The 72,089-nt window shown below is 36.7% G+C and overlaps 4 protein-coding genes across 8 annotated transcripts; 1 reads left to right on the top strand and 3 right to left on the bottom strand.

The window, feature by feature from the left end:
* Positions 1 to 25,212: 25,212 nt before the first annotated feature.
* LOC107802501 (aquaporin TIP2-1-like) lies at positions 25,213 to 27,355 on the bottom strand. Its single transcript, NM_001325717.1, is given in 3 exon segments — positions 25,213 to 25,581; positions 26,437 to 26,687; positions 27,229 to 27,355. Coding segments are annotated over 3 exon segments (747 nt in total).
* Positions 27,356 to 34,264: 6,909 nt separating this feature from the next.
* LOC107802500 (uncharacterized) lies at positions 34,265 to 44,299 on the bottom strand. 5 transcript variants are annotated; one of them, XM_016626018.2, is made up of 13 exons: positions 43,044 to 44,299; positions 42,710 to 42,851; positions 42,353 to 42,507; positions 41,918 to 41,955; positions 41,763 to 41,842; positions 40,688 to 40,755; positions 39,641 to 39,977; positions 39,302 to 39,414; positions 39,126 to 39,191; positions 35,837 to 35,927; positions 35,637 to 35,718; positions 34,826 to 34,863; positions 34,265 to 34,693 (listed from the first exon to the last, which is right to left on the bottom strand). In XM_016626018.2, exons 1-11 carry the CDS (start codon positions 43,104 to 43,106, stop codon positions 35,645 to 35,647), a joined length of 1,227 nt encoding a protein of 408 aa, XP_016481504.1. In that variant the 5' UTR covers positions 43,107 to 44,299; the 3' UTR covers positions 34,265 to 34,693; positions 34,826 to 34,863; positions 35,637 to 35,644. The 5 variants fall into 5 exon arrangements, with proteins under 5 accessions (XP_016481504.1, XP_016481499.1, XP_016481502.1 ...); XM_016626013.2 differs by having other exon boundaries at positions 35,651 to 35,718; XM_016626016.2 differs by having other exon boundaries at positions 35,651 to 35,718; positions 42,710 to 42,799; positions 43,044 to 43,181.
* Positions 44,300 to 46,643: 2,344 nt separating this feature from the next.
* On the top strand, positions 46,644 to 50,627 carry LOC107802498 (uncharacterized). The gene is made up of 4 exons (XM_016626011.2): positions 46,644 to 47,074; positions 47,779 to 48,223; positions 48,418 to 48,533; positions 50,017 to 50,627. The coding sequence occupies exons 1-4, from the start codon at positions 46,765 to 46,767 to the stop codon at positions 50,430 to 50,432; spliced, it is 1,287 nt and encodes a 428-aa protein (XP_016481497.2). The 5' UTR covers positions 46,644 to 46,764; the 3' UTR covers positions 50,433 to 50,627.
* A 291-nt stretch (positions 50,628 to 50,918) lies between these two features.
* LOC107802499 (auxin-responsive protein IAA27) lies at positions 50,919 to 53,997 on the bottom strand. The gene is made up of 5 exons (XM_016626012.2): positions 53,448 to 53,997; positions 53,087 to 53,304; positions 52,193 to 52,334; positions 51,763 to 51,824; positions 50,919 to 51,647 (listed from the first exon to the last, which is right to left on the bottom strand). The coding sequence occupies exons 1-5, from the start codon at positions 53,795 to 53,797 to the stop codon at positions 51,610 to 51,612; spliced, it is 810 nt and encodes a 269-aa protein (XP_016481498.2). The 5' UTR covers positions 53,798 to 53,997; the 3' UTR covers positions 50,919 to 51,609.
* Between the last annotated feature and the right edge of the window lie 18,092 nt (positions 53,998 to 72,089).

Here is a 72,089-nt window from a genome sequence, read left to right as displayed (position 1 = left end):
TGATTGGGATTGAAGGGGATCTGAATCAGAGCTTCGAAAGATTGTTCACTGATGTCAATATGGTAGAAGTCGGAGAGGGTTCCAGCGGAACAGACATACAGTTTATGGGGCCTGAGGCCAAAACCAACAATTGGACGGTTACTCCTCTTCCTACTCGGGGAGAGTCCTGGTAGTAGGCTTTGATTTTTGCTTTCTTATTTTTCGGATTATTCAGGGTGTAATCCAAATCTTATTTTGTCTTGTAAAAGTGTGAACCCTGTTACCCCGTATTTTAATAAAATTCTTTTCTTGTCTCATTTTAATTTTGTTTTATTCTTTTCTCTTTCTGAACAGTTCTCTTTTTACTGGTTCTAATGACATGGCATGCACGACGGATCTTCGACCTAGTCTAATAAATCAATCTGACTCTGATTTAATGATACAAGATATCGATTATGACGATGAGTCTGAATATGATGAGGATAAAGCCTTCGAAGAAATAAATCGAGAACTATGCCAATTTGAAGAGAAACCCAAGCCTAATCTGAATGACACCGAGGCTGTAAATCTAGGGGATGCGGATAATGTCCGAGAAACCAAAATCAGCATCCACATTGAGCCTGGCATCAGGGAAGAATTAATCAAAGCACTCATTGAGTTTAAAGATGTTTTTGCATGGTCGTATGACGACATGCCGGGTTTAAGCACCAAGCTAGTGGTTCACAAATTGCCCATTGACCCGACATGCCTTCCCATCAAGCAGAAACTGAGGAAGTTCAAGACAGATATGAGTATGAAGATTAAAGAAGAAGTAACCAAGCAGCTGCAAACAAAGGTTATTCGGGTCTCTCGATATCCTGATTGGTTGGCTAATGTGGTGCCAGTACCAAAGAAAGATGGGAAGATCAGGGTATGCGTCGACTACCGTAATCTGAACAGGTCAAGCCCAAAGGATAACTTTCCATTGCCCAATATCCATATCTTGATCGACAATTGCGCCGGGCGAGAAATCGGCTCCTTTATGGATTGCTACGCTGGGTATCATCAGATTTTGATGGATGAAGAAGATGCAGAGAAAACAGCTTTCATTACGCCATGGGGGACTTATTGTTATCGGGTAATGCCATTCGGTTTGAAGAACGTTGGGGCAACAAACATGAGAGCAATGACTACTGTGTTCCATGATATGATACACAAAGAGATCGAAGTGTACGTAGATGATGTGATCATCAAATCCAAGCGTCAGGAAGACCACGTAGCAGACCTTAGGAAGTTTTTCCAAAGACTTCGAAGGTACGACATTAAGCTCAACCCAGCCAAATGTGCATTTGGTGTTCCATCTGGAAAGCTGTTAGGATTTATCGTCAGTCGGCGAGGCATTGAGTTGGATCCGTCAAAGATCAAATCCATCCAGGAATTGCCGCCACCGAGGAACAAAACAGAAGTAATGAGTCTGTTGGGAAGGTTGAACTATATCAGCAGATTCATCGCTCAGCTCACAACAACTTGTGAACCCATCTTTCGATTGCTGAGGAAAGATGCCGCGATAGAATGGACGGCAGAATGTCAGGAGGCATTTGACCAGATCAAAGGTTATTTATCCAATCCACCTGTATTGGTTCCACCTGAGTCGGGGAGGCCATTAATCCTTTATCTAACGGTTCTGGATCATTCGTTTGGTTGCGTGTTGGGTCAACACGACATCACAGGAAGAAAAGAGCAAGCCATCTATTATCTCAGCAAGAAGTTTACAGTCTATGAGAATAAGTACACTCAACTTGAGAAGACATGTTGTGCTCTAAATTGGGTAGCACAGAAGTTTAAGCATTATCTGTCGTCACATACTACTTACCTTATTTCACGTCTGGATCCATTAAAGTATATTTTCCAGAAGTCTATTCCCACAGGAAGATTGGCAAAATGGCAGATATTACTCACAGAGTTCGACATTGTCTATGTGACGAGGACGGCCATGAAAGCCCAAGCATTGGCCGATCACTTGGCTGAGAATCCTATTGATGAAGAATACGAGCCTTTGAGGACGTATTTTCCAGATGAAGAAGTGATACATATAGAGGAGTTAGAACTGAATGAAGAACCAGGGTGGAAGCTTTTCTTTGACGGGGCTGCTAATGCAAAAGGAGTTGGAGTAGGAGCAGTACTTATTTCAAAAACAGGACATCACTATCCTGTTACAGCTCAGCTACGTTTCTATTGTACCAACAACATGGCTGAATATGAGGCATGTATTTTGGGCCTACGATTGGCTGCAGACATGGATGTTCAGGACGTCTTGGTCTTGGGAGACTCGGACCTCCTAGTACATCAGATCCAGGGTGAATGGGAAACACGGGATTTGAAGCTTATACCATATCGACAATGTTTGCACGATCTGAGCAAGCGATTTCGATCAGTGGAGTTCAGACACATCCCGAGAGTTCACGATGAGGTTGCCGATGCTTTGGCCACTTTAGCATCGATGTTGCACCATCCAGACAAAATCCATGCTGACCCATTGTATATTCAGGTTCGTAATCAGCATGCCTACTGCAACATAATAGAAGAAGAAATGGATGGCGAGCCATGGTTTTATGATATCAAGGAATACCTCAGGATGGGAATATACCCGGAGCAGGCAACCGGAGATCAAAAGAGAGCCATTCGACGACTGGCAAATGGATTTTTCCTCAGTGGAGGAATGTTGTACAAAAGAACCCCAGATCTGGGATTGCTGAGATGTATTGATGCAGGTCAAGCCACGATAGTGATGACAGAGGTACATGCTGGAGTCTGTGGGCCCCATATGAGCGGATATGTGTTGGCAAAGAAGATTCTGCGAGCGGGATATTATTGGCTCACTATGGAGCATGATTGTATCAGTTTCGTACGAAAATGCCATCAGTGTCAGATACACGGAGATCTGATTCATTCTCCATCAACGGAATTGCACACAATGTTCGCACCATGGCCATTTGTAGCATGGGGCATGAATGTCATTGGGCCTATCGAGCCGGCAGCTTCGAACGGTCACAGGTTCATTCTGGTAGCCATCGATTATTTCACTAAGTGGGTTGAAGCCAAAACTTTCAAGTCTGTAACCAAGAAGGCAGTGGTGGATTTCGTCCATTCCCATATCATTTGTAGATTTGGGATCCCAAAAATAATAATCACGGACAATGGTGCTAATCTTAACAGCAACTTGATGAGAGAAGTATGTGAACAATTTAAGATTACACACCGTAATTCCACCCCGTATCGGCCCAAGGCGAATGGAGCAGTTGAGGCAGCCAACAAAAATATAAAGAAGATATTGAGGAAAATGATTGAAGGATCCAGACAATGGCATGAAAAGCTACCATTTGCGTTGTTAGGATACCACACTATTGTTCGTACTTCAATAGGTGCGACTCCTTATTTGTTGGTATACGGAACTGAAGCAGTAATACCAGCAGAAGTTGAAATTCCTTCCCTTCGAATTATCGCTGAGGCCGGGATTGACGATGATGAATGGATCAAAGCCCGACTAGAGCAGCTGAGTTTAATGGATGAAAAAAGATTGGCAGCAGTATGTCATGGCCAGTTATATCAGAAGAGAATGGCAAGAGCATACAATAAGAAGGTGCGCCCCAGGAAATTTGAAGTAGGGCAACAAGTATTGAAACGGATCCTCCCACATCAGATTGAGGCAAAAGACAAGTTCGCCCCGAATTGGCAAGGGCCGTATATTGTGACAAGAGTATTATCAAATGGCGCTTTGCGTCTGACAGATGTTGAAGGAAGATGCGTCGACATGGCTATCAATTCTGATGCAGTCAAAAGATATTATGTGTAATTTCTTTTGTTGTTTATTTGTTTGTTTGTACTTAGTGCTTATCGGATAATGAAATGACGGAGGCAATTCTTTCTTCTATCCAAACACTTTTAACCTTTGCTTTACCCCTTTGAGCCATACTTATCTTTTTATACCCCTCTCTTGGAATCATTAATGAAAAAATATGAAAAAATATATGAATTTTTTTTTGAAGGTCGCAAGAAAACAAAGGAGTCAGTGAACTACGTTCGACCTGATTCCTCAAAGAGGATACGTAGGCGCCTCACGGCTCGGTCATAAGGTAAAAAAAAAAAGGAAAAAAAAATCAAAAGAAAAATCCCCCAAGCAAGAAAACTGGGGCAGAAATTATGTTTCTAAATTTTGAAAAAAAAAGAGTTTGATTCCAAGAGTTGTAATACTTTACCCATCAAAGTTATTTTGAATTTTATATCCTTTTCTTCTAAAACCTATATTGATGTCCAAAAAAAAGACCTCCCGATCAGTATCCGAGAGGTGTTAAGACAGGCAAATGAAAACCAAGAATAAAACGCCGATCCTCGACTGCATGAGGATCATGAGTTGAAAGAATTGATAGCCATAAGAATTCCCAGCAGAGAAAAATCTTATCGGCAACACTCCAATTCCAAACTGAGAAAATAAGATAAGAGAGTCTTATCGGCGAAAACCTTCACAGGCGCCATAAGGCGACGTAAGCTGAGAAATAAAAAATGAGAGAGTCTTATCGGTGAAAACCTTCACAGGCACCATAAGGCGACGGGAGTTGTGAGAAATGAGAGAGCCTTGTTAGTGAAAACCCCGCGAAGGTCACTATAAGGCGACAAGATAGATTGACGGAAAAGATCCGCATTTTGCGAAGAATTGGGCACCTATTTATCCCCAGCAAGTGAAGACATCAGAAAGTTTGATCGACACAAATAGACTGGGTTGATTAATCCGGAATGCACAACATGATCGTTGGAATCGGTTATATCACCCAGATAAGTTCATTTTTTTCCATCATTTGTTCAGAAAGATTTTCTCATTTTTCTATCTTTTCATTTCTTTGTTTAAAAGAATTTTTCTAGAAATTTATGTTTTAAGGAAGGTCTTTCAGAGCTTACTACCAGTTGCCAAAATGGTACAACATAAAATGTGAAAAGGGCAATCCAAAGACAAGGCAATAAGACAAAAGACGTTGGTTGCCAGGCCGAATAATACTGTCCTAAAATGGCAAGGAAAGTACGGGGAAGAGCCGGAAAAAAAAAACATGTTGAGGAAATTGTGGGCCAAGTTCCAAGACGATCCCCAGAGGACTCCAACCGAATATCGACCAAGCTCCGAGGTGGTCGGACAACACAAAATGGGAAGGGAAGAAAGGAAAATCCATCTTCGGCAAAATAACCTCCAGAAATTTTTGAGATACAAAATGGTGAAGGGATAAATGGAAAAACCATCCCCAGCAGAATGTTATCCCAGCAAATAACATCATCCCCAACAAGTTTTGAGAACGCCGAATAGGAATAAGGGAAAGTGAACAATCATCCCCATCAGGAGTGACATGACCACTCGCCATATTTCAAAAAAAAAAAAACTAAATTTTCTTTGATTTGAACAGGAAAATAAAGTGTTGATGATGGCCTAAAGATACGCCATAAGAAAGATCGCCAGAATTGGGGCAGAAAATTTTCTGCCACAAGTGGAAATTTTCTCGGAGAATCGAGGAAACAAATTTAAATTATTCTTTACCAATTAGGCGCCCACCAGTATAATGCGGGAATACATTTTATGTTTTCATTTCATGTTCTAGGTCGCCCACCAGTATAATGCGGGTATGCATTTATGTTTTCATTTCATGTTCTAGGTCGCCCACCAGTATAATGCGGGTATGCATTTCTCTTTTCATTTCATGTTCTAGGTCGCCCACCAGTATAATGCGGGTATGCATTTATGTTTTCATTTCATGTTCTAGGTCGCCCACCAGTATAATGCGGGTATGCATTTATGTTTTCATTTCATGTTCTAGGTCGCCCACCAGTATAATGCGGGTATGCATTTATGTTTTCATTTCATGTTCTAGGTCGCCCACCAGTATAATGCGGGTATACATTTATGTTTTCATTTCATGTTCTAGGTCGCCCACCAGTATAATGCGGGTATGCATTTATGTTTTCATTTCATGTTCTAGGTCGCCCACCAGTATAATGCGGGTATTCATTTCTCTTTTCATTTCATGTTCTAGGTCGCCCACCAGTATAATGCGGGTATGCATTTCTCTTTTCATTTCATGTTCTAGGTCGCCCACCAGTATAATGCAGGTATGCATTTATGTTTTCATTTCATGTTCTAGGTCGCCCACCAGTATAATGCGGGTATGCATTTATGTTTTCATTTCATGTTCTAGGTCGCCCACCAGTATAATGCGGGTATGCATTTCTCTTTTCATTTCATGTTCTAGGTCGCCCACCAGTATAATGCGGGTATGCATTTCTCTTTTCATTTCATGTTCTAGGTCGCCCACTAGTATAATGCGGGTATGAATTTCTCTTTTCATTTCATGTTCTAGGTCGCCCCCCAGTATAATGCGGGTATGTATTTATGTTTTCATTTCATGTTCTAGTTCGCCCACCAGTATAATGCGGGAATACATTTCTGTCTTTTCATTTCTGTTCTAGGTCGCCCACCAGTATAATGCGGGCATACATTTCAGTTTTTCATTTCCAGGTCGCCCACCAGTATAATGCGGGTATACATTTTCATTTCATGTCCAGGCGCCCACCTGTATAACGAGAGGAATACTTTTCAGTCTTATACTGCAGATTTTGAAGTCAGTAACCCCACCGGAAGGCAGAAGGTTACAACAAGAATCCCCAACAGGAAACAATAAAAATCCCAACACCGGAAGGCAGAAGGTGGCAACAAGAAGTCCCAGCGCAAATTCAAGCGCATGAGTCAAAAGAAAGAAAAGACGCGTCTTGAAAAATGGTGTGTGAACATTAAATCATGCCCAACCTAATGAATCTGATGAAGATAATCGTGTCCCCGGAGGAACCGCCAAAAAGCTTAATGAAGAAAGCCATGTCCCCAGCGGACCGAACAAAATGATGAAAACTGGTATTCAAAAAAGCCAAGGGCCAGAAGTCTTGGTAAAAAGGCACCAGAGGAAACACAAAACGACAAAAAGCAAGGCAACCGGAGCAAGGGGGAAAACAGATAAGATTCTGTAATTTCTAGCTTAGTCTAGCTTCTTATTTTTTAAAGCATGGTGTAATAAGGAGGTTAGTAAACAGTAAAAGTAGCATGCAACAGCAGTAACATTGCAGTCCCATGGTAGTCCCAGCTACCAAAGCTTCCGGAACTACATTGACCTGATTCCTGTTTAGCCCATGATATGTAGGAAACCTTTGAAGCAAAGGTTCGGTCAAATCTTTTTCAAAAAAAAAAATGCTTCAACGGAGTACTCGGAAGGGCAAAAATCGCTCGCTTTATCTTTGCACGAAAACCCTTCGTGTCTTCGGGCAAAGAGGGGCACTGTAAGCACGTGATTTTTGCCCTATATGAGAATTACTCCCAAAAAAATCAAAAATAAAATGATTTTTCTTTGGTGTGCAATTTTGTGATATTTTGTGATATTTTGAATAATTATTTGTATTTGTCTGTGCATGTTTATTTGCTAAATTAATAAAAAATACAAAAATATGTCGCATTTTGCATGTAGGATTTAATTCTACAATTGTTAGTAATTAAATTTGTTTTACAAAAATTAAAAATTACAAAAATAGGCATCGTTTGCATTTTTAGCATTTAATGTCCAAATATACAATTTTATGCTTAATTAATACTTAATTGTGCGTTAATTGTTATTGGGAGTTAATTTGCGCTTTTATAACTTAATTTAGTTCTCAATAATAGTTAAGTATTTTTATAATTTAGTTTTAGAAAAATAAAAGAAGAAAAGAAAGCGAAAATATAAAGAAAGTCGGAATTAGTTAATGTTAAATTGTTTAATTTTTTAGAAATATGGTTTAGTAATCAAGTTTTTTTTTCTTTCAATTTTCAGTATTTGTAAATAAGTAGTTTCAATAAGCTTAAGTCTTACTAACAATTTGAATTTTAATCCAACTATGGGATAATTTGTTTTTTTTTATTGTATTTTTTGACAATTCCATGTTGTATTTATGATTATAATTTTTATTACTTTCTGTTAATATTTGTTTTTCTCTTCTATTTAATATGTTATTTTCAAGAATGTAGATATTGATTTTATATTTATAGACAAACTTAGTAATAATAAAAGGTAGTCATTAAAGGATATTCTTAAAATAAGGAAGGATTTCGCTAAAAATAAATAGATGTAAATAATACAAAAATTTACAGGATTCTCCAATCTCATTTATTTATTTAATTATTTAAAAAAAAATTACTTAGAATTTGGGATGGATTGTTTAGTGAATTTCACTTCTTTCCCCAAAGATAATGACGCGCTAAACTCTTTAGGCGCGATTTAATTAATTTACCTTCTTAAAATCGGATGCGCATTTCATGCGACCCAAATCTAAATCCTAAAACATTGAATAAAAATGTGTTCCGGATTGCGGGTGCATTTCATGTGACATAATCCAAAGACATGTTTTAAACGATGTTCACAATTTATTTATTTTTAAAAAATAATAATAATAATAATAAAATGGTAAAAAGTTAAAATTGGCACATCGGTTCATAATTGTATAAAAATCAGATAAATAAGTCAAATATGACAATTGAGCGACCGTGCTAGAACCACGGAACTCGGGAATGCCTAACACCTTCTCCCGGGTTAACAGAATTCCTTATCCGGATTTCTGGTACGCAGACTGTAATATGGAGTCATTCTTTTCCTCGATTCGGGATTAAAATTGGTGACTTGGGACACCCTAAATCTCCCAAGTGGCGACTCTGAAATAAATAAATAAATCCCGTTTCGATTGTCCTTTAATTGGAAAAAACTCCTACGCCCTTCGCGGGGTCGGAAAAAGGAGGTGTGACAGCTCTGGCGACTCTGCGTGCTAATAAGCCCTAGCTACCATATTTATAATTACTTCCTATAGCTACTGTTCAGTTATTATGGTAGTGTATTCGATGTATTCGCATTGTTGTATTCATGAATAGAGCAGCAAAAAGCGCCTAAAAATCAGGATAGTCCAACTGTACACGCATGTATTCACATGTATTCGCGCCAAGTGACTAAAATCAGGGCAGTCTAGCTGTACGCGCATGTATTCGCGTTGTTGTATTCTTGAATACAGCAGTAAAAAGCGCCTAAAATCAGGGCAATTCAGTTGTACGTGCATGTATTCACATTTATGCACGCCGTCTATTCATGAATACAGTAGCAAAAAAATGCCTAAATCCAGGGCAGTTCAGTTGTACGCGCATGTATTCGTGTTGTTGTATTCATGAATACAACAATAAAAAGCGCTTAAAATCAGGGCGGTCCAACTGTATGTGCATGTATTCACATGTATTCGCGCCATGTATTTATAAATACAGTAACATAAATCACCTTAAAAATAAATATGTATAGCTGTCTAAGAGAGAGGAAAAAATAAATAGCGTATTTCATGCCTCAATGGTTGTATACACCATAAATACTTATTTTGCTATAAAATATAAAAGGTAGCTATAGAAAATAATATTTTAAAATGATTTTAATTTATATTAAATAGGGTGCATTCATTTGCCATAGGAGGTAAAACTATAGAGGAATTTTCAGAAACCACTATTGTTTAGTGGCTATTAACTTCCTATAGGTATCATATACATAATTACTTCCTATAACTACTATTCAGTTGTTACGGCAGTGTATTCGTTGTATTCGCGTTGTTGTATTCATGAATACAATAGCAAAAGGCGCCTAAAAATCAGGGTATTCCAGTTGTACGCACATGTATTCGCGCCATATATTCATGAATACAGCAAAAAAAAGCGCCTAAAATCAGGGCAGTTTAGTTGTACGCGCATGTATTCACATGTATTCGCGCTGTTGTATTCGTGAATACAGCAGTAAAAAGCGCCTAAAATCAGGGCAGTCCAGTTGTACGCGCATGTATTCACATGTATTCGCGTTGTTGTATTCATGAATACAACAGTAAAAAGCGCCTAAAATCAGGGGAGTCCAGTTGTACGCACATGTATTCACATGTATTCGCACCATGTATTCATGAATACAACAGTAAAAAAATACCTAAAATCAGGGCAGTCCAGTTGTACGCGCATGTATTCGCGCTGCTGTATTTATGAATACAACAGTTAAAAAGTGCCTAAAATCAGGGCAGTCCAGATGTGTACACATGTATTCTTTTAAAATAATTTTGGTTTATAATAAATAGGGTGTTGGGCTGAAATATGAAAATTCAGCAATGATAAAATGTAAAACTATATTGTATAACTGCTCTAAAAATAATAGTTGGCAAAGTGTATATTTTATATATTAATAAAATATTTTTTACCTAATTAATATATTTTTTTTATATATTTGATTAATGAATGCAATTATTTTTGATCGACGAACCAAATGTGTAACTTTGCCCATGATGAAACCAACTGAGCCGAGAGTATTGATTAGCCAGATAATCAAATGAGTATGACTTGTCCGACCCACAATCACTCTCGGATGTGTTTACCCTAAATCCGAGTAACAATTAAACTTGTATTGTTGTTTTAAAGATATGTGGTTTAATCTAATACTAATTGATAAACACGGAATCAAAGGTGTAAATTAAAGAGTAGAGTAAGTCAAATCAGTATGCAAACGAATCTCGGCCTTGAGCTAAGGCAGCCTCGAGGTGGGTTAGCAAGAACAATAAAATAATAAGGTAATTCTGATCAATAGTAAGCAAGGAAGTGATGTATGCATATTCTCTTATCAATGATTGATGCATTACAAATGATTGGAATCCCCTTTATATAGTAGGGGAATCCTAAATAAGGTACACTTCTAATTATAGCAGGGAATCCTATTATACAGTTGTCTAACCGCCTAGTACAAATCTGTCCCGGAATTTACGCCGTGATTTTAGGGCCACTGCAGGAATCTCGCTCTTTCTGTCATGAAACCATAACGGTATAGTCCGAGGTTAGTCATACTTGGCCTCGGTGTTCATTGAGCACTTCGATCTTCGAGTCTCGTACTCCGTCATCAGGCTCGAGCCCGGTCTATTTCAAACTTATTCTCGAAGCGACCCCTTGAGCCTACGGAATCGGGCATACCTAATTTTGACCGTATATAGATAGTCCCCGCGTTTCTTAGAGTAAGATGATAAGAAACGATTTGATCCTCGATCCTCTGATGCCTCGATCATGATGTCAATCCTGTGACGTCAACGATAGAAGTGATTGAAAGGTCGCGTCCGCATAGTTGTCAAGGTTATGAATTGAAGGCGGCTGATGGTCGGCCGTTAGCTTCCCCAAACCGTTGAAGTGGCCACTATAAATAGGCCATTCTATCAATCTTTACAATTTTTACAAACTCTTTCTCAAATCTTTACTAGCTTTTTCATCTTCTTTGAGCTCATCCTTCTCTTCAATTTGTGCTTGTTACAACATCAACTTCTTCTCTTCTCTTGAATTTCACAACAACGATGGCCAAAACATCTAAAACTGTTCCCCAGAAATAAAAAGCCTCCTCATCACCGCGGTCGGTCAGTGGTAGAACGACGGTAGCACCTCGTATCGAGTAGTGCATTCCTAGGCTATGCGAGCTATCTTCCGATTTCAAAGTCGATAGGCCTGCATCAGTTCCAGGTCGATGAAAGCCCATGCCTTGATACATCTACCCGATATCTGAAGACGATATCCGGCAATTAAAAAATGACTACAGTTGGGAGGATAAGGAAGTGGCGATTCTTTCCCCCGAGGAGGACATCACTACCCATGTGGAAGGGTATTTAAGTGTGTATACTTATCATTTCACACTAGGTCTAGTAGACCCGATCATACTCGATTTCTGTCATCAATACCGGGTGACCCTTGGCCAAATCTACCTTTCTTTCTGGCGTATCATCATTTTGCTTAGGTACTTTTCGAGTAAGGTCAAGGGGATGTCTTTTACATCGACCATCTAATTAGGCTATACAGCCCTCGCCTCTATCGAGGTGGATTGATAAAGCTCCAGCATCGATCCTTGAAGGTGTTGTTCTTTAGCATCGATGAGGACAAGGACTGAGGATGGATGGGCCGGTTTGTCCAAATCAAGACCTTGGACTTAATTCCTGCCAAAAGGATGCCAAATTTATTTTTGATGGTGCATCTTCCCCTTGGTTTCCTGGTGCGATTCCAGACATCGTAGGTTGGGTTCGACAACTGGCCTCCACTTCTTCTCATATTGAGCATTTTTGGCACGATTTGGCTAAGGGTCGGTGGGAAGCTAAAAATCATGGTGAGTTCCTTTGTTCATATGTTGACGTTTCTCTATAAAATACTTATGCAGGCATCGGGGACAATGTTTTTATGAGGCTGCCTCCGCCCGGTCAAGAGGAGATTCTAAAGCCAACCAAAGAGAAGAAAAGGAAAAAGGCTTCGCCACCAAGTACCCCAAAGCCCAGAAAAATAAGGCTCAAAAGTCTAAGGCCGACCCTGCAGCTCTATCTGTTGACGTGGTCCAACAACTTCGGGATGACGAGGAAGAAGGAGAGGACGTCAACTGCTTGCTGGTAGCTCGGAAGAGGGAAAGCACTGAAGCTTCCAAGGTCGCTGAACCAGCAACGATTGATGCGATTCAATCTCGAAATGAAGAAATCTCGGATGGTAGCTCGAGGAGAGTCCTCGAGCCATCGGGTGATAAAAGCGCACTTCGTTGTGAAGGGCGTCTGGCAGGTAAGCCCGAAGGGCCTAATTCCAAGGCCCCTCAGGGAGAGGAGAATGTACCAAGTGGGTCACTTGGGATAATTAATATAGATGAATCGTCGCCTGGTCCTACGTTCTCCGAAGGGCAATTCCGAGATGCTCGGGGTATGAAGACCCCAAACGTGGGGATGACCCACGAAGGGAATGGTATTTTCCAGGGTTGCTTCAGTGGGGTCGAAGATGGTCCCGACCCAGATGCTTCGTTTATATTTGATGAGTCCCAGTGGCTTCTTAAACAAGTAAGTTTCTCCCTCCATAATTATGCTTGTGTTTTATTCTCGTTTTCTAAGTCTGACCTTTTTCCTTTGTGTGAAGGCCATGACGCTCCAGCGAGAAGCATTTTCCAAATCTCGAGCCGAGCTTGCCCGATGTGAGGACAAACTCAAGAAGCTCGTGGAAGATAGGGACAGCCTCAAACTCCTTTACATTCAAAAAGAGGAGGAGATTAGGGACCTTCGTGCCGATCTGACGAAGGCTCACTGAGAACAGACTAAGATCATTGAGCAAGTAATGTAACTTTTTGGGAGTTTTCTACATGTTCGTTTGACTTAACGATTAACATTTCGACTTTGCTGGCCCATCAGAAGAGCGAGCTGGTGGAGCAACTTCGAGAGGAGGTCAAGGCGAAAGAGGCCAAGACCCTGGGGTAGAAGCAGCATATGGATCGTCTTGCCTCGGAGAAAGACACACTTCGAGCCTAACTGACTTCGGTCGAATTCCAGATTCAAAATATGAAGGGGGAAAGCTTGGCCCGGTGCCGAAAGATTGAGGAGCTCGAAGCTAAATCAGCCGCCGAACTTGCAAAGGCTAAATCTGAGGCAGAGGCGTTTATGGCCTCTTATCGAGCTGACTCCAAGGCTGCCAACATTTGGGCACAGGAGATCTCTACTGCTGTTGAAGTTAAATTGTCATGTCATGTCGATCATGCTAGATCCCGGAGAGAAACTCTCAAGGAAGCGCACGCTCGTGGCTTTGACCTCTCAGCTGATATCAAAAAGGCAAAAACTTTGGAGGACGAGGCTACCGCTTTACGCTCTGATGATAAAGATTCTACTAGTGGTTCCGAGAGCTGAGGAGATGAGGATGAAGTCCCCGAGGAGGAAGTTCCCGAAGATGTGGCTCCCAAAATAGACTAGGCCCTTAGGATTTTGTTCTTTGTTCTTTTTTTTTGTAAGACCCTTGTGGGAATTGTAAATACTTTTTATGTATATAAGGAATTCCTTTTCTTTCCACTCCATCTCCGATTTGTTGTAAAGTCTGCTTCATTTTCGTTTTGTAAATTTTTTTGATGTTATAACTTCAATAATCGAGTGAGCACTGGCCCGGATTCAAAGTAAAACAAACCCTTAGGTTTTATAGTAATCAATGGGAAATCTTTGAACTTATAATATAATACCTCTTAAGTTTTTTTAATGAATCCTCAAGCTATACTTAAGTCGATTTTATGCGAGCTCGGGATGGTGGGACCCATAGGTCTGCTTTGAGTGAGAACAAGGTCTCGAATTCTAAATATTTTATCCCTTAGGTTCTTTTAGGTTTGGCCGATATGGCCTTTGAAAGATGGCTATTTTTCTCCCTTTTCGGCTTAGAAGACTTAGTAAAAATTTCTTTATGCCATGGCATGCATTTTTTACCCATTGGGTTTTCTGAGGGTTTAGTGTCGATCGAAACCCTTTTGTTTCTTGTCCCTTAGCACAAAGTTTGTATTTGAATAATTCGATACCTCTTAAGGTTTTTCGAGGGTCGATTTTATCGAAACCCTTTGATTATTTGCCGAGGGTAGCCTTTCTTAAACTGTTTTTAGAGAATTCGAAGGCCTGTTTTTATTGCGGGATTCGGACGTCTCCGAGCCACATTATTTCGGTCGTAGCCTTTAGTATGTCTGTAGCCTTCGGGTATGCCTCTTGGACTTATTTCCCGATAATATTTTGAGCTTGTCCGAAATGTTAGTCCCCGAGTACGGTGGTCTTGGCCTTTACGTCGAGGGATGCCGCTTTGAGGTATTATGAATCCGAGTTTAGATAACTCGGATATATTGACTGTCGATGACAGTCCTCAAGTATTCAAGGTGTATTTGTGTTTTGGCCCTTGAGCCATTTCTCACAGAATCACAAGTACGGAACTCGTATAATAGCAAATTTCTTTGAGACACAAAGTGTTTGATATAGAAAGAATGCTTCTTTGAATAATTCATTCATGCGTACATGTTTTGCCACCGGGACTCGACTATTCTACATGGACACGGTTCATCTGACCGTTTGGCCCATTACAAGGTTTTCCTATCGAGACCCTTTTTGGCGTGAAGTATTTTCCTTGAAAATATAACCTCCGAGGGTGATGTACCTCAGTATTAGAGGTTGATTGAAAAGAAATCTTGGATACTGTTGACTTTTCCTTAGGTAGCACATAGTTGTTGGCTCGTTAAAAACCTCGCTGAAAAAACCCATTTGGGATAAAACCCGATCTAAGAGAAAAAGAGTGTCATGCGTGCTTTAAAACCCAAGGTCTTCGTGTATAAGTGTTCTCTCGATGTCTTCGATTGAACACCTGCAATAAGTTAGTATTAAATGCAAATGGAAAAGGGGAGAAAGTCATATCTTAGCAATAATATTGTTTGAGTAGTGATACGTTCCAATTGTTTGGCAATTGTTTGCCTTCCATCATGCCAAGTTTATAAGATCCATTTTCGATGACTCTAATGACTCGATATGGTCCTTCCTAATCCAGGCCTAGTTTTCCTTCATTCGGGTCTCGAGTATTGTGTGTGTGTTTCTTTTAGAACTAAGTCCCCGTTTTCGAAGTGGCGAAGGTTGGCCCTTCTATTGTAATATCTCTCGATTCTTTGCTTCTGTGCAGCCATTCGAACAAGCTCAGCTTCTCGTTTTTCATCTAATAGCTCAAGGCTAGTATTCATCGCCTCGTGATTTGATTCTTCCATTGCATGCCGAAATCTGGCACTAGGTTCCCTAACCTCGACCGGGATTAAGGCCTCGGAGCCATATATTAAGGAGAACGAGGTTGCCCCCATGCTGGATTTTGATGTCGTTCGATACGCCCAAAGGACTTCGGGTAGGACTTCTCTCCATTTCCCCTTAGCGTCACTCAACCTTTTCTTTAAGTTTTGGATAATGGTCTTGTTCGTCGATTCAGCCTGCCCATTTGCACTTAAGTGATATGGCATCGATAAGATCCTTTTATCTTGTGTTCTTCGAGGAACTTCGTTACCTTGCTACTGATGAATTGCTTTACATTATTGCATATGATTTCAGCAGGTATCCCGAATCGACACACGATGTGATCCCGGATGAAGTCTATAACTTCTCTCTGACCTTCTTGAAGGCCTGTACTTCCATCTATTTAGAAAAGTAGTCAGTCATAAACAAAATGAATTTAGCTTTACTTGGGGCCGTTAGTAGAGGGCCGACGATATTCATTCCCTATTTCATAAATGTCCACGGGTATAGGACTGAATGAAGTTGCTCTCTGGGCTGATGGATCATCGGTGCAGACTTTTGGCATTTATCACATTTTGGAACAAACTCCTTAGTGTCTTTTTCCATGCTATCCCAGTACTATCCTGCTATGATGATTTTGTGAATTGAAGAATCAACGCCGAAGTGGTTCCCATAAGTGCCTTCGTGGACTTCATGTAAAATATAATCGGTGTCCCCCGGCCCTAAACATACCGCCAACGGTCCATCGAAGGACCTCCTATATAATATTCCATCTTCATACAATATGAATCGGGCTGCTTTGGTTCGCAGGGTTCTTGACTTTTTAGGGTTTAATGGGAGCTTTCCGTTCTTCAAATATTCAATATATTTATTCCTCCAATCCCATGTCAGACTTGTAGAATTTATCTCACGCGTGACCCTCCTCGATCACAGATCTCGATAATTAGATGACAATCCCCAGGATAATATCGTCTTCTTCGACTGATGATCTCAATTTGCAAGTACATCAGCCTCACTATTTTGTTCTCAAGGTACATGATCTAGAGTCCACTCCTTGAAACGGTGCAATGTTACTTGTAACTTGTTTAAATACCTTTGCATTATATCCTCCCGAACTTCGAAGCTCTTGTTTACTTTATTAACCACCAATAAAGAGTCGCACTTGGCTTCAATAACTTCAGCCCTCAAGCTTTTAGCTATCTCGACACCTGCAATCATGGCCTCATACTCTGCTTCATTGTTAGTCAACCTAGAAGTTTGGATAGGTTGTATGACAGTGCTACCTGTGGGCGGATTCAAAACAATGCCAAGCTCGGACCCTTTCACATTCGAGGCACTGTCTGTGAAGAGGGTCCATATCCCCGATGATATACCCGATTTTAATAGAAGTTCCTTTTCCACTTCAGGTACGAGGGCTGGCGAAAAGTCGACCACGAAGTCTGCTAAAATTTGAGACTTGATGGCCATTTGAGGTTGATATTTGATATCGTACCCACCAAGTTCGACGCCCCATTTGGACAATTGGCCCGATAACTCAGGCTTGTGCAAAACATTCGGAGTGGATAAGCGGTTATCACACATATGGGGTGACATTGGAAATATGGCTTTAATTTTCTAGATGTGCTTATTAATGTAAATGCCAATTTCTCGAAGTGTGGATACCTAGTTTCAGCATCTCCTAAGGTCTGACTTACGTAATAAATAGGAAATTGTGTACCTTACTCTTCTCAAACTAGTACACCACTTACCACTATTTCGGACATTGGCAAGTATAAGTACAACTTCTCATCTACCTTCGGAGTGTGGAGAAGAGGTGGGCTCGATAAGTACCACTTCGATTCCTCCAATGCTTGTTGACATTCCGGGGTTCATGCGAAATTATTTTTCTTTTTGAGTAAGGACAAGAACCGGTGACTTTGATCTGATGACCTCAAAATGAATCAGCCCAAGGCAGCTATCCATCTGGTTAGCCTTTGTACAACTTTCACATTGTCTACGAAGGTGATATCCTTGATGGATTTAATAGATCTTATCGGTTTGATTTTGATTCCCTGATTTGATACCATGAAGCCGAGGAATTTGCCCGAGCCGACCCCGAAGGTACATTTTTCGGGGTTAAGTTTCATGTTGTACTTCCTCAAGATTTCAAATATTTCCTACAAATGAGTCAAATGGTCCTCTACGCGCAGGGACTTAACTAACATATCGTCAATGTAAACTTCCATCGATTTACCTATCTGTTCCTCGAACATTTTGTTAACTAGGCGTTGGTATGTAGCTCATGCATTTTTTAGCCTGAAGGGCATAACATTGTAACAATAAGTTCCATACTTGGTGATAAACGAGATCTTCTCCTGGCCTTCCGAGTTCATCTGAATTTGATTATACCCCAAATAAGCGTCGAGAAAGGTAAGGATCTCGTGGCCAGTCGTGGCATCGATCATGCGATCAATGTTAGGCAGTGTAAAAGAGTCTTTAGGGCATACCTTGTTCAAATCCTTGTAATCTACGCACATTCTAAGTTTGTTCCCTTATTAGGGACTACAACTACATTGGCTAACCATTCAGGGTATTTTACTTCCCGAATGGATCTTATTTTAAGAAGTTTAGTTACCTCAACTTTTATGGATGCATGCTTTACCTCGAACTGGGGCCTTCTCGTTTGCTTTACCGATTTGAACCTAAGGTCGAGGCTTAGTCGGTGTGTTGTTATTTCCGGTGGATCCTTGTCATGTCTAAATAGGACTAAGCAAAACAATCTATGTTATCGATAAGAAACTGAATAAGTTTTTTTCTGAGTTCGGGGGTCAACTCCGTTCCTAGGTATACTTTTCGTTCGAGTAGATATTCGATCAGTATCACCTATTCCAGCTCCTTGACAGTCGACTTGGATGCATCTGATTCTTCGGGAATAATGAAAGTTCGAGGAGTAAGAAAATCCTTTTCTTCTTTTTCGATTACCTATTTCTCTAATTCGGTCGAGGCTGGAGACGGTGATTGCTATTTCACCGTCTGCTTATCTTTGGTGCTCGATTTTTTTGAGGTTGAAGGTGTCGATATCAGCGTCACCTCGTCGACTGCAAATATTTCCTTTGCATCATGTTATTCCCCGTAAACTATTTTCACACCATCCATTGGTGGTAATTTCATCATTTGGTGAAGGGTCGACGGTACTACCCTCATGTTATGGATCCAGGGTCTTCCGAGTAGTGCATTTTATATAATGTCGCCTTCGATGACATGGACTTTTGTATCTTGGATGGTCCCGGCCACATTTACTGGTAGGATTATTTCCTTATTCGTTGTTTCACTTTTCATGTTAAAACTGTTTAGGACTCGATATGCATGCACAATTTGGTCCTGCAGGTCGAGCTGCTCTACGAACCTCGATCTGATTACGTTTGTTGAGCTACCTGGATCCACTAGCACACGTTTAACTTGAATTTTATTTAACAAAATAGAAAATACTAGGGCGTCATTGTGTGGCTGAGAAATGCCTTCCGCTTCTTCGTCATTGAATGATAGGGTGTCTTCGGGCTCATAACTTTGAGTCCACTTTTCTCGGATGATCGACACCTTGGTACGTTTGAATACGGTCCCTTGCTGAACATCTACCTCGCTAAATATCATATGAATGACATGTTGTGGTTCTTCTTGCTCATTCTTTCTGTTGGCATCTCTTTCTCTGAAGTGATTTTTAGCTCGATCACTGAGGAACTCTCTAAGGTGTCCCTCGTTGAACAATTAAGCAACCTTCTCCCTCAGCTGTCTACGATCTTCGGTCCTATGGCCATGTGTGCCATGATATTTACACATCAAGTTTGGGTTTCTTTGAGAAGGATCGGTCTGTATAGGTCTGGGTCACCTGGTGCTTTTGATCCTTCCAATAGCCGATACAATCCCCGATGCATCCATACTGAAATTATACTCCGATAACCGAGGTGCTTCTATGGGATCAACATGTTTATCAAAACCACTCTTACTCATAAGTCCCTGATAATTTTTCCCTTAATCATTTCTTCGATCATTCCGAGGAGGATTGCGTCCCAAACCATTGTTCCTTCGATCTCTATTATATGGCTAATATTGTTCTCTGTTCGACCTTGGTTCCTTGTTGGTATCCCTCGGGTCTTTAACCACTAATCTATTTAGATGGGATGAACTGAACCTGACGGGGCACCCAGTCGGTCGTCCTCGACCCTGATCTTCGATTGATATCGATTGTGTACATCTACCCAAGTTATAGTTGGATACTCGATCAGATTTTGCTTTAATTGTCGTGATGCTATCGAACTCCGCTCGTTCAACCCATGCATGAAAGCTTGAACGGCCCAATCATATGTGACCAGTGGTAAATCTATTCGCTTCATCTGAAATCAGGACACGAACTCCCTCAGCATTTCGTTATCCCTTTGTCTTATCTTAAAAATGTTTGATTTTCTTGTTGCGACTTTTATGGCCCAGCGTGTGACTTCACAAAATAATTGACTAACATGGCAAATGAATTGATGGAATTCGGTGGCAAGTTGTGATACCAAATTATTGCTCCCTTTGATAAAGTTTTTCCAAATTGTTTCAACAAAACGAACTCGATCTCATCGTCTTTTAAGTCATTTCCCTTTATTCCGCACGTGTACGTAGTGATACGTTCATTAGGATCGGTGGTACCGTTGTATTTAGGTATATCTGGCATACAAGATTTCTTTGGAATGGGTTTCGGGGCCACACTTTGAGAAAAAGGCTTTTGCACGAACCTTTTTGAATCCAAACCCTTTAAGATCGGGGGTGCCCCCGGTATCTGATCAACTCAGGAGTTGTATGTTTTCACCTTTTTGTCATTATCTTCGATCTTCTTTTCTCCCGACTCGATTCTTTTGGTGAGCTCCTCAAGCATTTTCATAATTGTAGGATCAGTCCCTAATCTGTTACCGCTCGTCCTTTCCGGCATTGGATCGGTACGTCGAGTGATCTCCGGCTCGAAAACACTTGAAGTTCTATGTTGATTCTGAAGCTGAGCAATAGCGGCCTATTGAGCCTGTAACATCTCGAATATTACTTGGAGACTAACTCCACCGTCTCCTACACCCTGTGTTCCTTGGCCACCAAATCAGCCTTTCCTGCGTACACTTCCTCCGGGATCTGCGCCTAAGTCCGCATTCAAAGCAATGTGCGAACTAACATCGACTGGATCGACAACCGACATTTCCCTAGGGTTAATCGGTGGTACACTGGCTCCTAGAGCAACTACATTATCTTTTTCCCCGTGAAATCCAAGACCATCATCACTATGTACGAGTGCATTTTGTGAGTTTGACATATTTTAACCTGAGAACAAAAATTCTTGACAAGAACAAGTGTGAAAATAACGTGTTTTATTAGAATCAGTCCTGAAACAATCACTATTATCCTTAGCCCCACGGCGGTCGCCAAACCGTTTACCCTAAAATCCGAGTAACAATTAAACTTGTATTGTGGTTTTAAAGATATATGATTTAATCCAATACTAATTGATAAACAAGGAATTAAAGGTATAAATTAAAGAGTAGAGTAAGTCAAACTAGTGTGCAAACGAATCTCGATCTCGAGCTAAGGCAGCCTCGAGGTGGGTTAGCAAGAATAATAAAATAATAAGGTAATTCTGATCAACAGTAAGCAAAAAAGTGATGTATGTATATTCTCTTGTCAATGATTGATGCGTTACAAATGATTGGTATCCCCTTTATATAGTAGGAGAATCCTAAATAAGGTACACTTCTAATTATAGTAGAGAATCTTATTATACAGTTGCCTATCCACCTAGTGCAAATATGTTCCGAAATTTACGCCGTGATCTTAGGACCACTGTGAGAATCTCGCTCTTTCTGTCATGAAACCATAACGGTATTATCCGCATGAGACTCTAACCAATTGGGTAGAATCTTTGGGATTGAGCATAATGATTGTCAATTATTTCATGAACTTCCTTCATGAATAAATTCTGGATTTAAGGTATGTATTTTACCATAATTTTTTCTTTTATTCTATAATTTGAATTTAAATACAAGCAGTAAATTTTGATTATAACTCTAATGGAGTTTGTAAAAAATATAACCACCTGAAGTGGTAAATTTTTTATGTCTTGCCATGATCAAATTCATGTATGATTGTGGGCAAACTATTGAAAACCCGTTCTATTGAATTTGTTTCATTCTCATTTCCTTAAGAGAATATGGTAACAATATGTAATAAGTCTAAAAGAAGATAAAATTATTACCGTAAAAGTATCAATGGATGTGGACGTGACAATAGACAAAATTATAATCGTCAGCGTTGTGGTAATGAGAACAATAAGGATTCTCAAAATAATCCTTCACTTTGGGAAAGTAATATTTGTCATTGATTTGACATGAAATTTTGTAAAGCACATATAGATGATTATGGCCCATTCATGATATGAATGTGACAACATGTGATTTATGAATACATATTCATTCTTGGAAGAATATGAATGTGTTAGTGGTAGTGAATATACCACACTCACCTCTAGAATGATGTTTGAGATGATATAAGAAAATAATTTTATTATTATGGCATGAATGGTCATTGATCATGTACCTATTGTGAATATGCCAAAATATTATGGCAATGTAATTATTACAGGGCAAAAGTAATAGAATCAACATATCTTGCCTATAATGATTTTGACCATGACCATGATGATATAACTTTCTCCTTGAAAGAGATATTCACTGTATGGATGTTGATGAATATGTGGTACTACCAAATTAATTGAGAGCTCTCGAAGAGCCAATTATTATTATTTTGGAGGAATTGATTATCAATTAGACATTGTGATGTAGTAAGTCTCAGAGAAACTTAATTGAGTTTTTAAAGTATTCGCGAAAGCGGTTGGTTATATTGAGACTGTAAATAAAGGAAAGATTTAATATTTTCTATTACTACGACTTGTAGCAGGGTAATATGTATGTGAAAAGTTACCCACTTTATTCTCCAGTTTGTACTACACAAATAAAAGAATACCACAATAAAGTGGATGTTTATTGATATAAAAATCCATATCATAATAAACTTGGAATTTATTGATATTTGCACATGTCATGGTGTAAACCTGAACTTTATCAATATTGATAATTTATCCAGTTGGCATAATCAGTTTAGCCATATCAATTTAAGCATGATGTACAAAAATAAAAGAGAATTCACATGGGTAAATATTAAAGAATTAGAAAGTTCATTGTGAATTCTCTTATGTTGCATGTTCTCATTAACTAATAGACCAACTAAAATTGGGATTGGATCCCATGAATGCTGGAAATTTCAAAGGTGAATATGGGCTCATTCATCTGCCATGTATACCACATAAGATGCATCTATGAGATGGTTACATGTGCGATTATTATTAACCCGCAATGTGGTGTTTGCGAGGTAACTTTCTTAATAATTTGATTTAGAGCAGAATTTCTAGATTTTTTATTCAAGATAGTTCATCTTGATAGGTTGGTTTACATAACAGTTGGTTTAGCAAAATGATTTATTGAATGCCTCCACTTAATAGCTAAACTATTGCTTATAAGAACAAATTTATCTATATCAATTTGATATAGGTTATATACGAAAGTATATTACATTCTCCCCTCACAAGTGGTTCAGGGTCAGGAACCAAATAATTTCATCTTATTATTATTAATGTGCGGGTATATTTTGATAAACACCATAATGCATAAAGATGAATTTTCAAAATTGAGGAAGCAAGTTAGTTTTTCTAACATGAGGGGGAAACATGATAAACAATTGAGAAAAAGTTACGTGGAATGAATTATCATTTGTACATCTAGATCCTCGAATAAGATAATATGAACTTGAAGTTCATAAAAAGATAATTCATCTACAATATATTGCAAAGCATGCTAGACGCATTTGCTGACCCAAAGAAAATAACTATATTCTCACTGCAAATGCTCCAATTAGAACGAGTCCTAGAAGGACAAAGTCTATGGTACACTTAAAGCGTATAGACAAATCAGTTTCAATTAAAATTCTTGATTAAGAAGATGAGCAAATGATCAAAATGATCATAATAAGGAGGCAAGTGATCTAGAAGATCACATGACATAACAAATCTCGGGAGAGATTCTGGTACCTGAAAATATGAATGAAGAGATCTCTATGGCATGTCTTTATGAAAGAATGTTGGAACCGATATAAAATGTTTGTCGTCGACATCTATGATAGAGCTAAGTATAGATGAAGATCTTAAGTTTGTCGAATACAGACACAAAAATATTGGCCAAATAGAAGAGACGCAATTCGAATAGAATTGGTTTCATATGAAAGATAAGTATTTGGACCTGCAATTCAAACACTTGAAAGTATAAAGTTAATGGTATGTGCAATCATTTTTTGATATCTTATTTGTCTAGCATGACATGAAAACTTGATATGCATCTAATTAAATTCTATTATATGACAATCCTTGAAGGATTTAAATCGCTTGAAGCATATACAATTCTTGGTCCCGAAGTACCATATGATAGGTGTAATTTGTGCACATATGTATTTTGCTATAATTATAAGCATGATAATGTGATAGCGGAAATTTTTACCACTATGGAGATATTGAAAAGGTTATTCCACAACATTATATAAAGAGATTACATATATACAAGAATGGTGATTTCAAGGTGCAACATATTCATCCAAGTGATAATATGACTAATTTGTTCACCAAATCTCTACGGATGTCAACCTTCAAGAAGCTAATGTACAAGACCGGGATGCGAAGGCTCAAAGATGTGAATTGATGCTATCAGGGGGAGTTAATGCGCGTTGTACTCTTTTTCCCTTACAAAGTTTTGTTCCACTGGGTTTTCCTTGCAAGGTTTTTAATGAGGCAACCAAAGGGCATATTTCTAAATATGTGTACTTTTTTTCCTTCTCTAGAATTTTTTTCCCATTAAATAGACATTCAAGGGAGAGTGTTATAAATAGAATTGTATTTAAGGTGAATGTCTATATTCTAAAGAGATTCTAGGGTTTGTTACTTGGTGGCTAAGTCACTTTTCCCCTATGAATAGATGGATTCTATGCTATTGTAATTGATCCCAAATCAATAAAATTTCTCTCTCTCTACTTTTCTCTATAATACTATTCTTCTTCTTTTATTGTTCATAATAGTTAGCAAATTAATTAATTTAATATTTGTACCAGTCTTACATGATAAAAAGCTTAAGTTGTTTGTCGGCTTAGTTTAATCATTCTCTTCATTTTTTATCGCCATAAGCAAAAAGAATATTTCTTTTTCTCCTTTTTTTGGGGGTGTGAGCTAAAGATAACCGAAATGGAATGACAAAAAGATAAAAAAAGGATATGACAATAAATGGTTGCGATTTCACCAAATTCGAGCATCATCACGTAGACAACATTGGACCAAAGATGAATGTACAGCTGCAAACCCAAAAGCTATAAAGGGAAAGAAAACAACAAAGGATAAAGTGGAAAACAAACAAACAAAAAGAAAGAAAGAGCAAAATTAATGTTGCTTTTTTCTTCCTTTTTATTTTACAAAATCAAACTCAAACAATTTTTTACTTAGAAATCGCTGGAGATAGGGGCGTGCTCGTTTTGCATGAAAACGTTGCTGTAAGTAAGACCAGCCAATCCACCACCAACGAGAGGCCCAGCCCAGTAAATCCAGTTGTTAGTGAAGTCGCCACTGGCCACAGCAGGCCCAAATGAACGGGCCGGGTTCATTGAACCACCAGAGAATGGGCCGGCGGCTAAAATGTTGGCACCAACAATGAAACCAATGGCAATGGGTGCAATGGTACCCAATGAACCCTTCTTTGGGTCTGCTGCTGTTGCATACACTGTGTATACCAAAGCAAAGGTGATAATAATTTCCATCACTACTCCTTCAGCAGCTCCTACTCCAGCTGCTACACTGTGGATTGGAACAGCCTGAAAAAAAAAACAAGTTAGACGTCAAAATATGGCTAAAAATTGAAATTTAGGTGTACTTAGAAAAAATAAATAACAAATCGACCGGCTATTTTTGTAACGCAAGTGTTAGAAATCACAGTTGAGACCTAAAAAAATGTAATATTGGCTGCAACATAACAAATCTAACTTTTATAAACTAATACTGTAAAATAATTTTTGTACTATCAAGTTATCAATGATAATATAGGTATCATCCCTCAAAAGTGAGATTAAATAACAAGACCAATAATTAAGGCAAATTACAAAGTTTTAATCCGACAGTGTTAAAAAAATTACTTTGTCAGTTTATACAAGTTAAATACCAAACAAAACTTTATAATACAACTGGGAGGTAGCACGAACAATAGTTTTATTTTTCTTCTTCAAAAGTTTGTATTTAAAAATGACTTTAACTTATATATATTGATAGTGTAAATAACTTTTTACTATATATTAGTTAATCAATTGTAGTTGGTAATATGTCATATTTCCTATATATTGGATGATTTTTTTATTATTTTCTTCGTTCACTTTTACTTTTACTTGTCCACTATACTAAAAATATATTTTTACTTTTAGTTGTCCATTTTAGCAAATCTAAGAGAATGACAACTTTTTTTTTTGTGGTACCCACATCATTAATTACTCATCTCCAAAAAATAAATTTTTTTACGACTCTTTGAAATGCTATCACTATGAGGGTTATAAGGTAAAATACATACTATAATTATTGTTTTTTAATAGGCGTAAAAGGTTCAAAATGAACAACTAAAATGAACGGAGTAAGTATATATTAGTGTTTGAAGTTAAGGTAAAAATACTACTAGAACTTACCAATCCACCGGTAACAACTTTGAGGAGCAAGCAAGCTACAATGGAGCCCAAAAGCTGAGCAATGATGTAAAAGAGGCCAGTAAGTATTGTAATTTGACCGCCGAGAGCCAATCCGAAGGTAACAGCAGGGTTAACATGTCCACCGGAAATGTTAGCGCCAACGGCAACGGCTACGAATAGACCAAATCCATGGCAAACTGCAACAGCTACAAGCCCAGCCGGATCTAGAGCTGCATCTGCTGTCAACTTATCTGCAATATATCCAAAAAAGAGTACAGTTTTTAGAATCTTATATTTCCATTGTGAAAAAGGACAGTCCGGTACACTAAGCTCCTGCTCTGCGTGAGGTCGGAAAAGGGCCGAACCACAAGACGCAGCCTTATCCTGCATTTATGCAAGAGGTTATTTTCACGGCTTGAACTCGTGACCTCACATGACAACAACTTTACTAGTTACGCAGCCAAGGCTCCCCTTTTATATTTCCATTGTGAAAAATAAATAAATTAAATACCATGTAGATATAATTGCATAGGCATGAAACATTTTTCATGTTTATCAAACACGTTCATGTAAGAAAGTTAGTGGATTTAGAGCGAGTATAGTTGTGTTACGTGTATAATACATTCTACATGTTCTATAGTGCACATCGGTAGTTCAAGTCGAAAGTAATATAATTTTATAGAACTCGCCCTAAATTTGTCCCTGGCGGTAACACCGGCCAGTGTATTTAACGACGAAAATGTAAGTGAAAAGGTAAATTGATGATGAAGAGGATTAGAGGAAGTTATTAACTGTAAGCAATGGCAGAACCAACTCCGGCGAAGACAAAGAGCAAGGTGGAGATAAATTCAGCAAGATAGGCCTTAAGAGACCCAACGCTAAATGAATCATCTATACGTCCAAAAGCTATGCCAGGCATTTTCACAATTAAAATAATTTATTTACTTGTAATTAGAAGCTAAAGGAGAAGGGACGACAAGAATAGACTAGAGAGAAAATTGCTTTTGGATGAGACTAAGAGGCCTTTCTGTGTCACATATATATAGTAGGAGTATAGAAATATTTTAATATAAAGTTAATTAATGAAATTCATGAAATTTTCACTGTAGCATACAGTAAGAGCTTTCTCCTTTGTTACATGTGATGGTAAATTTGTTTTCGTTGGATGCGGATCTAAGATTTAAGTTTGGGTTTAACCCGTAAAGTTTTTAGCATTGAACTCATTATATTCTTAAAGTTATGGGTTCATATTGCTATATATTGCAATATTAATGAATTTTTACACATAAATTTATGCTCCGTGCTAGAAGTACTGGATTCAGTCGAACCGGTACCGATACATTGCATCCGCCTCTAGTTTCTGTGTGATCTATAGGCAGGGGCGAAGCCAGCATTTTCACTAAGGGGTGTCAAAATATAAATAATTAGATACATCGAAACGTCAAGGGGAATCAACATATAGTAAATATATACATAAAATAAAAAAAATTATCTAGCAATAGTGTAATTTTCCGGTGAAGGGGTGTCACCCCTTTGTTCCATGTGGCTCCGTCACTGTCAATAAATCATGAGTTCGAGTAGTGGAATCAGCCAATAATGCTTGTAATAGGGTATGACTATCTCCATCACACCCTCTTGAGTTATGACCCTTCTTCGAACCTTTTTGCGTAAACCTGAGATATATCTGAGCTGTCTTTTTTTTTTTTGTTGTTGACCTTTTGTTACATATAGAACAAGATAAGGCCATAAGGGGGAATATGCGAATGTACATATGTGTCCATGCATATCCATTCATGTATTTCTTACAAATCCTAGCTGTCACTGATGTGCTTTTTGTGGAATGTTTCAAACCTCATAAATAATCCTCATCCATGTGAACCATAACTAATGGGTATGATCAGGATCCGAGGTGGACTCAAAATTTTAAATATGTATATTCAATTTTGAAGTTTTTAATACGGATCTAAGTCACTATATTCTCCATCGATTTTTATTCTTACCTGTTATTTACTTTGTGTACGGGCGGCTCAACCCCAAGGAAACTAAAGCCAAGGTAAAAATAGTACGGGCTAGTCAGTTTTCGGACTAATCATTAAAAAATAGTCAGTGTTTGCAAAGTCATTGAAAAATAGTCACTATTTTGCTGCAACACAGAAAAGTTCCAGCATAATATATTGGAGATCAGTGCATTGTGTATGAATTTCCAATATATTATGCTGGAACTCCAACACGGAAAAAGTTCCAGTATAATATACTGGACCGATATATTATCAGTATATTATACTGGAGTATTTTTCCGGATTTTGAACAGTATTTCCGTTCAGATTTATCTTTACATGAAAAATGGCTAAATTTCGATTACTTTTGAAACTGTGGCTATTTTTGAATGACCATTTGTAAATCTGGCTATTTTTGAATTTTAAAATTATAGGGCTCCAAACACTACTAGAAATCCGGGAAAAACCGTCCAAAAAAATCGACCAAAATTGGTCGGTAATGGCCAATAACCGTCCAAAACGCGACCATTTATGTGTGGACGATATTTTAGGGTTGGAAGCGCATACCGACCAAAGTTGATCGGAAATTACCGACCAACTTTGGTCGGTCAATTAAATTAAAAAAAATATTGTCGAAAAAACCGACCAAAGTTGGTCGGTATTTTAATTATGTAATTAAAAAAAATGCACCATCTGAGAATCAAACGGGGGTGTACTGTGGCACAATACTATTATACCACTAGACTATTGGTACACTTTGTTTTAAGACTGTCTTTTTATTTGATTTATACTCTTTAATTGTATTTTCACACTAAAATAACCGACCAAAGTTGGTCGGTTTTATTAAAAAATAAACTTACCGACCAAAGTTGGTCGATTTTTTAAAATGATCGGTCGAATTAACCGACTAATTTTGGTCGGTTTTTTAATATTAATTTTAATTTATTTTAAATGAAAAATCAACCAAAGTTGGTCGGTTTCTTGAAAAATAAATTTTGCGGGACTCAAAAATAGTTTCCCACATTTTTGCGCCAAAGAAAACCAACCAAAGTTGGTCGGTTTCGTAAAAAAAATTAAAAATTAAAATATTTTGACAAACCGACCAACTTTGGTCAGTCGACCTTGGTCGCGTTTTTCCGACCTTCTAGTAGTGAAATATTATTCATATTATATATATAACAAATATATTTTAATAATTACTCCTATAATTCTTTATAATAGTAAACCATACATTTGCTATGTCAATAATCATTATGGCCTAGTCCAAACATTATGCTATTTTTTAGGGCGAACTAGTTGAGCTATAACAAATAAATGACATGCACTTAAATGGCTTCCTCCTTCATTCTTCTTATTCTCTTTAACTTGGATTAATTTTCATTTTACAATAGTTTCTGTACATACCTTGAGCTAATTAGCTCCATATTGATTTTTGGACTTATTTTATAACAAAAGTACTACCAAAAACTATCCAAGTAAAAAATTATACTTTAATTGATATACTCAATGAAATAAAAGATTTAATTCTTCTTTCACATGCCTATATAATATTGCTCATAGAAAAATAAAGACATTTCCCCTGATGGAAAGTAAAATTAACAAAACTTTACCTAAGATTGATAATATCTTAAGAATGATTAAATAAATTGGCTATATTATCAATTAGGAAGAGAATATTAGAAGAAGTCGATTGTAAAATACAATTAACATATTTGCCTCTAAAGGTCTCTAATAACGATTCAGCTTTAGGCCCAGTACTCCATCGAGCTGCCACTATCTTTGTGTCGATTTTTTTATTGCCCTGTTATTTTTTTTTTTTTGTTGTATTCTTGTCTTAATTCAAACATGGCTTCTTCACTGTTATTTTTCTTTTTCATCCTGCCGAATATTGCGTTTCTTGAGCCAAGAGTTTATTGAAAACAACCTCTCTATCTCCATAAGGTAAGGATAAACCAGTAAAGTTTGCATGCACATTACCAGGGGCGGAGCTACCCTTGTTCGAGGGGTGACACCCCTTCGCCGGAAAAATAACACTGTGTAGATAGGTATTTTTTTTAAAAAAATTGAATATATATAATGGGTGACAACCCTTGACACAAGACAATCTCCTAGTGCAACGGTCAGGGGTGTCAAAAGTGACTGAAGGTTGTAAGTTCCATTCCCTATTGCAGCATCCTGCCGAATATTGCGTTTCTTGAGCCAAGAATTTATCGAAAACAACCTCTCTATCTCCATAAGGTAAGGATAAACCAGTAAAGTTTGCATGCACATTACTAGGGGCGGAGCTACCCTTGTTCGAGGGGTGACACCCCTTCGCCGGAATAATAACACTGTGTAGATAGGTATTTTTAAAAAAAATTGAATATATACAATGGGTGACAATCCTTGACACAAGACAATCTCCTAGTGCAACGGTCAAGGGGTGTCAAAAGTGACTGAAGGTTGTAAGTTCCATTCCCTATTGCAGCATCCTGCCAAGAGTTTATCGAAAACAACCTCTCTATCTCCATAAGGTAAGGATAAGCCAGTAAAGTTTGCATGCGCGGAGCTACCCTTGTTCGAGGGGTGACACCCCTTCGCCAGAAGAATAACATTGCATAGATAGGTATTTTTTTTTAAAAAAAATTGAATATATACAATGGGTGACAACCTTTGATACAAGACAATCTCCTAGTGCAACGGTCAAGGGGTGTCAAAAGTGATTGAAGGTTGTAAGTTCCATTCCCTATTGCAATATTTTTTCATTTTTTTGGCTTTTCTTTAAATTTTGACACCCCTTTGTATAAATTCTGGCCTCGACACTGCACATTACCCTCTCCAAACCTTAAACTATAAAAATATACTAGTACATTGTTATTATTATATCGAAGTCATTATTCAATTTGGAAACATTGAGCTTCACATGAACGCATACTCAATACGTTTTGTTCATTTTTTATTAGTATTTCATCCCTTTACTACAGGTCTCGAGTTTTAAATTTGACAAGCTTTGAATTTGACAAGGAGAAACTTGATAAGAACGGTGGAGGGCCCGTCTAAGGGGTACCCTATGTAAGGTAAATAATGATTAAAAAAAAGTGAAGTAATGGTGGCATGACAGAGACAAATAGGGTTTGGTCCACAAAATGCACCGACCAACTATGAACTTAGAGAATTGGGGGGGCCTCTGTATATTTGATTTTTTTTTATGAAATGTATGGATATAAATTGAAGTGGACTAAATTAGGTTTATTGTGAGTTAATTAATATATTGGATAATTAGGGTTTAATAATGTAAATTACTTGCTGGATTAGGAATCCTTCGAAAGTTCCTGTCATGTTTGGTAGTTGGCTGCACTTTTGAATTAAATTATTCTCCATTAAGGAATATTAGGTTTTGTTCTGTAAATTTTTAATTGATCATGAGTCTGTCCAACAACTTTTGCAGTATTTAATTTCATTATCTTTTGCTTTTGTGAATTAAAAGATCGGATATAAGATTAATGTTCTTTAAAATAATTGGACCTATTCTGATCATAAAATGACTTATTATATAACCTCTATTAATGATCGATAATAATGTGTTTGATAGCTACCCCGTTATTGTCTCACTCTCCATTCTTAGCCATTTTGCTTTTGTGTTCAAATTGGAAATGTTTCTTGTACAAATTAAAATTTTAAAAAAGGATATTGAGAAAATACATACAAGTCCATTTGACATAATATGCGTAATACATATACACGGCAAGATGAGGATGCTTGGCAAAGAATAATACAACTTATTTAGTATTTAATTAAATAAGTTACAACTACTTTTAGAAAATTATATAAAATATAATTTATTTTAATCTACAACTTTTCGCTTTCTTAAAATCTCTCGCTTGAGATTCTCTTACCTAAAACTATCCTACCAAAAATTTAGAGCGTTTTTTACTTTTAGCCCACGCTAGAAATTATTTATATTCGATAATCGAAAAAATTTATATAAAATTTGTAAAATTCTAGTATATATATACACACACACACAGAAAAAAAAATACATTTTTCGGCTATTATTTTGAGAGCGGCTATACAATATCATTTTCCAAAAAAAATTAAATTTAGTCTATTTTTTAGTCATTAAGACCAAATTAAACAAAATACTATATATATATATATATATATATATATATATATATATATAAATTTATATATAAAAAATCACTCAATTTATTGATTTTGAACGATTTATGTTTACTGATTTAAAAATCTGACTTGACTTAGCATACTATAATTTCCTGCGTGAAGTCAGGATTAGATCTACCAAAATGCCTAGAAGCATTGTTGAATAATTAGTTGTTTTCTACTTTATTAAATACTCATACACCTACTAAAATGATGTGTTAATTTAGAAATAATCACATAAGATTTGCGTATATGTTTACCGATTTGATTCAGACTTTTTTAAATAAAATAAAATAAAATCATATACGGTCCTTTTTTTTTTAAACAAAAACCAAACAAAACCAAAAAAAAGAAAATATCGCTTATTTAGTTGTTTTAGTTCGATTGTTTATACCCTTAGCATCCGAATATGTACAAGCTAATGAAAAATCATGTACAAATTCTAAAAAGGAGACAAGAAGAAATTATTGCGATTACAACAGCACAATAATGCCTTATAATTGATGGAGTAATAAGTTAGTTCGATTTTGTCGTTATGTCACTATGCTTCGTCCCTTAAACTTGACTAACAGCCATCTTCATCTACAATTTACCACAAGCATACATGTCATATATAAATGAATTAATTATTGCCTCTTGAAGTTCAAGCCTAATTTGTGCGGCGGTTTTGTGACCGACTATATCCCATATGCCTGCCGAAATCATTTGGATTAACTATTGACAGTGACTTATGACAAACATGTGGTAATTGCTACATCCTCAACCTCAACTTTTGAATTTCTCCTAGTAATCTTAATCTTAGACTCCATAGCTTTCTACTTGCTTAGTAAGGAAGGACGGTGTGGGAGGTGGACCATTAAGAACATGAAGTATTCATTTGTTTGTTTGTTATATTTATCAGGTGCTACCCCATTGCAAAAGTTAAAGTAAGAGGCATTTCTTACTTGATAGCTGAGAATTCCATGAAAAAGCAACTTTTCATCGAATAAACATCAAGTTTCTGGGTCCAAGTTCTCCTATAGAGCTTCACTAACCCTAAAGAAGCATACTACACATCTCTAACTAGTCTCCTATGGCACAGGCAATGAAGAATACTACACATCTCTAACTAGTCTTCAAATACGCCAGCATAACTCTAAAAACTACCCATTAAGTCAAATTAGAAACGGCCTAATCACCAAAGCCATCCAGAGTTTCCAGCTGCAGGGTGCTAAATGTACCCAACAACAACAAAAAAACCTTGTGTATTCACACAGAGTGTGTACGCATACCTTACCCCTACCTTTAAAAAGGTAGAGAGGCTGTTTCCGGCAGACCCTCGGCTCAAGGCTAAATGTACCCAATGTTTAAAAATTAATCACGGGAGACGGATCCAAACTAACCCTGACAAACTGGATTGCAGTCAACTAAAATAACAAATGAATCTTTACCAATAAATAGTGTGGAGATCATACCAGCATTCTCTCAGTAACTAGAATGAGTAGCCTGACATTACACAGAAGCAAACTATGTCGCGATAGCCTGACAATGCGTAATAAACTAGATCACCAAATAGAAAAAGGGTTGCAACAAACTTCCACCCCTGACCCCTATAGCGTGGGAAGACAGCAATTCTGTTCTTTAACTTAAGTAGTTCTTCTAATTAAATGAAAAAGCAGGCAGCAGTGCTAGTCAGGAGACTAATATCATTGTCCAAACTACCAAACAAATTCCATCATACTGCTTAATGCAGGACAAGAATTTCTTGAATTCTACAGAGGATATTGAGTTAATAAAAAGAGGTCGTCTACATTGGTAGCACACAGAATAATAGTAACTCTCAGCTTCAACCAAACGGCCTAGAGTATGATGGAAGATTCAACACAACTAACTATGACAGAATACTACCAATAACAGCAAAAGACAAACTATTAAACCTGGCTTCTAAAACTCAATCGAGTTGCATCTCTTCAGGAAATGGGATGGAAGCACAGCAATGGTAATAGCCATTGTCATCGAACACAAACCTTTGTGAAAGATGAGCTTCACGGATAAGATACTCTCCCCATTGTTCTGAGCCATATTGACCAAAAATTGTTCGTGCATCAAAGGAATCAGCTTTTCTTGATCTTGTTTTGCTACAAATTAGAGAACAGTAAGTCAGTGGCACCCTTAACGACAAAGAGCGTTATGCAACTATTAGAATTATGATAGAGACCTTAAGCCGGCAAATAAACAAAACTATGCAACGAAAGAATAAAAAATGGCACCTTTTTCTGTGTCGCGCATTCATGATAGTGGCATGCAACTGTAGTAGAAGGGGCATAAAAGGTTTATCAGGAACTTTTCAAATCAAGGAGATAGCAAAAATAAAAAGAACACAAATTTAGCAATTTCCACCACGACAGTTTCATGGATAACCTATATGCATTCTGGTATTAAATTTGTAAAGGGAAAAGACCAGCAAGACAATAGAATACATCTAGAAAAGTAACTTGCATCAAGTGCAAGTCTACAAAAGTTTTAAGGGGGCCAAACCATTCTTAAAAGTACCATAAAAGAGAAAACATACTTGAATGAGCCGAAGCATAATGTTCAAGTATTTAAAACTTGATACCAGAACAAAAACAAATGAACACCACAAGAAAGTATCAGCAAGCAAAATACAACTGAAGAAACAAGTTCCAGACATATAAAGTTGGAATGCAGGAGGTGAAGATGAGTTAGGGTTCGAGAATGCTGAATTCAAAAAGGTGTCAGAATTAAAATGGATGCAGAATAGACTCTTGGCAGCGAGTGAAACTGCTTTACTTTTCAAAACAGGTTTGAACCAGTTCAGGCTGTATTAACAGATTCTAGTCCAGGTGCTGCTTTTAGGCCTTTGTTTGCGATGAATAAATTGTTTTTCTGAGAAAATAAAGTGGAGGGGTCATGGGGGAAGGAAAAGCAAGGAAGAAGCAGCAGTGCAGCAAGATTGAATGGTAAAAGTATTTGAACGGAGCATCAACAGAAATAGAGAGTCCTACCGGACAAACAATAGAGAAACTGCCAACAACATTAACCGGGAGAAAGAATTAACACCTTGCAACCTATACCTTTAACTTCTGGTTTGCATCTTTTTCAAGAACAAGACCAGCTTCAGTGAACGCGTTAGTGATCACCTCTAGAAAGGCTAAGGATAACAAAAGCAGGTACTAAATTCCCTTTTAAATAGCAGAGAAATTTAAAAAAAAAAAAAAGTAGGTAGGGTGAGGGAAGAAGACACCAGAAATTATGGATACGACAGGCACGTAAAAGTCGGTCTTCACCACCGATTACTTCCACAGGAGCATATACAACACGAGCTTTTGCAGGAGAACCTCTCATGCACTCCTGCAGGATAAGAACAAATTTGAGTTCCAGCCAAGAAAAATTGTGACCTTGTGAAATCTTATTAGAAGCAACTGTCTAGAAATATCCAGCATCTAAAAATCTACATGGTTTGTAGTCTCTCTCTTACTCTCTCACTCTCTCACACGCGCGCGCATGCACACAGAGACCAACCAATTGAAGAAGCATCCATAAAAAGAGATTGGTGTCACATGAAACAGAAAAGGAAATCTCTAAATTTAATATAAGGCAGATGTTCTTCTTTTGCATTACCTATCATTTCGTTCATTTGCTTTCGCCTAATTCCAAGTGAGTCAACATTGCTATCAGCAGCATATTTGAAGGCTCCAATGCAATTTTTTTTTAAATAAGGCTCTAATACAAATTTACCATTTGTTTGTTCCTGGGTTAAGAAGTACAGAAGTCTATTTGCTATTTAACATTTCCACTTTCTTTCCCGTGTTTCCATTTTTGTTTGTAATTCTTCCATTTAAGCATAAAAGGTCAAGGCAGACCTGATCTATGTTTCTTCTTCAATTGCACTATCGTTTTGTCACAAAATATTAACATAGCACAATAAATAGATATCAGAATCCGTACAATAAAATTTGAGCGGAAAATATGCATATCTGAGCAAGTAAACACATTGTGTCCGAAGCCTGGCAATTACTCTCCAGAAAAGGAAAAAGCCAAAAACTTACTAGAGAAGTAAAACTAAATTGATTAAAGTTAATTCGTATTATTTTACTTTGCATATCAAACTATTGAAATTTTGTGGTGCATGTCAATGTTACATAGAGTATCACGTTCAAAACATGTTTACTTATAAAAAGAAAAAAGGAACAAGCACATTAGGTGATAACTTAATTTGTATTCGAACCTTATACTTAAACATTTCAGATATCTCTATTATGAGATCTATCATTTTTCTTTTGAAGTAAAAGATTAGAATGCAAGTTAAATTTTAAAGAATGTTTAATACTCGAAACAACAAAATATAAATTATCTTCGTCCTATGAACTTAAATATTATAAAAATGTTATTTTCTATAATAGCATATGAAACACTTCCTATATGACTGTTGCAATAATCTTAGGCTCAAGGCCTGTCTAAGGTGGGTTCTTAAGGGTTAAGGGTTAAGGGGAGGGTACCGGTAACGGGGGTTCCTTAAGGATGCTTTCATTAAGGGGATTTAAAGGTACGGGGTAAGAGTACTTTTACTGGTACCCTACTAGTACCCCTACCGGTCCTAGGGGAGGATACTTAAGGATGCAGTACGGATACTTAGGGTATTTTTAAATTAAAATTAAAAAAATTTATATTTAAATACAAACAAACTTTAATGGATGAAAAGAATTTAATACTTTTATTTCAATACTTATAAAAATAAAATTACATATTGTTTTTGAACAATTTACGGAATTTTTCAATAACTTCTATTGGTTCTTCGCTTGAAATTGATAGCACTTGTTCTTCTGCGTCCCCGCTGTCTCCGGTAGATAGTATTTTATTATAGGCACCATCGTCTTCTTGAATTATTTTTGGAAGGCCAAAGTTTCTTCTCTTCCAATATATTAGCAAGTCTTCATTTCCCTCATCATTGCAAACATTATTTCTAACTGTTGTTCTAGAAAAACCTTGAAAAGCAAGAATATACGTTTCTTGTATGTAACGCCTAAACTCGTATTGGTTAGGATTTATTTGGGAAATTCATTTGGTGAAAACCAAAGGATTTCCCAAGCAAAGATAAGTTAGCCCAGAAAAGGAAAGAAAAAAAAAGGATTTGTTTCAAAATAAGGACCCCCGTCCTTAGCATTACCCTTAGAGATGGAGAATTCGAGAGATATGAGAGTTTTGTGTGAAAATTGAAAGAATGAAATGGGGTACTTATAGTTTTAAAATAGGAAATAATGTATTTGAACAAACTTAGAGGTTAAAAAACATAAATTAGGGGGTAGGGGGTGTTAGGGGGCTAGGGAGGCAAAAATAGCTGTTTTTGGCCGTTGCCAACGGCTATGTTTAAAAAAATAACCATTGCCTAACGGGGCAAAAACAGCCACATTAAAAAAAAAATAAAAAATTAAGGGTACCAATCCGGTACTTTCTCCGGTACCCTCCCAGTCCCCTTACCCTTTACCCAAATCCCCCATCCATATCCCCAATCGAACCGGTACTGGTTCGGGTATTACCCTCCCGTTAGACAGCCATAGGCTCAAGGTACTAAAATTGTGAGCACTGAAAGGCTACATGCTTCTAGATGTCTTCCATCAATGTTCATTCAAGAACTTTCCACCATCTCAACAAGAGATGGTAGAGCCCACCCCCTTCCCTAAATAGGAGCCCCACAGTGATCCTTTCCTACTAATCATATAGTAGGCGGAGAATCCTTATCACTAGGCTATCCCTCCCTTGTTTCCTTTCGCTCCTCTCATACTTTGATTAACAAATCCTAGATCCAAAGTATGTTTGCTGCATCAAGATAACCATTAATATTGAAGTATGTTTGCTATAGCAAGAGCAACATTAAACCTTCTGCTCAATCTACAGCATCCTTCCATTTTCTGGGTTTTTAGCCTATACTGACATGAGCTGGTATGAGTAGTGGCAGATAATTTTTCTTATAAGTCTTTTGAGATTTCAAAATATAAACATTTGAATTTTGTAATAGGGTTATATGAATCTTCCGTAGAAGCTTAATGGTTTCTACAGATTTTAATCAACTTCTCACGCCCATGAATAATCTTTTTTTTAACAGCACTTACTGACAACTTCAGTAAAACGTTCAGGCGTTTCTACAGATTTTAGTCCAAACTTTTTATGCGAATCAATAATAAGTTACCTATTGTTGAGTGTTAACCTATATTTTTTATGCCGATTAGTAACAGAAGATTCATCCAAAATAGATAGCAAGCAGATAAAGCAAATTGAACTCCACAGACAAATATCAAGGGGAAGGGTCACATGCCAGTTAAACTGTCATGCTAACCAGCTCTGTGTACCAAAAAAATTAGCTTCGCTTAAGAGATGATATAACCTAGGGAGATAAAATTATTCCAGCAACACCTTATTACCTTATGTTCACAGACAAGTGAAAGATTATAAAGAATAAACTTGAAAAAATAAGGATCATAAAGAGTAAGTGCAATGGTTATCACCTAGCAGCCTGAAGTGCATAATAGTATAACTTGGATAAAGACTTACCAAACCCCTCAGTCTTATAGACACAGGTTGACTCTCCAAAGCATCAATTACTTTTGGTGAGACATTCTGGAAACACAACAAGAAGCGTGATTTTTTATTTTGTTTTTATTTTGAAGAGTTAGACAGAGAAAAAGATATTACAAAGGAAGAAAATGGCCATCTAATTGGAAATTTACCCGCAAAACCTCAGAAGCAGCGTTAATTCGGTCCTTATTCCAAAGCTTCAGCATGAGCACAGTCAAGTGGAATGTTTTTGGTTTAATAAAGATGGACTTCTCAATTCCCAAATCTGTTGAGTGGAAAAAATTCATTGGTTTTGTCAGGGATTAAGACATAAAGAAGGAAGCAATGAGCTCCTGTTCTAGGTTGAAAGGGAAAGATATTATCATAAACATAAGAAGGAAATGCAGAGATAAGAATTTTCACCACAGAAATCTTTTGCAACAACATAGTACATGAATCCTATTTCTCTCTTCATCTTTTGATAAAAGTAACATAGTACATAGATCTTATACCTAACACTTTAGAAGCCTTTGATTCTGAGGGAGAGGACTTGGACACTTTAGGCGAGTAACTCACGAGTGGCATGTTGGTGATATCCACTTTAACATGATCATTAGAATCTTTAGTCTTGACTTCCACTGCAACCCGTGGTTTACTCGAGTAGTGCTCCTCACCTTCCGAATCAGAAGTGTTACCACTTGAATCACATTCCAAATTTTCATCTTGGTTAACTTCGGTAGTTCCAAGAATCGAGTTCTGAAAGTTGATGAGCTTGTTGACCAGTTCAGGGTATATGGCCAATGGAAGTGATACAAAGTGAGAGTAATCAAGATTCCGGCTTTTAACTGCCTACAGAAAAAGACGCGCAAATAACACTAATGAGCACAATGCAATCAAAATCGAGATGAAGAAAATAGTAAGATTCCTCATGACACAAGCAAGAATGACGAATCACTCTTGAGCAAGATTCCTCATAAGACAAGCAAGTACAATGAATCACACTTGAGCATTCTATAAAGCTGCTTAAGAGATAAAATAAAATTAGACAAGAATGTTATTTCATAGTTCTGAATTATTAATCATTTTGAAAGTGCCAGGAAAGCTAAGAGTTCCAGTAGACAGTTAATACATTAGTTTCAGGTGTGTGTGTGTGTGTGTGAGAGAGAGAGAGAGAGAGAGCCCAAAAGCTAATTGAAAAAGCAACTTCAAATGCGAAGGTTCAAGGTCAAAACCAGGTGATAACTGGACCCAACTTTAAACAGGAAAAGGCTCCTAAGAGTTGCAAGGAATGACACTGGATGACATACGGTAAGATATCTTGTGTCTTTTGTGTTCGTGCCATAATGCATCAGCTAAACAACATCACTAATCATCATAGCATTAACATTTAGAAGTAAAAGTAAGAGAATCAAAATAAAAAATCTTTGAGCAAAAACAGATAATTACATGTTACCACAGATTATAGGTACAAGCTCTAGAGAAGTTGACAGAGATGCAATGCTATTTCTTTTTTCCTTATTTGACTGCTAACACGGACAAAAGTAAACGTTGGTGCTAACCTCATCAATTATGGCTTGGACTCTATCTGATGCTCTTCCCACACTTTCAGCAGAATTTCCTTCTATGACTGCAATATGTAACACTATATTAAAAATAGGAAAAAAAATCAAGCATAGACATTTTGGATTTCAATATTGACCCCATATTCAGTATAGGTCAATACAATAACAATTTAAAAAGGTCCAATCACTCTGAAAGAAACAAGTTATGGTGGAAGTTACACGCAGCAAAAACATTTAGAAAAGTGGATTCCAAATCCATTTAGGAGACTTACTGAGAATAATACATCACAAAGGAGAGACCAAAAGCCAATCACCACAACCAATGACAAGAAAAGAGCAAAGCACATTATCACAGCATGCTTCCAAAATTTTGGGTCAAACAAATTGTGGCAGGAAACACGAATGGACTTAAGCTTGGAATTTTCGGAAAAGAAAAAACTGTAGAATCACCAAATATTAAGATTACAAATAACTGCAACAGACAGAAGATACAAGCAATCCACATAAAGAAGAAATGAGAGAAGGGTAACTAAGATGGTTTTGCTTCAGCACATAAACATCCTAATGCACTACTTCGTAGGTGCAACATTATGGTGATTGAAAATACTTATAGATCAAAAATCACATGAAGGAAGGTTATCTCAAAAGATCTATGATCTCTAAAAATCAATGCAGTAGCTAAGAATAGAACACAAGACATAGGGTCTATCAGCTGATACTACCTAGCGTATTTACGCATTAATCATTGTTGTTACACCTACATTAGGTCCGCATTAGGATAAGTCTGATAGTTAGAGAGTTTTCAGTTATAAAGAACCTCTAAGTTGTGTTAAAAGACAGCTTAGAATGGAATTGCCCAAATAGAGCAGAATATATAGTTCATCTAAGGTAGTTGAATGATCAACTAATATACCCAGGTCCAGGAACAACATAAGTAGGTCATAGAAATCATACAGTACATTTCAGAAGAGAAATTCAGGTTAACCAAATCATTAGATTGAATCAAACGACTAAATCAAATGCAAAGTAGCTGAATCAATCTAAATCAGCCCGAAATAGAAAAGCAACCCACTTAGACAATCCTCTTTCCGCGATAATGGAAGTATGATTTTAACTCCCGTTTCCTTTTCAATTGTCCTCTGTGTTGCACCCCTATATGCAGAATATCAAAGCAACATATTAGGCCCTCGTTTTTTGGGTAAGCAAGAATCACACAGAAAGTCATACCCTTTCCCTCTGATGAAACGCATCAAGGAAGCTCCTGCCTGCAGGTATGTTTGGAAATGAGATGCGAGTGGTAGGAGAAAATCGGAAGCAATTTTATTGGGAGACCACTTAATTTTATGATGAAAATCATTCATAACAAGTGCCATGAGCTCAAAGTGAAGAATCACAGCCAAAACTCAAAAAAAGCTAGTCGAATTATCAACTGTAGCTGTACCTACAAGCAGGGGCAGAGCTAGCCTTCTGACACCGGGTTCACCTGAACCCATTACTTTACTTTCGATGCGGAACATAAAAAATCCACTAATATTTCAACAAATAGTAGATATGAACCCATAATTTTAAAAATACAATGAGTTCAACGGTAAGAACCTTATAGGTTGACTAGAGTTTAAATCTTGGATCCGCCTCTGCCTACAAGCAACCAAAAAAAATTACCTCGAATTTAACTGAATGCTTCTGTGCTGCTGAAAGTGGTTCATCATCATTTACTACTTCAGCTCCACTGTCCTCTGCCAAAACTGTTGACTCATAGGAAGAGACGGTGCATTTAACTTCTTGCACTTGACCTCCAAGGTTATGCTTCTCATCACCTAGAATTTCCAACATTAATCTTTTACAGTGTATTCTACAGAATATCAGACACCTAAAAATCTACAACTGCTTTATAATTATATATCCTGATTTAACACTATCATCTATGAATTATTTGGATAACATGAAAGTAGAGAAAGCTTAACAACCTAGAACCACTGATCCAATTCAATCAAATATTAACAAGTTAAAAACACCGACCTTCACTAGACCTTGATTGAGTAGAAACAGGTCTCCATGTTTTGGCAATCATTTTCTGCTTTTTCCGGTCCATAGCAACATGAAAAACTCCTTCAATATGCGTCCCCAAGTTATATTCGAAACCGCAAGAAGAAAAACATCTCTGCAACGGTTAGATTACCCAGTGAAATATGTAACTTCTATTAGTTGACACGTGTTCATAACTCTTCTAATTTTCACTATAGGCACAAAATACGTGTTCATGTTACAATTTTGATTTTCTTTTCAAAAAAAAAAATTTATAATATTTTGATTTTTGACTAAACGATTCTGAGAAAAACAGAGACCGTCGTACCTGTAAATGTTGGTAATTGGTAAGTGGCCACCTTAAAAAGGACCTGCAGCTGCAAGCTAACATTCGTCTATATCGTTCGACGGCGGTGGCGCTATAAACAACTCACCGGCGGTGGAAGTATTTATCTTTCTTTTTTTTTTATCTATTTTTTGGGGGTCTGGTACACGTGGATATAAATGAGAATTTTCGTAGTATAGAGCAATTTCTTCTTTGGTTCGGTAACTTTTCTCTAATTGTCCCCTTAAGTCCCAAAATAGATGAAAATCTAATGGCGATCTTTCCAAGTTCCAATTTCCATCCCGTAGAGTCCGTTTGGGCTCGGTAGACAATTGCTTGACTATGTCCATTTTATTTCAGTTACAATTCATTGGAGCAGTAAAATAATTTAAGTTAGGTGAAATATATAAACGGTCCCTTTAAGTTATCCATAACAGTAAGATAAACCCTTAGGCCTCAACTGAACCCTTTATCATTTAGACATTTCAAGTGTCCATAAACCAGATCAAATAAACACATATTGCTGATGTGGTATGCGTGTGTTTACTAATAAAATTTTAAGCGCGTGAATTATTTTTTCAGCCTAATTTTTTTTTCTTTGAAAAAACTTAAGAATTGGGCGTATCTTAGCCTCTCTTCTTAGCTTGACTAACCCACGTCAATGTCACCGTGAAACCACCACTAAAACCAGCCACTAAAACTCCAACCAAGCTACGGAAAATCGCCAGAAACTGCCCCTTTTATCACAAAATTACACAGCCCATAACCTCCAGAGCTCCGCCTAATTCCTTCAAGCCAAAATTAGTTCCAAACCCAACTGATAAGCAACAAAAATTACAGCAACAATAGTTGCGAAAACCCACCAAATCTCTACTAGATAAACGTCCTCTTTCCTCCAACATCACCTTCATTCCAATAAAAACACACAAGCAACAATCAATTATTTGAATTAGCCGGTAATTTTATACCAAAAATAATTAGAGAAATAAAAGTGATATAAGCCCAAACTTGTAGTCAAGAAACGATGAAGAGAGAAGAGTGAAGATTCCAGTAGAATCATTTCGTTCAAATTTACTTGGAGATTAATTTTTCGGCGAGAGTCGCATGAGAGGAGCTTTTTCCGACGAGTTTCGTCACTGCTCACTTAGTGGGAAGGGGAAGGAGCCTGATAATAATGACTTATGTTCAATTTGTTAAATGGAGGGTAGATTTGAAGGAAGAAGGAGGGGGGGAGGGGTGGCGCTGGTAAGCGGAAGCAGAAGATAAGTGTAAGCATGCATATTTTATATATATAAGCGGATAAGTTAGGGGCAGAGCCAGAATTTTCATTGGAGGTGTAAAAATATAAATAATTAGATACATCAAAAAGTCAATGGAAGTCAACGTATAATAAATATACATAAAATAAAAAATTTATCTAGCAATATAGTATAATTTTTCGGCGAAGAGGTATCGCTTGACATCCCTTTGTTTAATGTGGCTCAGCCACTGGGATAAGCCCCTTGATTTTTTGTTGCGTTGGTTTTGTAAAAAAGTTAGGAAAAAGGCTTTTTTTTATTCCTTAAATGCATTTTCATTTTTTATTTATTATATGTGTCAAATTTCTATTACAAATTACACGTGTCGTTCATTCATTGGCTCATTTGACACGTCATTAGCGAGTGTAACTCACGCATATGATCTGTTGCACTCGGGTATTTATTTAATCTGGTTAGTGGACACTTGAAGTGTCTAAATGGTAAAGGGTTCAGTTGAGATGTTTGTCTAGTCGTTATGGACAACTTAAAAGAACAGTTTATGTATTTCGCCTTTAAGTTATAAACGTTGATAATATAAAATTTTAACTCGTAATAATACATTAATTGATTATGATGGGTTGTTATATAATTACTTTTTAAATATGTAGACTCTACATTATTAATGGGTAGAATAGCCTTATAGACATTTGTACTTGTTCGATTTTGACATTCCGGTTCTTTTACTTCACAAAATTTCATTCAAACATTTATAGTTATTCAAAAGTAATATTTTAAACCCCTCTAATCGTTGATCATGTCTATGTGGCAACTTGACAGTATTTCACACGTCGAAAGAGCGTGAAGGTAAATATCTAAGCAAGAAATAATTAAAATAAGAAAAGATAAAAAGAAAAAGAAAAGACAAAAATTAAATAAATTTAAGAAAAAGGTCAAGAGGGTTTCTCTTTCACGTTCCTCTCTCCCCTCCGTTCCTCCACTCCCTCCCCCCCCCCCCCTCAAACCCCAAACCTACTGGAATATTGTGGTCGCCCCAAATCTGAAGACACCCCAGATTGAGCAACTTTTAATGGCTCTCTTCTTCTTCTTCTCCATTTTTGATTTTTTTTTTATATGTATACATTAAAAAAGGGGAAAAGGACAGAGTTTTGGCTGGAAATCGTTTGATGCCCTCTGGGTTGAGATTGTTTGCGATTTGTTGCCAATGCTGCCATATCTTCGTTTTTTTGAAGTTACCATCTCGATCTGTGTTTAAATTATGTTTAAAACATTATGTTGTCTCCACTTTAAGCTTGCCGAAGCTCATCGTGGGTGAGCTGTTCTTGTGGGCTCACTGTTTCGCCATCGATGGCGTTAAACTATTTCGTGACTGCTCTCCCAATCGACGAGGTACAATACAATCTAAGAGTCACTGTCGGCTAAAATTCCGGCCAAAGTTCCGGATCTAAAACCCATATGATAGTAAAAACATAAAATAAAAGACAATGGGGTAAGGATAAGAGGAAACGGGAAAAGCATCTATCGGAATATATGATTTTTATTTTTGGTTTTAATTATTTTTAATCTACCATGTGAGTTATGACATGACATTTACACATTGTTAATTTGTTATTTTTTGACGTGGCAGTCAATCGTGAAAGAGATTGTATTACATGCACTGACATTACATGCACTGACATCCTCATGTCATAAGCGTTTATTATACACGGTTTGAAAGAGTGTAAGTGTTTAATTTTGGAGACCGACATAATAAAGTGGCACAAGTATAAATATCATTTACGCTATTCTACCTTATTAATGTATAAAACTTATATTCTATCATAAATGATATCAATGTTGACGGTTAAATATAAGTACGATTATTTATCGCCGCACTCCGTCCCAAAAGAATATTAGTTAGTAGCTTATTAACAATATCGATGTGTTTCATTGATATGTAGTGAGATTAGAAAAAAGAGAAAGAAGAAACGAAAAACAATAATAAAAGGGTGCAATACAATTATAATCGAGCCACATTATTAATATCTTTTCGATAAAAGAATATGATTTTTTTTTATATCCAAGACATTATTTATTTTTTCTTTTTTCGTTAACTTATGGTAAAGTCAATTTAATATATCTTTAACATTAGAAGTCCTAAATTAATCATGTCTTGATCATTAATTTTCGGCCGTGTACATATTCATGCTTGGCTAGATGGACCAATGTAGCATTGTAAAAAGACTTCGAAAGTGAAAAATATTAATACTACAAATAATTTAGGGGCAATTTGAATTACATATAAAGTTGTGTGGTGAAAGTATAAATTTCCAACTAAAAGCTTTCTCCATCCGCCACACTCAACTGAATAGGAGTACTAATCCAAGTTCCGTGTCCAGCAAATAAAAAACGATTCTTTTTACACAACAGAGAAGAAGCATAGAGTGAGAGTGAGAGTAGATTAGGAGGGGAAAGCACAAACGAGGACGATGCTAGAAAGGGTGCTCTCTTCGCGGAGGGCGGCGCCGGTCAGTGACGACGGCGATGATGACGGCGACGAATCCAAAACTCGGAAGCACATTTCCATACCGACGAGGATCACAAATTACTTGATTCGAACTGGCCACCTCTGGCCATGCCTTCTCATAGGGCTCGTAATCATTGTGCTCACTTCTTTCGTTTATCACACTCGTGATTTAGTGTGTATCTCAGCTTCCTCTTCCGATCACATTTCTCGTTTGCGATTCTTCGGCTTTGATGGCCTTGAAACCGACTTCGGATCTCTCGGCGTCCCCTGGTGTAAGTTCATTACGAATCTCGGAATTTCCTTTCGTTTAATGTGTTATTTCTTATGCGATTTAGTGTCCGTACAGATCTGGTTTATTTTGCACATCTAGTTTCAAGGCGTTTTTTTTATAGTAATTGAAAATGCTATCCACATGTCGAGAAAATGTACATCTAGTTTCAAGACCAAGACTTTTTTCTTTAATTTGTATATATCCTTCCTTCACTTTAGTGTTTAATTGATAGATGATCATTTTAAAGCTTCAGAGCGTGGCGTAAACTGGATTAACTATAGCCTCCTTAACTTTAGTGTTCTTTAATAGGTGATACCTATAAGCTCCATAGTGTGTGGCATAAACTGTCCTTATCCAAAAAAAAAGTGTGTGGCATAAACTGAATGAATTCCCTTTCTAGTTGCTTCAGTCTGATATATTAAATAACAGTGGAGCAGGAACGTTATTATGATCGTGAAGTTGTTTTATGAAATCATGTCTTAAGCTGCACTTCAGATCTATGGTCAACAAATTAAACATCTCTATGCACGTGTATTTTTGTGCATGTTATTTCATTTACCTAGATGTCATTTTCCTTTTCTGGGTAATGGAGATGTTGAATGAAAATCAGTTATAGGATAACTATTTAATTATCTTCAGTTCAATCTTTGAAAGATGATACTAGAATGATCCAGTGCAGCTTATAATTTTAATCCTTGTCAAAAGGCAGATCGAAACATGGCAAATCTGTTGAATGGACCACTAAGGATTTACTCAAAGGTCTGGAGGAGTTTGTACCGATATACGAGACACGACCTATCAAGAATAACATGTATGGGATGGGTTTTGACCACAGCTTTGGGCTTTGGTTTATGGCTCGATGGTTAAAACCAGAGTTGATGATTGAGAGTGGCGCGTTCAAGGGACACTCAACTTGGGTTTTGCGACAAGCAATGCCAGATACACCAATCATCTCGCTTACACCCCGTCATCCTGAGAAGTATCTCAAGAAAGGACCTGCTTATGTTGATGGGAACTGCACATACTTCGCTGGAAAAGACTTTGTTGATTTTGGAAGCATTGATTGGGGAAAAGTTATGAAGAAACATGGAGTCAAGAATCGTAGCCAGGTTGTTGTCTTTTTTGATGACCATCAAAATGAATTGAAAAGGTAATATAAACTTTTGTAACATGGAAGTTCTCTACTGTGTGTTTCTTAGAAAAGTAATCCCTTCCATCACTGTTTTTGTCTAATTATCTATTTCATTGCTGCATCCAGTGATTCTATGGCTTTGCCGATTGCCACTTGTTCTGCAAATTTTGACTCATTCTCTGTTTTGTTTGTATTTGAACTTTGATCGACAGACTGAAGCAAGCACTTAAAGCTGGGTTCAGGCATCTTGTGTTTGAGGACAATTATGATACTGGTACTGGAGACCACTATTCCTTCAGGCAGATGTGTGATCAATTTTATATAAGAGGTATATTTTCATTTCAACTTTAAATAATTATTTTTCCTCTCTCAAGGCCAAAGCAGCCATTCTTTTATCTAACTCTCTGTTTCTCCCCTTTTGGAGTTGATTCAACTTTTATGTATTGGGAAGTCTTCCTTGACATTTGTTGACCTTGTACGTGAAAGAACAAATACATTGAAATTATATGCTACCTTGTTAAAAGAAAAATACATTGAATATGTACCGAAGTAGTTTTCGCCCATGAAACTCTGACTGGAGTATTATAACTGATGTTTCTGTCAAAAGAAATCTGCAATGCAAAGTTTAAGGATGATGATAAATTTTAGAGGATACGAAATTTGTCAACAACTAAGTGATTCCTACCAGAAAATCCAAAAAAATTAGAATGTCAATTAACTCAGTGATACCAACAAGAGAATTCAAAAGTTAGATTGAATCATGATTATACTGGATATTGAAGTCACATCAAGATTTGTCAAGCGTATCAGACTCAGAGAAGGGAATAGCCATGCTCTTTGTTTTATCTATAATGGAGAGAAGATTGGTAGGGCAAGCAAGATTATGTAGAGTTAGCAGAGAACAGTGCAGCTAGCTCTAGGAAGGAACATAAAAGAATAGAAGGTATGCAATATATTGTCATTTTGGGATAATTCGGCAGCCAAATGGAGCTATCTATGTCTTCTTTTTTTGTTTTTAACTATTTTTGCTGGTTTGTTGACAATGAGACTTGTCTCGCTAAGGAAGATATGAAAACTGTGTTGGTAGTTGATAAAGAACTACCCAAGTAACATATAGTGCCTGCACTCGCAATATGATCCTTCTAACTTTGGTGAATCTTATATTAGGAACAGAGTTGCATGCTCTGTCTTCAAATATCTTTTATCCTGTATCATGGAGTCTTTTGTTTGTTTAGCTGTCTAACCAAGTAAAGTAAAAAATTTAGCCACCTTTTTTTTTGATTTGCACCGGGTGTCCGAGTCTCTAAGAGCCCCGACTAATCCCGGGGGTGCACAGGCCCTCGGCAAGGAGTTTCCGGCAAGTGCACCACGGTTAATTCAGGTTTTACCCAGTCCGATGGCCCTAAGAAATTGTTTGCACTCAGTGAGTTTCGAACTTGAGACCTTGAAAGGGAGCAAACCCCAAGGCTCAAGTCAATTGCCACCGGGCCAACCCCTGAGGGTTAAAAATTTAGTCACCTTTATCTCATGTAGTTATAAAGAATCAGTTGATGTTGATTATGAGTTTGGACAACCAAAGTAAACAAAAGAGAAATATGTAGGAATGGAAAGGAGGAATCTTGACGTAAAGTAAACGATGAATACAAATTCACACTTAACAATTTTAGTGTCAATATATCAAATAGCATTTAGACTGCCTGGAGCATGCTGGTTCACTTTTGGCAAATTTTTCCATTCATGAAATATTTATTGACTTTTATGGCTAGTTCACTTCTTAATACGTGATATACATTTTTCCATTTCATTTCCAGGCGGAGGCCATAGCTGCTTTAAGGACAGTGATGAAGCAAGGATCAGAGGAAGAAGGAAGAAATTCTGGGAGAAAGCTGTTGATATTGAGGAACTTTGCGGTCCTGGTGAAGCTTGGTGGGGTGTGAGAGGGCAAATGCGAGATGATTTTAACCACAGCAATAAGGCCATTTCTTATGCAGAACATTTTAAAAATAGCAGGTTTGTAGAGTCAGTGTTAGATGTTTACTGGGAGCTTCCTCCCGTGGCTGGTCCTTCATTAACTCATCAGACAAGATACGATCCGGCTCGTACATCAGGTCCTATTGTTGAAGATGGCAGGTATGGCTTGTTTCAGAGGCTTGGCTTATCTAGACTGGAGGCATCTGTATTCAATGGTTACACTCAAATGGTCTATCTTCAGGTGTCGCAGGAATGAGATTTTGGTTGCCACTGCATATAAGTTGTAGTTTTGTATTTATACGTGATCTCTCCTTTTTCTTTTTCTGTTCGTTTAGTTATTTGCGGTGTAACTCTTGAGACTCTGTTTCTGTGCTCCCAATACATATACAATCTTTCAGACGTCTGGTCACTCTGATATTTGTGCATTGTCATGTAAGTCCGTTGAGTGAAATTGATGATACCTGTAGATTATGTGCTAAAAGATAGCTTTATGTTCGAATAGTTCTCCTTGCGCTTGCTATTTCCTTGTTGCAAGTATGTTAGAATGAAAGAAAAGAGAATGCACGTAGCAGTCAATTATGTCATGATCTTACTAGACTGTGCGATTGTTTCTCTGGCCTTTCATCCTCACTTGTACATCTGCTGAGGCGGAGAAGTCATTGGCACTTGGGCATTACATAAGGTTCTCTAATGGTGATTCCAGTTGGAAGAGTTAGGGTTTCCTTGACAGATAAGCAATGGATGACAAGGGTCAGATAGTTTCGTAACCATTCAATCCATTAAAGAAAATTTCTGGCACCTTAACCTTTTCAAGCTTCTGGAGCTTAACAGGCCTAAGCAGGAGTGGGTTTTCTTAGGCGTCCAAGGATTGAGTGAGAAGGCAGATCAACGGCGAGGTATTAAGACTTCCTAGCATTCATGGTCCTTTAACAAACTAATTTCAAGCCCAAGCATTGTCCTTTTCTATTTCTTTGACAAAACAGTCAAAAAACACGATGGACAAACGAGAAATTAGGAAAATGGATAGAAAACTCAAGAGTTCAGCCCTGCTATTCCGTTATTCTTCTGACTGTTTGGTGTATCCTCTCACGAAACTCCCAATAACTCCAGCCCTGCTGTTTACATTCTATACATCAGGTAATTGTGATGCTCTTTCCTGATCTGCTATGAACTTTATTCTTAGCTCGAACTAGAAAGTTGAAGATCCATTCGAGGGATAAGACATGAGACAGTATTGCAAGTAACAAGCGCTAACAATTTCCGTAGGGAACACTAAACACTAAACAAAAATCTTGGATATCACCGGTTATATCTTCTTAAACCAGTGCTTTTCCTTTCAGGGAATGCTACACGTCTAGTCTAATTCCAGATACAAAAGAGAGCAGAAAAAGGATAATCATCGACATAGAAACCATTGAATGGTTTTTCAGTCACTAGTTTTTGTTCTTGCACTTGTGTATAGCCCTTGGAGCTGCAAAGCAAGAGAAAGAAAGTCATTCTACACCATCTCCTTAAGATAAGAATTTCTCAATGGTAAGTATAGACATAAAATACAGCATGGACAGGATCACAGTGATAGGACATACCTAGCCCAATTGCCTCTGAGCTTTTCATGATCCGCAATCTCTTGCATGAGTCTATGAACATCCTATCATAACATCCAAATGAAACAATGAATGGATGCAATGCAACAAACAGATCATATCATAGATTCCTAGATCTGGATATTGAATTGAGGATCTAAGACATAGGAGAACAGAAAAATAAACAACAAGGGAGCCCCCATCGGAAGCCATTTAAGAAAAAGTAAATAGAAAACGACTAATCAACAACAGACATAAATAGTTGGTAGATGATTTATCCTTTTTGCACTAACTGCTATGATACATACTAAGCTATTTCCTCCTAATACAAATTGCTTAGGAAATTGCCAGACTCAGTAGTAAACAGATAATCTTGTCTTCTTAAATGTTTGGCAAGAAGATGTGGAGTGTAGTAAGATGGAAAAGAACTTACTCCCAAGGAACATCTCCTACAAGCATCCAATCGCCATCTTTATCTTCATAAGTCAGCACATACTCAGAACCATTGACTAGATCCATCAAGTGACTTTCACTAAGTTCCTCCTGCCCTGGAAGTCTATCACTGGTGCACTGCCCTGAATAATATTCACAATTACATGACTTAAGACACATCCGCGATCTCAAGACTCAAGCCAAAATACTAGCAAAACAAACGCTCCCAACAAAATTACTTCTCAGAGTGCTGGTCCTACGAAGGGGAATAACGAGAAAGACTGTTAGATTTATACCGTGCTATTTGGTGCCTGATTAAAACTTTACGGATGAAAATGTAAAGGGTGTAGCAATGATTCAAGATGGGAATGTGAAAAATGACTATACTTTTATCAATTTCTCCATCAAAGGGGTCTATTCACACACACACACACATGTATTTATCAACTGTTCTTGTTCTTGTATGAATATTACAATTACTACCATGCTTCAATCCCAAGAAAGTGGGTCGGCTATATGAATCCGCACTATCTGAAACTATGATTCAAGGATGCGGATGTGAAAAATGACTATACTTTACCAATTACCCCATCAAAGGGGTCTATTTTTTCTAAATACTTTTATCAGTTATTCTTGTTCTTGTCTAGGGCAGCCCGGTGCATTAAGTTCCCGCTATGTGCGAGGTCCGGGCAAGGGCCGGACCGCAAGTGTCTATTGTAAGCAGTCTTACCCTGCATTCCTGCCAGAGGCTGTTTCCACAGCCCGAACCCGTGACCTCCTGGTCACATGCAGGTAACTTTACCGGTTGGGCCAAGGCTCCCCTTCATTCTTGCTCTTTCTTCTAAAAGCTTGCATGGCTATTGTTGTTTGAATGCTGTAAAGACAGAAATTATACCAATACTAAAGCAGCTGAACATCTTTTCAAGTGCTGATGAGAGCTCCCCATAGTCGCTGTAAGTTTTGATATCAACCTTTCTCAAATATGGAGCACCATCCATTCTAACTTTCACATAAAGGCAACCTGAACCTGATTTTCCTTCAGCATCATTCTTTTTGGTGGCCAGTGTATTTTTGCGGAATGATCTAATTGGTGGCCATCCTACTACTTGTGCCCTAATTCACAACATAAAAAAAAATCCACTTTAACCATAATTGCATAAATTTGTACCCATATATAACAAAAAACACCCAAAAAAAAGTTAAGTGACCACAGTAAAATTAACTCTAGAATTCAAGAAACAGATAAAGTTACTAACTTTGAAGTCTGAGGAGCACTATTTTCAATTGATGGAGTTGGCTTTGAGCTTCCATTACTTCCTTTGGGGGAAAATAACAAGTCTTCTTTTCTCCAATCAGTTTCTGATCTGCAATTAATGGACAAATCCCATTTTCCAGAAGCATCAATGGCATCAGAAAAACCCCTTTTGGTTCTTGATATAAAATTGTTTGAAGGGTTAAGACCCGTATTTGTTTCCTCAGTACCCGGTAACCCAAGTCTTAGCTCAGTCTCCTTAAGGTTAAGAACATCACTATTTTTATCAGAATTTCTTTCCATTAAAGAAGCTTCTGATAAACCTATATAATCATGTTCGAATGGTATAGACATAGAAGCTGAAATAGAAGTTGAAATCCCAAAAACAAGAATTCAAGAAACTATGGATGAGATGAAAAAGAAGGCAATTTTTAAGTGAGTAAAAGATGAGATATTGGCTTTGTTGGTGCAGGAAAGAAAATTTCTTTGGTCCTTTTGTAGCCTTTACTTTTGGAATAAATGAACTGTGAGTGTAACAGTGGAAAAACTATTGCAGATGCTTATCCAAAGGTGTTTTGTGAAATAGTAGCTTTGTTTTAGTGCAATTGTTTAAAGCAAATAGTGATTAGCTAGTGCTAATTTGTTTTTATTTGGAAATTTGGAATCTTTGGTCGGAAAAAAGTAATAATGATGATTTCAACTTGTCCACTTATAACCAACTCTGTTACACAAATTCCGTTCACAACTACTACTGTTTCATGACAACACAGTATGTAAGTAGTAGCATTGTTTGATGAAATACCACTGCCTCCTTCAATTGGTGTGATTTAAAATTGGTGTTTACACCTAAAGAATACTCCACAAGTGAAGTCTGGAATTTTTTTTGTCGGTACATTGACCAAAAAAATTATATATTTTTTAAATACTATCAGTATATGTTAATCTAACGTTTTCTTGTTATCAATTTCACTTTTTTATGAATACTTGTGGTACAGTTATCTTTTATATGAGGTAATAGTGTAAAATAAATTGACACACAACTTAAATAAAAAGACATGCGTAATTTAACTCACTTCTTTATTCACGAGTCAATTACTCAAATGGTCACTTAACTATTCCAAATTATCTCCTAAAGTCACTTTACTTTTGTTTGTAACACCAAACTCACTGAACTATGCCTATTGCACTCAAAAGGTCACTGAACTAGATTTTTCAAATTTCGGATTGCCAAATACCTATTTTACCCTCTAAATTATAAATATTTATCTTCTTTTTATTTTTTTCAAACTTTTTAATATTATGATTTTCCCCTTTTAATTTATATTATTGACTTATCTATAAATAAATAAATAAATATTAATTATAAATTAAAAAAATAGAAAATATTTAAGCATATATAATGCTGGAATAACAAAATAATGAGCATATTAGAATAATTTGTTAGTAAAAATAATTTTAGTATTAACAACAAAAAATTTAAAATTTATTTATACAATTCAGAATGAAAGAAAATAAAGGTTGTAAATATATATTCCATGCACGTAATATAAAAATAATTATTTAAATAAAGGTATTTTTATAATATACATTATATATTCTTAAAAATTATGCTCAATTATATTATTATGTTTCTACCAATTTTCTGACGACACAAATTTATGTCACCGGAAAGCAGGGAGACTATCTATATAGGGTAAAATATTCTACGTTAAGTTGTGGATGGAATATATATAATATAATTTAGCATAATTTTCAAGAATATATAATGTATATTATAAAAATACTTTTATTTAAATAATTATTTTTATATTACATGCATGGGATATATATTTTACAACCTTTATTTTCTTTCATTCTGAATTGTGTAAATAAATTTTTAAATTTTTGTTGTTAATACTAAAATTATTATTACGAACAAATTATTCTAATTAATTTTTTTACTATGCCCATTATTTTGTTATTCCGGCATTATAGATGCTTAAATACTTTTTATTTTTTTAATTTATAAATAATATTTATTTATTCTATAGGTAAGTCCATAATATAAATTAAAAAGAGAAAATCATAATATTAAAAAGTTTTTAAAAAAAATAAAAGAAGATAAATATTTATAATTTAGAGGGTAAAATAGGTATTTGGCAATCCAAAATTTGAAAAATCTAGTTGAATGACCTTCTGAGTTCAATAGGCATAATTCAGTGACTTTGTTGTTACAAACGAAAGAAAAGTCATTTTAGGAGATAATTTGAGATAGTTGAGTGACAATTTGAGTAATTGACTCCTTTATTCACCCGCCAAACCATTTTTTTCTTTTCTTTTCTTTCACGATGCATGAGTTAACTAACCATTTAAGAGATTATAAAAAAGGTAAAATACAAAATTGGTCCGTCTATTGAAACTAATTACAATCTTTAGCAAAAACGTATATAAAATATGTACATTGTATGCATTATATACATATATATAAAAAAATTATACATTTTATTATCAATTACTTTATAGAGAACTAAAAATATAAATGTCTCGTATAAAAATGACGCAAAGAAAAAAAGAAACAGCTGTGCTGCTAGCAGATAGAGAGACAGCGATGGATCAAAAAATTAATTATTTCTTTTCTCAGACGAGTCAATTTTGATTTCTGTGATTTGTCATCAGGGAAGAAATTTCAAAGGGGAAATCAGGGAACAATCGAAATCAATGAAAAAAAACAGATAATTTAATACGCTTTTATTGAAGAAGACAGAAATTATAGAATTGATGGAAAGGCTGACACAAAACGTAGAACAATCACCATATATATAAAAGGAAAACGATATCACATCTCTTCTTTTGATCAGTAAAATTGTCGCCGCTGAAGAGGTTTCTTTTGATTCTGCTAATTTTTCTTACACAAAAATAAAGCATATGATTCTTTTTCCTTTTGTTTAAAGGGGCTTTGTCATTTCGTTGTTCTTCTTAATTCATTGATTCTTGTAATAGCAGAGAGCTTCTGTGTTTTTTTTTTTTTTAAAAAAAAAAACTTTTACTGAGGCCTCTCTTTTTACCGCACGCTTGTGTCGACTGTAATTATTGAGCAAATCCAGTAAATTAGCAAAGCGTGCATATGTTCTTTAAGACACAGGCGTATGTAGAATCTAGTGTTTTCGACGTAGAATATAAATTTAGTGTAAAAATTCATTAAAATTGTAATACATAGTGGGTCTGAGCCCATAACTTTAAGAATATAATAAGTTCAGTATTAAAAATCTTAAATGTTGAACACATAGAGTTTAAATCTTATACCCCTCTACTTAAAGATCCTAAGCGATGTCTAGCCATATTATTAAGATAAAGCTATGTACATTAGACCTAAGAGATCTTGACTTTTGCTTGTACCGAATTATACTTTAAATAGTATATCTCAGAAAGTAAAAAGAGAGCGGCAACTTAAGTTAACAACTTCACTGAAGCAGCGGAAGTTCATGATCTTATTGCCCTACGATTTCCACTAGTGGTGACAAAATAGATAAAAGAAAATAGGTATCCATCCATATTATCTAATTAAAAAATAGATTGGATAATAAATTTTTTTAAAACGGGTTAATATGGATAAGAATCATATATCCACTTAGAGAAATGGACAACCATTAGTATATTGAGAAAAATTGAGTTTACATATTAAAGTGGAATAAAGATGATATGTCAAGACACGTAGACTAGTCAAAGAGTTACAGCTGGCAAAGAGACACGAGTTGCAACAAATACGAGCAAAGACAAAGGAAGAGGCACGGACAGATATTCAAAGGACTCGGCGCCTGTACCTATTTAAGTCATTTAGGTCCAGGAATCAAGGGGAATGGATCTGACAATATATGAGAGTACAGATACAGTATTTAGTGAGCATTAAATACTGAATATGTTAGAAAATTTGTATTAAATACAATGATTATGTAATGTAGTATTCAATGTCTTTATTTACGCATAATAGCCTTAAGGGCAAAACACATATCTCCCAAATAGCTATAAAAGGGAGATAACTGATCAATTGTAAGGACACGAAAGACTATTTGAATATATCGATTTACTTGTTTTTCTTCTGATTATATTATTACTAGCCAAATTACTTTCTTTCATATATTCTTTTGATTATCAGTAACTCGAGTTCTTCTAAATTAAAGCTTTGACTGAAATCCCATTTTTTGGTTAAACAAATTGGTTCCGTTACCGGGAATCTGATAATCTATTATCTTTTAGCTTAACTTCTCTTGTTGCATCAACCATGTCGAACAACAGTGACGACATTCAAGGAAACCGAGAAAACCAACAACATCAGGTTGATCTACAGAATACTAACACCCTGATCTCTTCTCCACGAGATTCTCCTCGGCGGTCTCGTAAGGGCACTCCTGAAGGGTCTCATACGAATGGACACACTCAATTTGAAAATGCTGAGGCTATCGATGAAGCTTTGCAAAAACTAATTGTTGCACAGGTCAATAAAGCTCTTGAGGCATTTGTTAACCAGTTACCTGCTGCAACACCCACACCTACTCCAAATAACAACACTTTGGAGAACCCTCGTTCCGGGTTTGTTAACTCAGGTAGCGGTGGAACTCCCAGTGAACCACAGGAGGGAGAACCAGGTAATTTAATCAATTCTGATTTACAAAATTCAGTACCAACATTGCAGAAACAGCTCAAGGAGCAAAGTGACCGTATAGAGCAAATACCCAGGGTGCCTCCCATAATCAAAGGGGTAGATATGGATAAATATTTACAGCAACCCTGGAAGCCAAGTGTTGCTCCCCTCCCAATTCCAAAGAAATTCAAAATGCATGATATTCCAAAATATGATGGAACAACACACCCACGAGACCACGTGACTGCATTCACAACAGGCGTAAAATGCAACGATTTGACTAAGCAGGAGAATGAATCAGTATTAGTCAAAAAGTTTGGTGAAACACTCACCAAGGGAGCATTAACATGGTATTCTCTTTTACCCGAAAATTCTATAAATTCTTTTGCTGAGCTTGCAGATTCTTTCATCAAAGCACACTCGGAAGCTCAAAAAGTCGAAAAAAGAATGGAAGATATTTTCAAGATCAAGCAAGGGGACTCAGAATTGCTTAGAGAGTTTGTGGACAGATTCCAACGTGAAAGAATGACATTACCACGTGTACCAGATAATTGGGCAGCTATAGCTTTCACAAGCAATTTGAATGAAAAAAGCTCAGAAGCTACGAGGCGACTCAAAAAAAGCCTTTGTGAATTCCCAGCTACAACATGGAATGACGTTTACAACAGGTATAACATGAAGCTGAGGATAGAAGAAGATATTGTTCCACGACTTCAAAAAGAAGAAAAGGTAAGTTCGAGAAGTACGGAGACCGAAAAAAGATCCGGTAAAAACATGTACGAGCCATACATGGGACCTGCGGGAAAAGACTCACGATCAAAGCAGGAAAATCAAAGGTATGATCATAGATCAAGGAATAGAGAGTCAGGTTCTTCATCAAGATTTGGAAATAATCTAAATACCTATGAGTCACGAGATGATGATAGAAATTTGAAGGCGAGATTTGGCGGTTATAGTTTCAACGTGAGCACTTCCTAGCTTGTACCTATTTTAAGAAGCATGGGAGATAAGGTACGATGGCCAAAAGAGATGAGATCGAATCCAAACAGGCGCAATCCTGATCATTGGTGCGAGTTTCATAATGACCATGGGCATAAAACGGCAGATTGTAGGTTTTTACAAAGTGAAGTTGATCATTTATTAAAACAAGGATATCTCACTGAACAACTCAGTGAGATATCCTTGTTTTAATAAATGATCAACTTCACTTTGTAAAAACCTACAATCTGCCGTTTTATGCCCATGGTCATTATGAAACTCGCACCAATGGATCATTTATTAAAACAAGGATATCTCACTGAGTTGTTCAGTGAGAAAGGTAAGCAAGCTTACATGAAGAACAGGCAGGAGCCCCCGAAGCCACCTTCTCCCAAAAGAACCGTCAACGTTATAAGCAGAGTGAAGACATCAATGGCATATCATATACTGCAGCTAACAAAATTTCCAAAGTTACAATCACCCAAGGGAAACGGGTGCGGCATGTCATAGAGGAAGAAAGCATTACATTTGATGATGCAGATGCAGATGGCGTATTAACCCTTCATAACGATGCACTGGTAATATCTCTAATTGTACATGATACTAATGTAAAACGAGTTTTGATTGATCCAGGTAGTTCCGTGAACATTATTTTGCTAAGAGTATTACGTGAGATGCAAGCAGAAGATAGAATAATACCAAAGGCGTATACTCTATCTGGATTTGACAATTCTAGTGTTGTGGCAAAAGGAGAGGTAACACTCACCACATTCGCAGAAGGAGTCGTCAAAGATACAAAGTTTCAAGTAGTAAATATGGAGATGGCTTACAATATGATCCTTGGGAGACCATGGATCCATGAAATGGATGTTGTTCCTTCAACCTTGCATCAAGTCATTAAATTTCCATCACCCTGGGGAGTATGTCAAATTCGTGGAGATCAACATACATCCAGGAGCATCAATTCTGTAGCAGATTCAAGTACGAAAAATGAAGGAAAATAGCAATCACAGAAGACAGTTGAGGGCACCACAACACAAACCTCAACTGAACAGGGACGAACAGATGTGGATTCAAGGCCTGACACCATTCAAGAACCAGAAGAAAACGAAAATATCAAAACAACAATTGAGGAATTGGAGCCTATTGTGTTATTCGCTCAATGGCCTGATATGAAAGTCTACATAGGGGCCAATCTTAGCCAAGGCATGAGAGGTAAGTTAATTAAATTTTTAAAAATTAATGTAGACTGTTTTGCTTGGTCCCACTCTAACATGACAAGGATACCACCGGAGGTGATGATTCATAAATTAAATGAAGACCCATCATACCCTCCTGTCAAGCAAAAGAAAAGAAAGCAAGAAACTTTCAAGAATCACGTGATTCAAGAAGAGGTTCAAAAATTGCTAAAGATTGGATTCATCAGTGAGGTAAAATATCCTAATTGGTTAGCCAATACTGTCGTAGTTCCAAAGAAGAACGGTAAGTGGCGAGTTTGTGTAGATTACACAGACCTTAATAAAGCTTGCCCTAAAGATTCATTTCCCCTACCACATATAGATCAGCTGATTGATGCAACTGCAGGGCATGAACTATTAAGCTTTTTAGATATATATTCAGGTTATAATCAGATCAAAATGGATACGGGAGATGAAGAAAAAACTTCATTTATAACAAACAGAGGGACTTACTGTTATAAAGTAATGCCTTTTGGTCTCAAAAACGCTAGTGAAACATATCAGAGGCTGGTTACTAAAATGTTTCAAGAACATTTGGGAAAAACCATGGAGGTTTATATAGATGATATGCTCATTAAAACTCAGCATTCAAGAGATCACATATCACACCTGTCTGTTACTTTTCAAATTCTGCGCAAATTTAATACGAAGTTAAATCCCGAGAAATGTGCATTTGGTGTTGCATCAGGTAAGTTTTTAGGGTTTTTTATTTCTAACCGTGGTATTAAAGTGAATCCCGCACAGATTAAGGCCATTGAAGAAATCCCTGATATGCTTTCAAGTAAAAAAGAAGTTCAGAGATTAACAGGAAGAATTGCAGCATTGAGAAGATTCATTTCAAATTCATTAAAAAAGTGCTTTAAATTCTTTTCAGCTCTTAAAAAGCAGGATCATTTCGAATGGAATGAGGAATGTCAGCAGGCTCTTAGAAATTTGAAAACGTACTTATCAAATCCACCATTGCTGGCAAAACCAAAGGCTGAGAAAAGATTTCTCATTTACCTTGTTGTTTTTGAAGTAACGGTAAGTGTTGTTTTAGTCCGAGAAGACCAAGGTAAACAATCTCTGATCTATTATGTTAGTAAATCTTTGTTAGATGCAAAGACACGATATCCTCAATTGGAAAAGCTTGCACTTGCATTAATCATGACATCTAGGAAATTAAGACCTTACTTTCAGTGTCACCCTATTGCTGTAGTAACTGCTTATCCTTTACGTAATATATTGCATAAGCATGAGTTATCAGGTAGATTGAATATAGAATTAAGTGAATACGAAATCACATACCAACCTAGAACTGCTATAAAATCTCAAGTGTTAGCTGATTTTATGGCTAAATTTAGCCAAGGGATGCAATTAGAAGCAGATAAAGAATTACAAGTGTTCAATGGAGCTAACCCAGGAACTTGGACTTTATTCACTGATGGTTCATCTAACGTAAAAGGTGCAGGTTTAGGGATTGTATTGGTACCACCTACGAGTGAAACCATTCGACAAGCTATCAAATGTCATTCTATAACTAACAATGAAGCAGAATATGATGCTATGATTGCAGGTTTAGAACTAGCACGAGAACTTGGCATAAATCAGATTATAATAAAGAGTGATTCACAACTCGTAGTTAATCAAATGCTGGGGACTTATACAGCCAGGGAAGCAAGGATGCAGCAGTACTTGGAAAAGGTACGGTATTTGATAAAACAATTTCAAAATTGGAAAGTTACACAAATACCAAGGGACAAAAATGTTAAAGCAGACGCCCTAGCTAATCTCGCATCTGCGGCTAACGTGGCAAGTGATGCAAACGCTTCAGTTATTTATTTTTTTCATTCAGTTCTCGACGCCGATAGGAATGAGGTAAATTTTAATAACTTAACTTGGGATGGGAGGAACGAGATTGTTGCTTTTTTGTAGTATGGTACCGTTCCTGGTGATGAGAAAAAAGCTCATGCGCTTCGAAAAAAGGTTGCTCAGTACTACTTAAAGCTAGGCAATCTTTATCGAAAAATGTTCGGTGGTCCCTTAGTAAGATGCCTCGGACCTTCTCAAACAGAGTGCGTAATGAGGGAAATACATGAGGGGCATTGTGGGAATCACGCAGGAGGAAGATCATTGGTAAGAACCCTAATTAGGGCAGGGTATTATTGGCCTAAAATGGAAGAAGAAGCAGAGTGTTTCGTGGCTAAATACGATAAATGTCAAAGGTACGGTAACAATATGCATAGACCTGCGGAGTTACTACATCCGGTCATTACACCGTGGCCATTTATGAAATGGGGAATGGATATTGTGGGTCCATTACCACAAGCAAAAGGACAGGTAAAATTTTTGCTCGTACTCACTGATTATTTTACTAAATAGGTAGAGGCAGGAGCATTCAAACATGTGCGAGAAAAGGAAGTGAAAGATTTCATTTGGAGGAATATCATATGCCGATTCGGTGTACCAAAAGAGATCGTGTGCGATAATGACCCTTAGTTTATAGGAGCTCAAATCACAGAATTCTTTCAAAGTTGGCAGATTAAAAGGATTACGTCTACGCCTTATCATCCGGTGGGTAATGGGCAAGCAGAATCAACAAATAAAGTCATTATCAACAATTTGAAGAAGAGTTTAGAGGAATCAAAAGGTAATTGGCCAGAAGTGTTACCTGGTGTTTTATGGGCATATCGCACAACCGCAAAAACAAGCACAGGAGAAACACCATTTTCGTTGGTTTATGGAGCAGAAGCTTTAATTCCCGTTGAGATAGGAGAGCCAAGTACGAGGTTTACGCAGGCAACAGAAGAGTGATGACGAAGAAATGCATGTAAATCTTGATTTACTTGAAAGAAGACAGAAAGCTGCATTAATAAGAATGACAGCGCAGAAGCAAGTCATAGAACGGTACTACAACCGAAGAGCACGCCTCAGATTCTTCAAAATTGGGGACTTCGTGCTCAAAAAGGCTTTCCAATCTACGAAGGCAGCTAATGCGGGTAAATTAAGTCCAACATGAGAGGGACCCTATAGAATTCATGATATTGTAGGTAAAGGAGCATATGAACCGGAAACAATGGATGGCAAAATACTACCTTCACATTGGAATGTTGTTCATTTGAAGAGATACTACTTCTAAGGAATACCCATGGTCAGTATCTATATTTTAAAATTTTATTTTCGAATTGTTAAAATTTTACTAACGATTTTAGTGATAGGCAAAAAGCTAGCCCGTACTAAATGATGAGCCACAACCTGCAAGGCACGTGGAATACATTAAACTTCCCGGCCCAAGGTTACAAATATTTTGATAGAAATTCAAAACGGGTTAAGCAGTCTTCATCTATAATCACATCTCCGAGTCCCGTATGTTTTTCTTTTTTCAAGGAAAGGACCAAATGAGAGGAATAATCAAGTGCTCGAGACTTCATACTTCAACACTCAAACACTTGGGGGACTACATAATATACACATGCATGTGTATGAAAAAGGCAAAGAAGTCAAGTGTAGAGTAAAAGTCACGAAGTCACGAACTAAGGCCAAAGAAAACCTTACTATAGTTAGGGTAAAGGCTATGTACTGAAACGAGTTATAAATAAAAACCTTGTATTTATTATTTATTTATTTTTAAATCTGTTACAAGAAAAACAGTTACGAGAAAGTTATAGATGTAATTCAAATACATGTAAAATGTTATTCAAAACTAGACAAGGTTCAAATAAAAACTTGTCAAAGTTATTTCAAAGAAACATGTGTGTTCCTATTTCTTTTATCGTATGTTAAACACCATTATGAAGTGAGACGTCTTCTTCATTAAGTATCGAATATAAAAGTGCCCTCTTTTATAAAACTTATGTTTAAATTAATTAGTCATAAGTTTAACAGAAGCATTTTTGAAGAATAAAAATGCAAATTATTCTGTAAGTCCTTAGAAATAAAGGCAAGAATAAAGTAAACAGAAGTTCAAGATAATAACAAGAAAGCTTCTTAATATTTTTTAAAAAAATTTAAGACTAAGTACGTACTTAGTTGTAAAGCTACAAATTATTTATACAAATTGCCCCATGAAAAGGTCTGGGGACTTGCGTTTCCAAAATAAACCCTCAAATGAAACCAATGGTTTGATCACAATTTTTCAAATAAAACAAAAAAAAGATATTCAAACAACTAAAGCTGGTCACTGAGAAGTTGAAGGTACTGAAGCAGGAACATCAACAACAATGGGCTCAACTTGGGCAGGAGTATCAACAGTTGCGGGCTCAACTTGACTTGCAGCAACATGCTCGACTGGGCTTGAAATAGTTGGGATGCCCGTATCGACTTCAACATTCACGGAATCTTCGGCCACGGGAGAAGGAAAATCTTGAGTTTGCTGAGCTTTCTCAATAGTTTCATTGATTTTAGCCAACTCAGATTCCAAGTTGAAATTTTCTTGGCCAGCTTCAATTAATTAGGGTATCACGACGTGAATTAAAAAACGCCCAACTTACTTCAATAGCAGATTTATCTTCAAGGATCTCATAATCCCTTTCCCAATCAGCAATCTCGTTCTTTAATTTCTCATTTTCAGCTAAGGCAGATGTGTAAGAAGTCTGGAGAGAGGCATGAGAGCTTTCTAAAGCTCGCACCTTATTAGAAGAAGCTCGAAGGTCTTCTTGTGCCTGAGTCAAATTGTGTACGAGCTCCCCAGCGTAAGCTTCTTTTTTACTCAAAAGAGCCTTCAACTCTCTGATTTCTTCACTAGCCTTGGACAGCTGCTCTGAGAAGGAAGTTTCAAGGTGAGTTTTTTCTTTATCTGCTTGGCTTAAGGAAGCCTTTTCACCCGCCAACTCCGAAGTCAAAGCCCGTACCTGATGCTCCAAGGTACTATTACTCTCTTCTAAATACTCCACAATAATTTGCAAGCTCTCAAACTGTTCCCTCCAATTGCACGCCTCTAACTGAGAATCACGCGCTAATTGATCTAAGTGGGCAACTCTTTTCATCATCTTTGTGCCGATAAGGTTGGCCTAAAAAGGGGAAAAGGAAATAAGAATCCCCAAAGATAGAAAAATTACAAAGTAAAAGAAAAAAGAGAAGAGGAATACCTTCAAAGTGGCGTGCATAATATCGTTCATCAAGGTCAAGGAACTATGGCTCTCTAGCTTAGCTTTCTCAATTGGGCCAATTAAAGGCTCTAGCCATACATCCGCATGACCTGATTTCCTTAAGAGACTGCCCTCAGTAGGGACTTCAATGACTACTCGCCTCATAGCAACACTCCTACTTGAGGAGCCAACTTCAGTGCGATGAATGTTTGGAGGAGTAATTGTCGAAGGAGGAATAGAAGAGGTGGTAAAAATAGTCTAGGGAGGAACAAAAACAATCGAGACTGGCAAAGAATGAGTTACAGACACGGGTGTCGAAAAAGAAGCCAAGGGTACTTCATCTAAAACAGGGCCTAAGCCTTCACTACCAAACCCGCTAATAAAAAGTTGCTCAACGAAGTCATGAGCAGTAGCGGGAGCAACGTCATCATCAAGAATCATTACCAGAGTCTCAACAGACTCGGTAAGAGGAACAGAACAACGGGGGGATACCTCTGCTTCATCATAAAAATGATGCGTCTTCGAGCTCGTGGACTTGTCACCAAATAGCCCCCGTCTTCCTCCTCAACGACAACGACTTTTCTTTTTGCAGAAGAACCCATGACTATTTCTTGAGCCCTTTCCAAAGAGATGCGGGAAGCCGTGACTGCCTCGGCAATGACTCCACGAATAACAAATCCTGATAAAAAGATGATTGAAATTAGTGCAATAAAAGAAAATATATACACGAAAAGATGAAATAAAATAAAAGCTCTTACCATGAGTTTTTACTTTCCAACCAGAACGGTTAGAAAGTGTCTTCCAAGACCTACCATCCACTGGTGTGGTCCTCAATAACTTGTCTACCCAATCACGGAAATTGGGAACGTCTTCCACAACTCCTATAGTTGCTAAAAAAAGCAAAATTAGAAAAGTTGACAAACTTGAAGAAAAAAGGTACGAGAAAGTTAAAAAGACTTACGTGCAAAATTCCACTTCTCAGGGAATGGAACATTATCATTACCCATTAAACCAATAGTGGGGGCAGCAATAAACCTGGCATACCAGCCACGGTCTTTGTCATCCTCATGGCTCACCAAAACTCTCTTGTTCCTGGCTACTAGTGTGAAAACACCATTGTGGAAGAGTCTAGGGGACTAAAGGTGAATCAAATGAGGGAAAGTAAAGGGAACACCGGCTGTGTTGGTCAAATGCCTCAAACAGGCAACAACCTTCCATATGATTGAGTCAATTTGACCCAAACAAACATCGAAGAAACGACAGAACTCAAGAATAACAGGGTTAATAGATGGTCTAAACCCTAAGGTGAAAGGGTATGTATAAACAAAAGAAAACCCGGTTATGTAAGAGGTGATTCTTTGATTTGGACTAGGGATAATAATAGGGAAATCACTACTCCAATGACAGTCTCTACGAACTATAGAAATCAAACCTTCTGTAATTTGAGTGGGATAAATATTAGTACGATCTAAACCAGAGACTTGGTTCCTAAGAGATTATCTGTCATGATAAAAAGATAGTTCCATAGGAACTATCTCCTCTACTGTAGGTTCACGAAGAGGTTCAGAAGGTTCTTTACCTCTTGAAGAAGATCTTTGTGAAAGTGAACCCCTAGTTCTAGAAGAAGGGCCAGAACTAGGTAAAGGAGTGGAAGAACCGCGAACAGATCCTAAATTACGAAGCCTACCTCCCCTTCTGCTTCTAATGAGGGAGTTAAGGAAGGTATCAACTATGGGAACCCTTCTAGGGTTAGAATTTGAAGAAGACATGATGAAGAAGGATGCTACGATGAAGAAGCAAACAGGGATTTGATAGATTGAATATTCAGTAAACTTTATGTGGAAAAGACAAAGAAAGAAGTTATATTTATACTGATAAGCGACCGTCGAAGGAAAAAGTGTAATGATGGAAGTACCATAATAATGATAACTGGCGCTTCGTGAATAGTGGAGCCATAAAAAAGCCTTAAAAAGGGCTGCAAAATTACAGAACTAATAAAAAGGTGACATGTGTGAAGAGCATTAAATAGACGTGACAATTGAAGTGTCAATTTTGTCATAACATTACTGGTGACAAAAATTCTCATTTTAATGAAATCCACTTCCCAAATATTCAATTGATGAATAAATGGCAAGTGGGGGGACTATCTGTATTGGAAAAAATTGAGTTTACATATTAAAGTAGAATAAAGATGACGTGTTAAGACACGTAGACTAGTCAAAGAGTTACAGCTGGCAAAGAGACACGAGTTGCAACAGATACGAGCAAAGGCAAAGGAAGAGGCACATGCAAATATTCAAAGGACTCGCGCACGTACCTATTTAAGTCATTTAGGTCCAAGAATCAAGGGGAATGAATCTGACAATATATGAGAGTACAGATACAATATTTAGTGAGCATTAAATACTGAATACGTTAGAAAATCTGTATTAAATACAATGATTGTGTAACATAGCATTCAATGTCTTTAATTACTCATAATAGCCTTATTATGACAAGGGCAAAACACATATCTCCCAAATAGCTATAAAAGGGAGATAGTTGATCAATTGTAAGGACACGAAAGACTATTTGAATATATCGATTTACTTGTTTTTCTTCTGATTATATTATTGCTAGCCAAATTACTTTATTTCATATATTCTTTTGATTATCAGTAACCCGAGTTCTTCTAAATTAAAGCTTTGACCGAAATCTCATTTTGTGGTTAAACAATTAGATAACTAATGAGTTAAACTTTTACATTTGTAAAGCTTCAAATTGGGAGTTCATCAAGTTTGGGAGACTAGGAATCCTCTCAAAAGTGATCATATTCAATAAGCCATGGATAATATGGATATCCATAGTATTCACCGGTTAACTTATTTTTTATCCGTATTAAATATAAGTTTGATTGAATAATTTATCCGTTTTCGACTTGCTCATATCCAACCTGTATGGGTCCAAATTTGAACAACCACGACCGTTGATGAGTACGACAAACGACGAGATACTCGTAGCTCGACATCCTGTAGGGGACGACCTACAGGCGAACAAACAGTGTAGGCCCATTAGGGGACATTAGGAATATTCTTTCGAATGTTCCCTATGATTTGTCTTTTAGGGCTTAGAAGGTATTTGCTCCTTGTATATAGAGCGTAAAACAACCTTGTAAGCTCTCTAGACATTTTCCTAACTTATAACACTTGCTTACATAACGATTGATGTCATTATTGCCTAAGGGTTCGTCTTGACAAGATAAAGAAATCTTATCCTCTGTATTCTCCTTGTATATCTTTTGTTCTAAAGATTATTATACTTAGCTAAGATTTACCCCTTCATTTTCTTTGATTAATTTATTTAAAAAGGTTCTGATATTTTTTGAGTCAAACACAACCTGCCCCGCCTGTTTGTCACCCCTACCACTGCCCAAACCATTGCACTTTATGCTCCAAACTAGAGTTTTTATTCAAAGTGGGCATAAAACAGTTGGTGTAGGTTGAACAGGAAACGCAACAATACCCAACTGATTCCTTAGTTTTTTGTAAAGAGTATATTGGTAATGAACTTTATAGGTTGAATAGGTTCTCCCACCTAATATGGTAGTCTTTTGGATTAGGGTCTCTGTTTGGTCTATCTATCAGAGTAGATTGATCAACGCTTGAGATCACAACACCAAGTGGTGGCATGGTAAAATTTTTTAAACAATAGTTAGTGTTTTAAATGAGAAATTGTAATTTTTCATAGTAAAAAGAGAAAGACCGAAATTTTGAGCATAAATTAAGATAAGGAATAGTCTTTTTGGGAATCACTCCTTAGGCCATAAATTGAGAAAGAATTCGATTATTCATAACTCAAAAAAAAGTTGAAACTTTAATGCACTCCCAAAAAGAGTTTGATAGATTTTTTAACAAACAGTAAATTAAAAATTCTAAATTAGAAAGCATGTCTCAAGAGAGATTAAATGGATTAGGTGATATTAGAAATTAGAAAAATCAATTGTAAAAAAATATTAATAATTTTGTATATAAAAAAGGCAAAAAATGAACTTCAAACAAAATTATATATAAAGTTTTCTTTTATAGATTGACTGAAATCTTTTACCTAATAGATTAGTCTTTTGGATTAAACTTTCTAACTCGATCTTTAACATGTTGTCACTCACATTAACGCCGTTGCAGTTTAACCTGCTACTGTTGGCTCATAGCCGGCAGGTTTCGCCGTGGTCGGTTAAGAGCGAGTCATTAAATAAATTGTTAGTGCTTTGTTCAGACTTGACCTGCTAAGTTGACTCGGACAGTCGGACTAGGCATGCTAATTTTTTTTTTTTTTTGTTGGTTTATTCACTTAACATTTTTTTGTGGCATTAAGAATTTTTTTTTAAATTTATTTGGGTTTAAATATAATATTATTTCACGCGTGGGGATCAATTCTCTTACCCTGTTTTGCCTCGGAGATGAGAGGGAATGTGCTCGCCAGCAATGCTGGTCGGAGAGGATAATCATATCCATCTATCACTTTCTATGAATGGTAGGAATTTACTCGAGCATCGGATAAAAATATGAAACATAATTATTAGTATTAAACATAATTAATTATTACTCTAGTATATATTTGTAGACGTATTAATATGGTCTTTACAAATTAAATTAGTCCATTTATTATATTTAAGCCCAATGTCTATTTCATCTTTAAGACCCAGACTCATGCCATGTGTCAAGTGACATGACATATTCAGTCAAACTCAAAGCCAATAAGATGACGCCACATGTGAAATGATGTGGCAATCCCAATCTAAAACAGTGACCAATCAAGAATTGCCAAGTGTCTAAAATGTCATGTCTTGGCCAATCACAAGCAAGCTTATCACATAGCTTATGTGATAAGTTTGATGACTCACGTGAGCCAATCAGAATCAAGAAAGAGAGTTCATATGTAGCTAGACTGTCCATCCTCTACCATTATAAATAGAGGGTTTACATAACTCTCTAGAGGACACTCAGAGTTGGAGAAGAGCATTCCGCAATTGGTGAAGGCATCCACAAACAGAGAGAGTGGTCAACGGAGTTCTTCACGGAGATTAACCCAAAACAACAATGTACTGCTTGACGTTCTTGGCTATTAACAATGTACTGCTTAACGTTCTTGGCGATTAAATACATCACAAGAAGGTCTGCATTGTCCTACATTCGAGAAAGACGCTTCTCAAGCCCTCGAATCACGGAGAATTTTATAGAGGAGAATCAAGAGATACAAAGAATTGTACTCACAAATATTTATCAATAAAATCTCTTTTCTTCATATTATTTTATTGCAGTTTATTTTCCATACTACGAAAATTTGTTGCGAACAATATTCTTACATTAATTCATCATTTAGCTACGATAAATTAGTATGAGTTAGTGTAAATGAGTGTGTTACGTGCTCATGATCAAATTAAAAGTAAATATAAACATCCAGTTATTTATTTGTACTTAAAACATTTTTACTACGTATAATGTGAATTTAATATTATAGCGAGTGCCCTATGAACTTCAGTAGAAGAGAAAATAGATTCTACTGTTAATGGATGCCCACCATTGCTACGTTTACCATTCAAAATTGCTGATTATCCTTTTACCTGTCTTATCTCTATGTAGTGGAATTTTACAGCACTCAACTTACTTATTTTCTTGTTATTTTTTTCTCGGTCTTGTCAATTGAAGAACAAGGCCCATCAAAATTTGATGCTCAAATGGTACGTACGATGATTAAAATGGGGGCAGAACTCATCATGTGTTACGTTATCCGTGACCAAAAAATGTTACACTTCTCATGTCATCTCATTGTATAGCGACCACTCACACTAAATATTAGGAACCTTCTTAGTCAGGATTTGAAATTTATAAATTTAAAATTTTAGTTCTTTTGAGTTATTAGAGTCTAAATTTCATAATAATTTGTTATATTTTTAATAATTTTTAGCGCAAAATATATAATTTGAACAAAAATTATTGATTTAGTCAGAAACTACAACCTAAACTCTTAGCTCTGCCCTTGGTTTCTATCCAATTAACAAGTGACAAGGACGAAGCATCTAACCCCAGATTCAAGCTTATCTTTGGGGCTTATGATGAGAACCTTCAAATCATGTGTTTTTTCATACTTTATGTGAGTGCGCATATAATGACGATGATCCCATTTCCTTTGTGTGAGTGACTCTATATTATTTTATCTAATCAAGTGCCTTTTCGAACTAAATGAAATGAATTTTGATTGTACAATCAAATCTCTTTATAATAATTTCGTTTGTCTCAAATATTTTTGGATATTATAGCGAAATGTTGTTATAAAGAACAAATATTATAATGTAACATAAAAATTGATTCCGAAAAAGCTTGACTTTTATAGTGAAGTATTGTTACATATGAATATTGTTATAAAGAGGTCTGACTATAATTACAAAATTTACTGTATATCTCTTGGGATATTGTAACAATTTTCCAACTTCTCATTGAAAACGTTAGAAGTAAACCTTATTTTTGTTATAAACATATATCATATTATGAATGTTCATTTAGTACTCTGTTGTAAATAAACTTCCTGAAGAAGCTTATCCATATAGGACTCTGCCGTAAATATATTTATCTATTTAGTACTCTATTTGAAATGAGCCTCCTGAAGAAGCTTATCATTTCGGTACTCCATTATGGATAAATATTACCCCGATAGAAGATTATTTATATCTGGATTCTAGTAGCTTGTCACGACCCCAAATACCCCCGGTC

The sequence above is a fragment of the Nicotiana tabacum genome, chromosome 6 (assembly GCF_000715075.1).
Source record: "Nicotiana tabacum cultivar K326 chromosome 6, ASM71507v2, whole genome shotgun sequence".
NCBI classification, from domain to species: domain Eukaryota; kingdom Viridiplantae; phylum Streptophyta; class Magnoliopsida; order Solanales; family Solanaceae; genus Nicotiana; species Nicotiana tabacum.
Note: the sequence above shows the minus strand (reverse complement) of the source record. Positions and strands in the feature narration are given on the sequence as shown.

Excerpts from the sequence above, each read along its gene's own strand:
- LOC107802500 (XM_016626013.2), bottom strand. The coding sequence starts at position 43,106 with ATGTTAGCTTGCAGCTGCAGGTCCTTTTTAAGGTGGCCACTTACCAAT. Across the intron at positions 39,415-39,640 it reads AAAGGCTTCTAAAGTGTTAG|ATTTGGGAATTGAGAAGTCC; the intron begins GTATAAGATCTA and ends TCCACTCAACAG. Across the intron at positions 39,192-39,301 it reads CTGCTTCTGAGGTTTTGCGG|AATGTCTCACCAAAAGTAAT; the intron begins GTAAATTTCCAA and ends TTGTGTTTCCAG.
- LOC107802498 (XM_016626011.2), top strand. The coding sequence starts at position 46,765 with ATGCTAGAAAGGGTGCTCTCTTCGCGGAGGGCGGCGCCGGTCAGTGAC. Across the intron at positions 48,224-48,417 it reads CATCAAAATGAATTGAAAAG|ACTGAAGCAAGCACTTAAAG; the intron begins GTAATATAAACT and ends TTTGATCGACAG. Across the intron at positions 48,534-50,016 it reads TGATCAATTTTATATAAGAG|GCGGAGGCCATAGCTGCTTT; the intron begins GTATATTTTCAT and ends TTTCATTTCCAG.
- LOC107802499 (XM_016626012.2), bottom strand. The coding sequence starts at position 53,797 with ATGTCTATACCATTCGAACATGATTATATAGGTTTATCAGAAGCTTCT. Across the intron at positions 52,335-53,086 it reads GTTCAGCTGCTTTAGTATTG|GGCAGTGCACCAGTGATAGA; the intron begins GTATAATTTCTG and ends AATATTATTCAG. Across the intron at positions 51,825-52,192 it reads GTAGGAGATGTTCCTTGGGA|GATGTTCATAGACTCATGCA; the intron begins GTAAGTTCTTTT and ends ATGTTATGATAG.